At 39.3% G+C, this 71,554-nt stretch overlaps 5 protein-coding genes across 15 annotated transcripts in view; 3 read left to right on the forward strand and 2 right to left on the reverse strand.

The window, feature by feature from the left end:
* Positions 1 to 15,745: 15,745 nt before the first annotated feature.
* Positions 15,746 to 16,862, forward strand: LOC135249511 (urotensin-2 receptor). The gene has a single exon (XM_064325134.1). The coding sequence runs from the start codon at positions 15,746 to 15,748 to the stop codon at positions 16,829 to 16,831; it is 1,086 nt and encodes a 361-aa protein (XP_064181204.1). The 3' UTR covers positions 16,832 to 16,862.
* An 8,423-nt stretch (positions 16,863 to 25,285) lies between these two features.
* uts2r2 (urotensin-2 receptor 2) lies at positions 25,286 to 51,492 on the reverse strand. Of its 2 annotated transcripts, XM_064323255.1 has the most exons (10): positions 51,219 to 51,492; positions 49,368 to 49,447; positions 46,968 to 47,185; positions 45,845 to 45,920; positions 45,560 to 45,602; positions 42,960 to 43,024; positions 42,504 to 42,560; positions 42,206 to 42,359; positions 38,264 to 38,387; positions 25,286 to 28,693 (listed from the first exon to the last, which is right to left on the reverse strand). In XM_064323255.1, exons 1-10 carry the CDS (start codon positions 51,246 to 51,248, stop codon positions 28,557 to 28,559), a joined length of 984 nt encoding a protein of 327 aa, XP_064179325.1. In that variant the 5' UTR covers positions 51,249 to 51,492; the 3' UTR covers positions 25,286 to 28,556. The 2 variants fall into 2 exon arrangements, with proteins under 2 accessions (XP_064179325.1, XP_064179326.1); XM_064323256.1 differs by lacking the exon at positions 49,368 to 49,447 and having other exon boundaries at positions 51,224 to 51,491.
* Positions 51,493 to 51,572: 80 nt separating this feature from the next.
* Positions 51,573 to 60,470, forward strand: hexd (hexosaminidase d). 5 transcript variants are annotated; one of them, XM_064323253.1, is made up of 13 exons: positions 51,573 to 51,741; positions 52,739 to 52,838; positions 55,836 to 55,951; positions 56,413 to 56,500; positions 57,206 to 57,370; positions 57,660 to 57,843; positions 58,015 to 58,086; positions 58,291 to 58,489; positions 58,576 to 58,658; positions 58,747 to 58,825; positions 59,081 to 59,194; positions 59,375 to 59,464; positions 59,911 to 60,470. In XM_064323253.1, exons 2-13 carry the CDS (start codon positions 52,752 to 52,754, stop codon positions 60,116 to 60,118), a joined length of 1,485 nt encoding a protein of 494 aa, XP_064179323.1. In that variant the 5' UTR covers positions 51,573 to 51,741; positions 52,739 to 52,751; the 3' UTR covers positions 60,119 to 60,470. The 5 variants fall into 5 exon arrangements, with proteins under 5 accessions (XP_064179323.1, XP_064179320.1, XP_064179322.1 ...); XM_064323250.1 differs by lacking the exon at positions 51,573 to 51,741 and adding an exon at positions 52,051 to 52,249; XM_064323252.1 differs by lacking the exon at positions 51,573 to 51,741 and adding an exon at positions 52,259 to 52,546.
* A 796-nt stretch (positions 60,471 to 61,266) lies between these two features.
* Positions 61,267 to 64,200, reverse strand: LOC135248517 (cytochrome b-245 chaperone 1 homolog). The gene is made up of 7 exons (XM_064323264.1): positions 64,060 to 64,200; positions 63,450 to 63,537; positions 63,284 to 63,325; positions 63,033 to 63,106; positions 62,740 to 62,836; positions 62,435 to 62,579; positions 61,267 to 62,131 (listed from the first exon to the last, which is right to left on the reverse strand). Exons 2-7 carry the CDS (start codon positions 63,535 to 63,537, stop codon positions 61,993 to 61,995), a joined length of 585 nt encoding a protein of 194 aa, XP_064179334.1. The 5' UTR covers positions 64,060 to 64,200; the 3' UTR covers positions 61,267 to 61,992.
* Positions 64,201 to 64,216: 16 nt separating this feature from the next.
* narf (nuclear prelamin A recognition factor) overlaps positions 64,217 to 71,554 on the forward strand; it is an 8,410-nt gene continuing 1,072 nt past the window's right edge. The window contains exons 1-12 of one of the 6 annotated variants that reach the window (XM_064323262.1): positions 64,283 to 64,798; positions 65,413 to 65,500; positions 65,615 to 65,685; positions 66,139 to 66,204; positions 66,587 to 66,724; positions 66,897 to 67,029; positions 67,570 to 67,704; positions 68,190 to 68,308; positions 68,631 to 68,760; positions 69,167 to 69,239; positions 69,355 to 69,492; positions 71,216 to 71,373. In XM_064323262.1, the coding sequence (XP_064179332.1) occupies positions 65,629 to 65,685; positions 66,139 to 66,204; positions 66,587 to 66,724; positions 66,897 to 67,029; positions 67,570 to 67,704; positions 68,190 to 68,308; positions 68,631 to 68,760; positions 69,167 to 69,239; positions 69,355 to 69,492; positions 71,216 to 71,373 (1,147 nt within the window). In that variant the 5' untranslated portion in view covers positions 64,283 to 64,798; positions 65,413 to 65,500; positions 65,615 to 65,628. Of the gene's footprint in view, positions 64,799 to 65,412; positions 65,501 to 65,614; positions 65,686 to 66,135; positions 66,205 to 66,586; positions 66,725 to 66,896; positions 67,030 to 67,569; positions 67,705 to 68,189; positions 68,309 to 68,630; positions 68,761 to 69,166; positions 69,240 to 69,354; positions 69,493 to 71,215; positions 71,374 to 71,554 lie in introns of all 6 variants that reach the window. The other 5 variants (XM_064323259.1, XM_064323260.1, XM_064323263.1 and 2 more) reach the window with 5 other exon arrangements.

A 71,554-nucleotide genomic window follows, 5' to 3' on the forward strand; every position in this document is an offset into this window, starting at 1 on the left:
TACTGTTGTCCATCAGTGTCTTTTATGATATTTATTGCTGTAAGGTTAATACTGAACTTTCTGGTTATTGTTTTGCACAACATAACCATTGCAAGGTTTGAGTTTAAGACCTTTTTTAAAGCTCTGTTCATTTACCTTGGTATGTGTACACCCTGAATATCCTTAATGATCATTTGTAGGCAATGCATACAGTTTTTATTTTAGTCCAGTTTTTTGCTCACTTCAGCATGATTTTATTTGTTCAGTCTTCTTGCTTCTGTGGCTTAAATTGTATACATTAATTTATCGGCAATGTAAGTCATTCTGCAAGTCTGGTAAGAACATATGTCAAAACAATCACTCAAAAATCGAATAATTGAAAATTTGCATTTCTTACATATATTTGCATATTATTATACAGTATGTACATGTGCTGATAGTTAAGTAGCTAGCTCAAATGTGCTCCACCTGGGAAATAAACCATGAAATATCTGGCCACAAGCCAAGGTTCCTCACACGTGTGTTCACACACACAAACACACACGCACACATGCATGCACATGCATACACACACATGCACACACACACACACACACACATACGGATACACACACGCACATACACACACATGTACACACACACACATACGGATACACACACGCACATACACACACACACACACACACACACACACACACACACACACACACAAACACAGGATTTTAGATGTAGGTGCCAGGCATTCCATACTATGAATGGCCTCCTTTTCACTGCTTTCCAGACACATGTGTGTAAGACTGTGTATACTGTGGTACCGTATGATAATTCATCATCAGCATAATCAGCACAATGACACTCACATACAGCACTGTATCCACCTACAGACAGGAAGACTTTCCATTGCCCAGCCCGCCACCTCCTATGTCTTATGCTATGTGGTATTTTAGCTATTCTTATACAAGAGCAGGTTCTGATAATAATGTTCAAAATGTGATTTTTCCCATTGGCAATCAACCCTGAGTCTGTTTTTAGACTTGGCAGTGAAATGGTAGGCAAAAATGCACTGCAATTAATCTCTCTCTCTCTCTCTCTCTCTCTCTCTCTCTCCAATTCCCAAGCTGAACACACACTATCAATATTCTTAAGCAATCTTGACAATTATACTTCATGGTACATGAATATTTCTTTTTTATGTTATACAAAGGAAAGCTCTAGAAAGATGTAAAACATCCTCTGAGGTACAGTAGTTGCTGTTTCGATTGAATAATATATGACGGGTCAGCTAACAGAGGTAGCTGGGGACTAGATTTAATTTATATCAATGAAGGTGAACAGCACTGATCACATCCAACACCTGCATATTCCCGGGAGTGCCCTCTGAGATCCACAGCCAGTAGTGAATGATTATGAGGTGCCTACTAAATAGAAAGCAATACAGATGATGACAGATGAGAATATTGCAGGCAGGCTCCCTTTATTTCAAACAATCATTAGTGAAATGGTCTTTCCATTTTTTCTGTCTCAAGAGCTTTAATTACGATGTCTTAATAACCATTTATTTCTAACTTGCAGTATTGGTGCATTGCAGTCATGTATCTGAGGGCAGTGATCTTGTGAGAAAAGCATGTGGTTTTATAAACTGCAGCTCTCTACCCTCCAAGGATTGCAGGTTCATTCTCCCAACACCACTGTAGTACAGTATGTTCTTCACTAGGATAGGATTAGCAAGGTAAAAGTGGGCAGATGGGAGGGAAATAATATACTGTATGTGTCCATAGTATAGTGTGTATAACTGTGAAAAAAAACAAGTATAATAAATATGAAGAAGGTTCATAGTTTGTAATTAGTCAAATGTAACGATTGGTGGCATAGACAATTGGAAGAGAGGATCTGAGAGAGGATTATTAGAGAACACCAATTCCTCCACGACTCAGATCTTTGTCAAATTCTTTTATTTTGTATTTATGATTCAATATGGTCCTTTAGAAGTTTGACGTCTACCATGAAAGCGTATTTCAAAACCAATATGAGCCTATCATTTCTGTTTTTCAAACTAAGAGGACTGACTTTTTTTTTATGGTGGGTGAAAGGACGAGGAGATTCGAGGCATCTTCAGATAATGCCACTGCTTTGTATGCAAGTACTCTGCAGCCCTACAGTGCAGCTAATAAGCAGCTTATTCCAAGGCTTCCTCCACTACACGAGTTGAGTAAGAATCTCAATAATCTCTTCATAATCAATTCCAGTCAGTTGAATTCCTAACCGCACTATCTACCCCTGCTCTATATTTCAAGGGTCTTTTTTCTGCTTTGTTTGGCATATTCATTTTTCAAATGAAAAGGCAAATCCATACATTATAGTCGTATAGAGATCCTATGCCTCATTTCTCCTTCCCCATCTGACCATGATTGATCTCATTGCATACTGGCAGAAAAATAATGCAGCCCCAATATAAAGCTGGCGCTAATCCTTAGAGGAACCCTTTGCCTCTGCATCCATGCATTTTTGCTATAATATTTTCTATGTCTATGTACAAAGAGGCTCAATTGAAGATCGAAGTCTTTAAAAGGGTACTCATTCCTTTTACTGTGACTTGATGACTGTATGCAGTAATTTTAGAAACTGTAAATTTTTTGTCATTTTTAAACATCACACAGGTGGTTCATGTCTAAATCTTGTCTGAGGGAGGATATCATAAGTATTTAAAAATAACTTTTAAATATTGTACATTTTGCCTTCAAATACTTATTTCCTCTAATCTGCAGAGATTACAGTCATCAAGTCAGCGCATGTACCACAGACTACAATTAACTTCATGTTGTCTCAGATATAAAAGTAATTTAGCCTCAAGTTAGAAGAGATTGAGGCACATCTGGGATGGGGGGGTGGGCAAAGACAGCATACATGAGAGGAGTCGTCACAGACAGAAAGACTGTTAAACAGTACTGCGGGGAGACGGGGAACACTCGCAGGAGGTGAACTGAAGAAAATGATTGATAAACTAGATGATGACACTCAGAGCGCATACCTCCGCCAGCACTATTCAATTGTCAAGACATGCCAGTTGCACATGTCAGATATCTACCAAAAGTTATTAATTTCTTTCATGCCCTTCACATCAGGAGCTGCATGCATTTTCACGACTATCTCAAATCGGGCATGAGATATGCCTATTTAGATTCTATCCACTCTTAGGAATTTTAGTTGGTTATTGCAATACCTCAAGGTCAATCAGCACTGCACTTGTTCAGTGGTCAGAAATGAGCTCTCCAGCATTCCCCATTTGTTTGATTGGGCCAATAATGTAGGGTTTGATTCTCATGCCTGCTGATTGGCACACAAAGCGTCACATGGTGTTACATTTGTTTGTAACATGAATGAATATGTTCAGAAGTTCAGGGCTCAGTCATCAGTCCCTTTCTCTTCTCCTTATACACCAGATCCCTTGGCCCTGTAATCTCTGCCCATGGCTTGTCCTATCACTGTTATGCCGACGACACACAACTCTTTCTCTCCTTCTTCCCATCAGACATACAGGTCCCTGCTCGCATCTCCGCATGCCTGAGGGACATCCAGAGCTGGATGGACAATCACCACCTGAAGCTCAACCCGGGAAAGACGGAGCTAATCTTCATTCCTGCTCTAACCTCTCCCCTCCTTGATTTTTCCATTTCCCTAGGGGACACCTTAGTGACATCATAACCCTGCGCCAAGAATCTTGGAGTGGTGACGGACAACAGGTTGTCCCTCTCCAAGAACATCGCAGAGGTAAGCCGGGCGGATTTTTCCTGTACAACATCCGGAGAATCCGCCCCTTTCTCACCACCTACTCAACCCAGCTCCTGGTCCAAGCAATGGTACTATCCCGCCTGGACTACGGCAACTCTCTTCTGGCTGGACTACCGGCATCTACCATCAGACCCCTGCAACTCATTCAGAATGCTGCAGCTCATCTGGTCTTCAACCTCCCCAGACACTCCCACGTCTCTCCCCTGCTCACTACCCTCCACTGGTTGCCTGTTATGGCTCGTATCAAATTTAAAACATTGGTCCTAGCATACCAGGCAGTCAAGGGATCAGGCCCAGTATACCTCCACAAGATCTTCAAACCCTACATGCCAGCCAGACCCCTCTGTTCCGCTACCTCAGGATGCCTGGCCCCTCCCCCTCTTCGCACTTGCGCTTCCCAATCACGTCTCCTGTCTGTTCTGGCCCCACGATGGTGGAATGACCTCCCCATGGAGGTCAGAACAGCTGAGACCCTGACCCACTTCAAGTGACAACTGAAGACTCACCTCTTCAGGCTGCACCTCTCCCCATCCCTCCCTACCTCCCTGTAATCCCTAAATTGATGGTAAGCTTAGGGTTGTAACTAGGTAGCTGTTTCGTAGTTGACACGTAGTTAATGCACTCGTGTCTTAACTACTGCTTGTATTTTTGCATAGACTGTGTTGTTGCTGTTCTTGTTTGTGTTAGTGTTAATCAGTTTAACCTACAGGGTCCAAGTTAAACTATGCAGTTGTTCCCTGCACTTGGAGCGGTACTTCTCTCTAGGGTTTTCGACACACTTGTTCCTGGTTATGGTTATACACTTTGTTGTACGTCGCTCTGGATAACAGCGTCTGCCAAATGCCTGTAATGTAATGTAATATGCTTTTTTGTCAGCCGCACCCACTGCCACAACCCCCTTTGGGCAATCAGTGTAAAAATCTGAAATAAAACAATGAATATGAGGTTAAAGTGCAAACAGTCAGCTTTAATTTGTTGGTATTTATATCCATATTGGGTGATTACACTCCTTTTTATACACAGACCCCCATTATAGGGGAGAAACAGTAATTGGACAGATTAACATAAGATAGTCATGTTTAGTACTTGGTCACAAATAATTTTCATTCAATCATTGTCTGAAGTCTGCAACCCATAGACATCACCACTGATTGGGTACCTCCCCTGGTGATGCCATGTCCACATTAGAATGTATATTGCTCTTGAATATATGAAATATATGGCAAAAATACCATTTTGCCCGAAAGTAGAGCCTTCAATGTTATTCAGCAAATATCTCAAAAGGCGTTATTACTTTCAGTTCACATCAAGATGTTATATTGATGTAGAACAAGTCTCTTTCAAAACTTCCTGTTCTCAAAATGATATTCTATGCTCTGCTGTACGGTAATATTACTCACCTAATGCATTCTTTTATTGTGATTAAAACTTCAGTCAAATTTTGGCTTTGAAAAGAAACATAAAAGCATTCTTGTCACAGCTAGATACAATTGCTTGCTGATTTAGGGCATAATAGATTAGCTCATTTTAGGATGGATACTTTCATATTCATTATAATTAATATTTAATTGATGGAACAAATCAGTATTTCATAATTATCATTTAAAAATGAATTTTAGGCATGATATCACAATAACACAAGGCAGTAATGAAGTGATAAACAATCAACACACTCTAGTGGCTTCGAATATCAGTTTGAATAAGACAAATGTGTTCTATTCATATAATATCATGAATTTGAAAATAAATACCCGTGTTTTATCAATGCAGTTAATGTAAATAAGGAAATAATACATTTTAGTGAAACCTGACAAACTAATGTTATGTGAAAATATAAATATTAACCTTTGGATGTCAATTCTTCCTGCCATGGCAGTTTACAAGAAACCAGTGAAGCATCTGAGTATGTTGATTCAAAAGCTTGCACCCTAGTAGAAATTCAAACTTCAAGATGCGTAAGTGTGGGAGTAGCATGAACTATAGCCTTCACCCATGAGCTGGCTTCCAGCAAAAAAATATATATTGTCATTGATTATCCCATTGAGGACACTTGGTTGTCAGTGCTGGTTTGGAACTAGTGAATATTTCTTATCTCGTTGTAGATTTCTGTGAACCGAGGTAAAATTTCAATAGAAAGAAATTAATATAATTCCCAACAGAACTGATGACCTCTGACATTCGTATTTAAAACCACATGAATCCACATTCAGTATAAAAGTAAAGATAAAAATGCATGTCTTTCAAATCTGAATTTTAGATTGCAAATTTTGAATTATAATAATCTTATATATACTTTGATTATGCTTTATTTAATATCTGTCTTCAGTAGTCAAAGCTTTGTCCCACCAGCTTTTGACAGACAGGGAAAAGGGCCTTCCAACAAAGAAAGTATTCAAATAATTGATCAGACAGATCTGCGGGCTGCACATAGGCATATGATTCTTCATGCAAGCCTTTCAATGTTCTTCTAGGCAGAAATCATTACCTGCAGTTATACAGACAGTGCAATTTCCCCCCATTCCCAGGTATCAAACATTGGTTTAAAATTACAGCAAGTACTTTAGACAAAAAAAATTACCACTCAAAGACAAGAAAAGGAAAATAATCTAGCTAAATATCCTGGGAAGAATCGCTGATTTTAACTTGCAGAACCCTGGAGGTCAAATTAATTCTCACTAGTTCACAATCCCAGAGGACTCACTCCGAAACCTTCATGGATGAATTAATCAAATATACATATGGAGCTGGATACACTTGGAAGAGTGACCTTGATTCACTTTTGATGTGAGCCCACATGCAAAATACTACAGTCTCAAGCAGTCCCTTATTCAAAGCACTGAGCTGCTCTGAATTGCAAAGACCCCTGTATTAACCCCTGAGACAAACCATATCCTAACCATATCATATAACATAACAAACACCATAACATTAAAATATGTGGAAAAACTGCATTATATCTGGGATTGAATGGGGAATGAAAAGTGGGGAGATCGTGTGCTGCAACTCAATAATCTCTGTCTTCTGCTCTACAGTCATAGCTTTTGTAGAAATTGTCCTGACCAAAAAGTATAAGCATTAATTTCTTGGGCTAATGAAATATATATATATATATATATAAGAGAGAGAGAGAGAGAGAGAGAGAGAGAGAGACATGATATCATGATAATTGTTATATCTAATGTAAATTTGCAACTATTGAAGTTGTATCTGCACAATTAAATAGGCACACATTAACCCGTCTTGCCTTAGTACAATACATCCCCCAGTCTTTGTCATCTCATCATCATCCTACATCTGATCTGACATAACCCCATGTGTGCATGCTTTGATAAAGAGAAGTAAATCTAATTCAAGAAGCAGCTGATGGTAGTTACAGTAAAACATTCAGTAAGACATTACATAACATTTCATTACATTACATCTATTTGGCAGACACTTTTATGCAAAGCTATGTACAATAAGTGCAAAACAAAAGTCATTGGAACAACCATAAAACTCAGGTCAGATAAGGTACAATACTCATTATGTAACAGTTATTCATAGCCATGAACACATTAAGTCCAGTTTACACAGTAAACATAGGGTAGGTCAGAAAGTCATGGTCAAACTAGCAGGCATGACAACGAGTGCTGGATGTAAGTGCTGGGTGGAGATACAAGTGTAACATGAAAGTACTACAGGAACAAACTGATAATAGTTATAAGTGATAAGAGTGGTCCTAGATTGGGAGTGCCCTGAAGAGTAGTGATAGTTAGTCCAGGTATAGTCTGAAGAGATGTGTCTTCAGGCCACAGCAGAACATGGGCAATGACTGACTAGTTCATAGAGAAACAGGGAGTTTGTTCCCCTACTGGGGAACTGGAGAACCATTTTCACAAATGGCAGGGAGTGCGAGCTGCCCTGCTGCAGCAGAGCAGAGTGGTTGAGCTGGCATGTAGGATTGAATCATGTCCTATAGGTAGGCAGGGGTTGTGCTGTTGGCTGCAGTGTAGACGAGGGTCAGGACTTTGAACCTAATCCTGGCAAATTCATTAGAATAGGATCCAACCTCAGCCTCAACAAAATGAATGCTTGTATCTCTAAATAATTATTTTTAAAGTGGTGTCCCTTACTTTTTTCTCCTTAATGAAGACGCTCCAACTGTGCTATGCCATCCACACACCCAGTGAGTAACACTTTACCACATTACTGGCTGCACAGTATGACATGCGAGCTATCCCTGGACAGAAGGAGATGTGCATCACTCACTAATGAAGACTGTTAGCTGGAGGACCTGGCTTCTTGTTTAGGAAGAACCTGTGCAATGGTAACCAAAGGAACCCTGGCCGATTTAAACCATACACTGCTCTTGGCCTGATGAAGCCAACTGCATCTCAATCCGTATTCATAGTTAATTCTATAGCTATAGCAAGGCTATGTATTGTGTGATGGATGAATAAAAGTTGTCATTTTTTCGAAAAGACAGTAGCAGACCTTTTTGTTCTGCTAATGTCTTTAACATAAATACAAATATTTATTTTTTTCTGGGCCCTCCTGGGCACAGAATGTATCAATTTGACTCTATTTTTTGTCTTCCTCTCCATCTTAGTCAGATGGCAAAATCATTTTCCTTACAGACATGAGCTCTAGTATATGATGTCAGAGTAAATTAAAGGGGGATATTAATGCACCCTAACTGGAAAAAATTCACTGGAACCTAGCAACCTGCATGAATTGATGCAATATTTTCATAGTGCAAAGATACCTTAACTTTTTCATTCATATCTCCCCCCTGCTAACCAGCCACTACCAATATTTGAAAGCACTTGGTTCATTGCTACAGTAAGGGAGTGTGATAGATTGCTTGGGGAGAGACACAGCAGGGTCTACCCATGAGAAGAGACACTGAGTTAAAGATGTCACCTCAAGCAGTGAGACACAAGTGGGGCGGAAACTCAGCAGTTGCTCCTCCAGTAGAATGCAGAAGTAAGTTCTCTGGGGTTCCACAAATTTCCACTATACAGCAGCCAATCTTCCCAATGAGCATATTTCTGTGCAACAATCAAGGTTGTAATGAAACGCCATTTATACAGTATGATAAAAGGGCAACCAAGAGCTAGACATTCACCATACCTTATCCAGTTCAATAATGTGAGAATGTTGTGCTTGACATTACATTCTGCAGAGGAAAAAAGGCCAGTGTCAAGACAACATTTTTCTGTCTTGAATTGAAAATCTCAGAATAAGGAAGTAACATGACCTTCAAGTGCAGACAGTATGTTTACAGGTGCATAACGACTTTCCTCTGATCTTTTTCCAGATTTCTGCCATTTTTCACTTTCAAAGCTGTTCAAACTTGGTGAGAAATATAATTTAGAGATATTCCTTAGCATCAGGTTAACTCAAATCATGAGAAAATGTAACTACAAAAATAGAAAGATAGGCTGAAAAACCTGTCTCCTAACAGAAAATACACTCAGCAGCCTCTTTATCAGGTGCACCTGCTCATTAATGCAAATAGCCAGCTCCTCCAAACTGGCTGAAACTCAATAGACTATACAGTATACAGTACATGCGCACATGACCATCATCTGTGTGCGAACAGCAAATGCAACTGCTTGTTTACGTTCACCGGTTGACTGTGGGATAAGATCTTTTTCTAAATGGAGAATAGGTGTCGGCAGGCAGGGATTCAGAGCACAGTCCTTGATAGGATGAAAGAATGAATAGGAGGTGGGGAGGGAGGAACTCAGTCAGAAGCACTTGTTTCTTGGATTATGCTGTCGTGGACAAATTCCCAATACCACTGTCCTGCAGTAAGAAAGAATAATATGTGAATTATCTCCCAGGCACTGGGCGAAAATTCACTTTCACAGAAACAACAACAGCAGCAAGAGTGGTAAAATCCAGAACAGCTAGAACAATCTGAGCATCAGATTGGTGATATAAATAAAATTTAAGACAATTAGTGGCAAAATAGACACACAACAGTAATTGTGTTAGCATACAATACACATACTGTTATTGAAATTAACTTTAGGTGAAACAGGCTAATGTGATCTGTAAGGGCAACATCAGGATGTTCGTATTAGGATCATCAGTGATAATTATATATATATTGTAAATGTATTTATATTCATCTACTTTGGTTTTGGAAAATGTATTGTCATTAATGTTTTAATTGTATTGATTATTATCTATTTTTTATTTATGAAGCAATTAGACCAATCTCATTCTACATTTGTCATTACTGGTTTAATTGTTTTAACTGGTTTGTTTTTCTTTTTAAGTGACGTTAATAATAATTTATTATCATTGTTTGTATATGGGTAAAATATGTGTATAAGGTTGACTGAACGACTTCTCATACTTTCATATGCCTAGTTTGGCACCACACTTTCATATATATCAGTGCAGTCCATAAGTATCTGGATAGCAACACAATTTTTTTTGTTAGGCTAAGCATGATCCGTGTCAATCACAGATACGAATCTCTTCTCAGAATTACGAAATAACACCCACATCTTTTCTTTCTGTCGAGATGTGAAGCACAGACTGCAGCTCAACATGGTCCTTAGTTTAGAGTGGATGGTGTAGGAAATGTGGATACTTTGTCTAAAACCCAATCTCTAAAACAAAACAGAGCACTACGTGTGTGGCATGCAAGGATTCATTTTGCAGCATGATCAGTAATTTATCCGAATCGAAAACTACAGCGCTAGCCACGCTGTGGTACAAAAATCACCACAAATATTTTCACAGCCAGCAGTCACTGAACCAAGTGAAATACTCTAAATTGTTCATTTTTGAATCTTTGAAGGAGGAAAGATCAGAAAGCAGAATGGCAAATTTAGAAAAGGAAATTCAAAGAAGCCCTGTCAATTGACCTTGTCTTTCTGCCATTTCTCTCCTTTCTTTTTTTGTCTCTCAGGTCTTCCACTTATCTCCAGAACCATAATTGCAGGCATAGCCCATAGCAATATAAATTTGGTTTGAAAACTAGGTCATCACAATAATTGGAGAAAAATAAAACATCCAATCAAAACCCAATTTTCCTTTGCTTTTCCACAGTCTCTTTTTTGAACTATTTGGCCAAACCAGCCCTTGACCCCCTTCGTGGAAGAACAGACAGCCAGAGAAACTCTTTGTTCAGTGGAGTCAGTGTAATGGGTTGGGAAATGGGGAATTTGCACTGGGTCAGAGGCAACATTTCAGGGGGCAAGCTCCCCTCAAACAGATGATACATTATTGTGCACACACATACATACCCTCTCCATGCACACACATGCACACACATATAGTAACCTTTCACCTCAGATGAGATCAGTCCCAATGAGGATATCTCAATCATGCTTGTTGTAGGTTCTTTAACTCTGTTTCTGGAATATGCTGCAGGCAGCATGGCCATAACTACCGTGAAGAATATCGAGGTCATGACCTTGGTAGTTTTTAATGGTTGAGACTAAATGTATTGTTTTCTTATTTAAGTTTTCTTGTTTAAAGTTTTCAGTGCACTGTTGTAACTACAAAATGAAGAAAATTAGTGAGGGCAAAATGTCAAAAGTATCTGCATCATGGTTCCGCGATTCAGAGGGACCAAATGACTCACCTGCAGTACATGCCATGGAAAAGTAATTCAGTTCAGTGGTGTCTGTGCAGCCTGTGTAGCATCGTGTTGATGGAAAGACAGATTGTGACGCCTTCTCCACATGTAACCTTAATTGCACACTGGCCATGTAGGTCATCTTTTTCTACTTCATATGATAGTAGATTTTTACCTTGTAAAAGGTCGTTTATAATGTTATGTATATACCAGTATTGAGCTATTTTAGCTGTGTCATTTGTCATTTAAAAAGAAGTGGCTAGTTGAAGTATACTCTGTTTGACTGGTTTTCATGATAATCATGCTCATCATGAGACCTGTGCTTCTGGTTACCTTGGTCTTGGTCTCGTTATAGCCTAGCCTAGTGGACATTAGCAAGCATTTGCCTTTACTGTCATCTTAATAGATAAAATCCTCTGTGGGACACATAGAATTTATAATGGCCCCCTATGCATTACTAATAAATTTTCCTAAAATATTAATTTTGGTGGTACATTTCCTTTTCATAAAATATTATATAACATATTTATATATATTTTATATAGAATCACATCATATAAATTTCAAATTTACAGAATTAAGGTCATGCACTACATACACAAACAGTGAGCAGCATTAAATCCTTGCTGACATGAAACAAAATAAATGCATATTATTTATTTTTTCCTGTCTGGTGCGCCTGTTCACATTTTGAAGATAATGTCATATTCTTCTGTTCAGTGTTAAAAGAGCAAACAAATTCACAAGAATCAGTTGTGATGGGTGTGCCTTGCAAACATGAAAATGTGAACAATTCACATGAATTTTCAACATTCGTTGAATTTTTTCCCTTGTCTCAGGTGGCTAGCCACTGTATGTCATTCCCACTCAGCTCATATAATTAAACCCTACTCATACAAAATGATCCATAGTGGCAGGCAAGGATCAAAACTGATAACAGGTAACTGCCACTGTTTATGATGAATTGTGTTTAAATGAGTTGGCATGGGAAAATTATCAGCCAAGGTCAGCTACAGGTATAAGGATACAAAGTAGCTACAAAGGGTCCAGCCTCTAGAAATGAGGACCCTTCTGAAATTATTATAATATTATATTATTTATACAATTATATTAAATTATATACAATAAACTTTCCATATAGGTGTTCTGACAGACTATAGGCAATTGTATTGCGTAAGCCCCTTCTCAATCATCTCATTTTAATAATTTAACAGTGGTCTCATGTAATCAATATTACACCTTACAGTGGCGGAGATACAAGGGACAGAAAGTTATCTGGTAAGACTACAGTAAGCTCAGAAAAGAATGAGATGTCCAGGCATACTTTATGTTGTTGAAAATATTTATATCTTATTGACTTGCATCAGTTTTCAATCTATTTTTAAAATGAGTGTGAAAGGGATTTTCCAGCATCTTATTACAGAAACTTACCCTGAGCAGCTTTAAATTTGTCCCTGACATACCCATGCCCATGTACCGGCAGCCTCCTCTGCCAAAGCAGTTAGACATAACGATGCAGTAAGGAAGTCAAGTTCCCAGCAACACCTCAGAAATGTGTTGCTCTTTGAGCCTGGGCTGTGAGGCATTTGATGATGCAGAGCATTCACACTTAAACTTCCCCTCAGCCCAAGACTTGAGAAAAACAAAAATCTGACTAGCTAATGCAGAAATCATCATCAATTTCTCATTGCTCCTATTTTAGAAAGTCCAACATTGTTGCTTTTATTTCCCACCCTCATATGAGCAATGTGTGCAATTATGCAACATGTTTGGATTCGTATGCAGCAAGGTTAGGGACAAAATGTACATTCAGACTATGTGCAGCTCTGACAGACAGGGCCAGCACAGGTTTTGAGATTGTGGATTCAGCTTTACAAAGCTCAAAATGATAACAGTGAACATTGTCCCCAAGATTCTCAAGGTAGCCTCTAGCATGTATATAATACATAAAGTCGTCAATTAACATTTTAATGTCAACTTTTTATTGCTATGCATCATAGATAATAATACATCTTTAAAATATCAACTTTTAATGATGTTGCTTAAAAAAACCTGCTTTCACAGTTTATTGTTGAATCCTGTTTTTGAATGTATTTCTTAAAATTCCCAGTGTCCATCCATCATTGGAGAGAAACACTATAAAGCTGGTGTCCCTGCTTAAGTATTTGGCATGCAGCATTTGTTTTTTTGAGGACACCACAGCATTGGAGAAGTGCGCATGTGTGTTTGTGTTTGTGTGTGTGTGTGGCATGTCCCTGTCCTCTTTCACAGTGGAAATGATTGATGTGCTCTGTGTTCCAGTACAGACCAGCCTTGAGACTGAGCCGGCACTGAGTGATGCCTCCTCTCCTGCATATTTCTGCTCTAGTGGCCAAGGACTGTCACATCCCTCCCCCTGTTCATTTCATTTCAGTTTTGTTCTTACACTGGACATAAAATACATGTCTGTGAAGTTTTGGTAACAGGAAATACATTACTTTCATTTGCAAGGCCATATCAGTCATTAAGCTGACAGTAGATTTTATTTTGTTTCTGTCTTAAACCTTCATTTATCTGAAAAGTTGAGTTGATCCTTAAACTGTTTGTATGGCTCCTCACTACTATATTTATTGCATGGGCTTGGATATCTTAGCTTGAGCAGATCACTCAACATTGACAAAGTACTGACAATAAGGACTGGTCCTAAAATATAACTGTGTCAAAAATTAATTGACTGCTGATTATTGTTGTCAAGGCGCTTATATTTCATATTTTGTGAAACAGAGGAAAATATACGGCCATGTATCAAATGTCAATCTAAAAAAAATTCACAAGTATGCTACATGCTGGTGATTTTTTCTTAGATCCCATATATGTCCAAACTGGAATCACATTTTAACTTGTATTGTTGAGTAAAACGCTATATCTAATAATATAGGACGTCAATAAAATAAGTCACCGACTAGGTTACAATGCAGGTGCTTTAATTGGCGAGGGAATAATGTGCAATGGTAGACGAAGAAGTAGAAGAAAAATTTCTAGTTCACACTTTAAAAGAGTACTGTTTTCTAGTATTGTCTGCTAGTTAGGCAATGCAAATGAGCTTGTCTACCAAATTCCCGCCGTCATTTCCAGGATAGCCAGAACAACAGCAAGAAAATGTGTATGCGGGTGCAGGTGTGTGTGTGCACGCGCGTGCGTGCGTGTGTTAAAAATGAACAGTAAAAGTAACCCCTGAAGTGGCTAACATCGAAACAAAATGTTAATAACGTATCCGAAACACTGTCCACTCGAAAACGAACATAGCTAATGTGGTAAGATCAACTGTCAGGTCTTCTCCACCCTATATAATGTGTGCAATACAATATAATACAGTAAAATAGAAGGGCAAAGCATACTTCCAAATTAATGCTGTATTAAAGTCACAAGTGTTATCAGGTCTATATTATCCCATCTACATTAAACGTATCCCTAGTATGCTTCATTTTCTGCTCTAGATTTTTTTTACGATTTTATGCTGCTTCTGGAAACTTTGCATTGAATGAATAAATAAGTGTAAAATCTATTGATTCGTGCAGTTCTGCGACGAAGCTACAGTAAATGCGTAAGGAAGAAAATATTACTTTCTTGCTATCGCCTAAGTACATACAAGGTTTCAGATGCAACGAATTATTAAGTGGATGCAAGCGACACCATTGACATCTTAAAGTATTTCCAGATTTGATAGTAAATCTACATTTATATAATGGTTTTTAGTTGTTCTTGATATACACATCACGCGAATGTGTACGTAGCTATTCATATAGTCTGTGCGTAAAAATAATGAGTCCCGATGAACATAATTTATAAAAGCGATAAAAGAAATAATAATAATCTCATCTACAATAATTTTGAATCATTTTTTCCTAAACCGTTAAGAATGGGCAATCTTTAATCATGATGAGCATATGAAAAGCTTCAGATTATAAAAATGAATGAAAACTCTCGTGCTCGCTCCCTCCCTCTCTTTGCCCTCTTCCTCTCCTGTCGCTCTCACCAGCAATCGCAAAACACACACACACATACACACACACACACACACACACACACCAATCACTTCGTTTGACAAGCCAGGTTCATCTTTGAAGCCATATTATTATGTTCTTTTCGTGAAAATAATAAGCATCATCTGGATACACCATGGAATCAAAACTACAAAATGCACGCTTAGTAAATTAATTTTCGTTACGATTACTTTGGTTATTTTGGAGGTGATCCATGTGAGGGAGAGTTGGGTGTCTGACGTCAGAAGCTGCGGAGATTCTACACTACAGACTATCTTCGCCACCAACAAATATTGGTCTGGTAAACGAGACAAGTAGCTCCTTTGAAAAGTTAGCTAAAACAATATTAAAGACGCAAAACGTCGAAGGGGCAATGAATCATAACAGGTCCGGAAACTTCAACGTCAGTCCTCCTCTCAACAGCAGCTCCGGTTCCGTGGACGAGCTTGTAATCACATCGACTTTTGGGACATTGCTGTCGCTAGTGTACATAGTTGGAGTGTCCGGGAATGTATATACGCTGGTGGTGATGTGTCATTCTATCCGGTTCGCTACTTCCATGTACATCTCTATCATTAACCTTGCGCTGGCAGATCTGCTTTACCTCTCCACTATCCCATTCGTGGTATGCACCTATTTCCTCAAGGACTGGTACTTCGGAGACGTGGGCTGCCGTATTCTGCTGAGTCTCGACCTGCTGACTATGCACGCGAGCATCTTTACACTAACGGTAATGTGTACGGAGCGCTACTTAGCAGTTACAAAGCCTTTGGATACCGTTAAGCGCTCCAAAAGCTACCGCAAAGCCATGGCCGGAGGCGTTTGGATGCTGTCATTGGTTCTTACTATTCCTATGATGACTATGGTCAACCAGACCACCAAACAGTCGGACGGCGGCGTGAAAAGGATGTGTGCGCCCACCTGGGGCACTGAGGCGTATAAGATTTACCTGAGTATCCTTTTCAGCACAAGTATTATGGCGCCTGGGATAATAATTGGGTACCTGTACACTAAATTAGCCCGCACTTACCTAGAGTCTCAGAGGAATTCGGCCACCAACAAAGGGAATAAGCGCTCTCCAAAGCAGAAAGTACTTATCATGATATTCACCATCGTGCTGGTGTTCTGGGCGTGCTTTCTTCCCTTCTGGATTTGGCAGCTTCTTCCCCTGTATCACAAACCCCTGCGTCTGGCCTCTCACACCCATACCTGCATTAACTACCTGGTGGCCTGTCTCACGTACAGCAACAGCTGTATCAACCCTTTTCTTTACACGCTGCTCACGAAAAACTACAGGGAGTACCTTAAAAATCGCCACCGGAGTTTCTACCGCTACACGTCATCCTTTAAAAAGCGCCCCCCCAGTTTGTACTCGTTAGGAAAGTCAGCCTCCTCCAGTAACCAGTTCGACTTCAACTCCGAGACGTTGGTAATGGGACCACTTAAGGGGCCCCTGTGATCCGTCAAAAGCGAGACTGCTGGATGGAGTCGGTTCGGTAAGATATGTTCCCGCCGTCCTTGACTTCGTAACTCAAAACTTAAGCGAGTTTAACTAGGTGCACTGTATAGCGTATTGCTGTATAGTTTTACAGTAGGCAAATAAGAGTGGATACATAAATTATTAGCGGTGCATTTATTCAAAACAACTTAGACTGCATATGCACCAGGTGTGATATAGTAACTTGATTAGCAACATCCAGGAACTATCCAGGGATAATTGCTGCATTTGAGCAAATTTCTGACAGCACAATCTACGGTTTTTAACGTTTACCCAAAACATGTCTCAATATGACTCCAACGTTTTAAACTGTGTGTTAAACGCACATATCCTGTTTAATTTCCAGGTGTCCATGGGCCCTCTGAGGTGACACTGTCAGATCATTAGCCACACTAGGTCTATTTCAGTTGCTAGTTAAGTTCCTGATTTGTGCATGCCAGTTTTACCCCTTTGCGAGTTACAGGCCCTAGATTACTTCAGTAATCATCCAGTATTATTAATAAATAATACTGAACTTTTGTGAAATTTATAAATAAAGTAAAACAGACAGATAGCAACTGTAGAAGATAACTGTACAAAATAGATGCACATAAAACATATAAACAACTGAAACACTGCAGTGATACACATTACATCAGATCCAAAAAATGATATTTTTTCAATATTCAGAAAATACATTTAGTTTCTGGTTTATTCCACAATATTCTGTGGCTCTTGTGTTTCAAAATAGCTCAGATCTCACACAGAATTAGATTTTGTCACTGTGTGCACAATATTATACGTTTTCCTCACAGCAGGGGTGGGCCATGTGTAATAATCATATTTTATTTGCCACTCAGGTGTCAAGTGAATGATTTCTTCACTGAGAACCTAATTTTCATTAATCTATTCTATTCCTTTTCACATCAGTCTCATTCCAGTTCACCATCTGCTCCCCTGTCTACAGCACCGAGGCAATAACTCACTGACACTTGAACATAATGACTGCTTGTGTCAAATAATTAATTTGTATGAATACTGCTTCTACACCCCTTTTGGACTTGCTCCAAGCATATATTAACATGGTTCCTAAGTTGTCTCTTAGCCCATACTAAATCATAACCATGTGTGTTAAATGTATTAACAACAGTCAATATGCTTTTTCTGGGATATCCACGTCAGATCTGTTTTTTCATAATTACATTAGCATGTCCAACCACTGAGGTTAAAACAAATGCATAATAACAAAAAACCATGCAGCACATACATCAACTGAAGGTGGCCATTTTATGATTTTCACTTATAGACCTTGACTGAAATACGTTTGTCTTTCCAGAGTGAAACTATTTAATGCAAACTGTACCAATAGACTTGACATTTGTCCTTCAGCAAGTGCACACAAATATCTGTGTTACGTGTCTGTATATAAAGAGTTAAAGTAGAGAATCCATCTATAATTCTGTGGCAAGTAACGTCTCAGTATTGAAACTAACAATGCTTCTGAACTAGTAAACAGTCATGATTTCTCATAGACTTGCTTTGGATTACACAGCTAAGAACAAAAGTCTTGCTGATTTCACATTAGGATGTTTAACATAAACGTTTTAAGCAACTATTTTGCTTCAGTGCATAATCAAGGACAAGACCACTGAATTAACACCATCTTTCTGTCCTCTGAGCTCCACTGGCAAATTCACATGGTTTCAAGTTCATTAGTCTTGGAATAATCATGGATTAGAGTGCATCAGGGTTACAGAGGTGGTGTTCACTTGGATTTAGAGAGTAGTCTGGAGGGCCTTGTGTTTGCAAGATATACAGTTAATTTCTCCCCATTGGACAGAAATTTAGCCAGCTTAAAGACTTACAATTTCATTTTTTATTAATCAATTGTCTACTCATATTACACCAGGAGTGAAATATTCCTTTCTCTTTTAATATCTGTTATTATTGGGTCATAAACATTTCAGTGGAGGGAAATTGCAGTAAACTAAATAACATCAGGGTAAAGTCATTCCCATAATTAAAGCCACCGCTAGCTCAAATGACCAGTGTCTTGCTAGTTCATAATAAGGAAGTCATTGCAACAAAAATTAGTTTACAGTTCAAGGGCAAATTTAACACAATAAACTGAAACATTGGCATAAACAAATCAACATTATAAAATTGCACAGGCCTTGGAGGGTCAAATAAATATTTTATATTAAAGTGTCAATCTTTTCATATTAAATCTTTTCATATAAAAATAACATATTTGATACCTTCCCAGAATGGCATTTTTGCAGCAGTCAATGTGTTTGCATTTGTAAAATTTTTCCCCTATATGCTGCTTTCTAATGGTGATGTCAGGTGCGACATTCCCACCACATAATAAAATTTGATGACACACACAGAAAATTGCATGACCAATGCGGAAGTGCATGCACGTAAAATCAGAGACCCTCCCCCAGGATCTATGCTAACATCCAAAGAAGAAGAAGACTGCAGAAGAGAAGCACCGGTGGTTGGAAGTTTTGATGAACAAGACTAGTTGTGGTTGCATAGGCCAACACATTCAAAATGGCTGAAAAATCTATTAAAAGAACACCTTCAGATAATAACCCACCAGCTGAAGTGACCAAAAAAAGGACACTCTGATGATCATAAGAAGGTACACTTAGTCCAGCAGTCTAACATCAGTACTTAATGTAACCTCTTTTTCTTACTTTTACAGAGTTGTGGATAAAAATAGTGAAAGTGAGCGTATCTACTTATGTCGTACTCACACAGTGTGACATCATTAAAGAACTGTCCCTCCCACTAGGCAGATCAGGCACTGCACCTATGGCCCCGCCTTCTTGCCCAGGGCCCCACTTTTTTGCCTTCTTTTGATTGCAGAAGAATCAGGAGGTGCCACTGTTTTGGAGGGGTCCCCAAATTATTTTTTGCCAAGGGCCCTCAAAAGTCTAGGGATGGTAGCATCGTTACCTGATCTTAGCTCCCTTATTTGTCGCGGGTGATGTCTCTTAACAAAAGGCCTAAAACTCATCAAATGTAACCACGTGTTGCCACTTTGTCTTTAAAATTAGGTTTGATATGTGATAAACCAAATACTTGAATTCAATAATGCAGGTTCACACTGCATTCTGAGACTGGCAATGCACTAGCACTAGCTAAGTATCCAGGTATTGATATCTAAATATGCAAGATTCATTTGTGGAAAGCATGTTGTCAGAATTACAAATACCTGGAGTCCAATTTTGAACCAGTCAGAAAACTGAAAGGGTGATATCAAGTGTGTGAAGTGTGTGGTAATGTAACCCTTTTTTCCTTTGATAAAACATTTGTGATTATCTCAATATAATGGATATGATATAATGGATCAGAGAGGCAAATTAAATATTATTATATAAATATTATATAAAGCATCCACTCTTGAAATTTATGAAGCTCTTAAACGTAATACTTTTTTAAACCATCTTAATTACAAAAAAGCATTCTTCTCTTTTTGTGTATGACATTATATTTAACACTATATTACTGACCATCTTTGGCAGATTACTTGAAAAATGTAATCCAGTACTGACTACAAGTAATTCAAAATGAATTTTTTTAATTTTTAGAATAATGACTGTTATCAGATTCTGCCTATTGTAAAAAAACTTTCATTGGTTGGTTGCAGATACTTCATTTGTGCAATCTCATTACATAATCCATATTACCTGATTACTGATCATTGATGCAAACATTTTCTTAGCTGCGAACATGTATCAACGGAAATGTATGATATAGTTCTTGTGATTCTTTTCAGCATCAAGTTTCAATCAACAGCATTTTTGAATCAACTATTTACAGATGCTGCTAATTACGTTGATAGGTAGTGTTTCTGATTAAATAGCTTGTGGTTGAATTGAACAACCTTGCTTACATTTGATCTGATTCATTTATTTTTAATTATCAATGTCAATTTTTCTAATTTAATTGAATGTTAATAGTTAGACTATATGAAATTGACATTGCTCATTTAAAATAAATGAATCAGTTCAAATGTAAGCAAGACATTCAATTAGATCAAATATAATTATTCATACATTTCCCTTGGTATTAATGAATATTTTAATTTTGCATGTGAAAAATGTAAAAAAAATAAATAAATTAGAAAGATTGCTTTTGCAACCTTACATCACGGAAAGGGATGCCTTTATATTTGTTGTGCAATATTGCTGTGAAACACACAAAACACTCAAAACAGCCTGAATCATATATTCATTTTCTATATGGGAGTTACCCAACCCTGACATAGGAAAATGTGCAGAGAGGTGTTTTATGGAGGATAATGAGACTTCATATAAGCTATACATCAGCCTTGTAGACTGGATCTATCTATTCACTTCTGATGAAGTACTATAGAACATGTTGCTGAACATATTTCACAATATCAAATGTATCTAAGGATGGCAAGGACACGATTCTACATTCAAAATGACATGATGTATTTCACAGTTCTATGTATAATTCAGAAGACACTGTTAAGCCTTTCCCAGCTTTATACTTCCTCCAGAAAATGTGTCTACCGAAATTTTAGACCATGATTTTTTTTTTTCTGAGCCAAACTACACAAATACATTTGTAAATTAAAATGAGTCTCACATTTTCCTCATGGCAAACGTTACAGTTGTCAATCAAGTGACCAGTACAATTTCCTTGGTGTCAGAAAAGCTAAACATAACTGCTTAGCATGTGGAGCAGGTAATTGGTGATGACATTAGTGGGTTTCTTTGCGATGGAAATAGGAACTGAAGCACATTTGGTGGTGTTGAACACTTCCTGCCATTACCTCTTTAAGTCTACCCACCATCCTCATTTCATTGTACCTTACAGCCCACAATTAACATACGTTTTTCCGGATAATTAATGGAGGATTTCTCATGTATTTTTGCTGACCGCAAAGACTTCCAGCACTGAGGAAAACTAGTGAATTAACCTTGAGGCAATGGCAATACCTGACTGGGTTTTTCTTCCCTATAGGTTAAAATAATAAAGGTGAAAATCTGAGAGTGTCAGAGATTGATGAATTTTATGACACAGGACAAGGTTAGGAAAACAGTGATGGGTGTTTTTTGTTTTTGTTTTTTTTTTTGTACATACAATAACTTTAAAACAAATATCTGTTTTATGTTTGTGATGATCTATCTATGAGCACTTCTGTAAACTAATCAGAGGATAAGTCAAAGGTACTGTATAGTTTATGCATCAATCAACATTAAGAGTGGAAATTTCTCTGTGAGTAATGATAAACCTTCCTGATTTTCTTTGCAGCAGTTGCGTGTCCACCATCTGGAAACTATGACATTTTGCAACATCTCAATCTCATAGTAAATTGTCAAACTCATCAATGTCATATAATTCAATTATGAAAGTGAAACCATTGGAACACTGGTCACATCTGGCACACTGCAATGCGTACCTATTGCCTATAATCACAGCTCTCGTATTTAGTCATATCGAATTTGACAGTTCTTCTACAGTAATTATTTTTCTAATTATATGTGTACTCAGGACATTATCATAATCATTCATTTGCATCTAAAGAACAACCCAAGTCAAACTGACTGACAGTAAACCATAGCTGTTGTGTTGTTGCAGGGAAGCAATTGTATTTTACCTTCACAAATAATTATGTGCAAGTTTTTCAGTAGCAACCAATTTCTAGCACATGTAGATGGGTAGTCAAACACAACTTGTCTCAATTTAAGATCATACATGTACACTGATGTCAAGAGCCTACAATATACTACAGAAATGAAACTGAAAGGAAATTACTTAGCTGGGTAGTGTCTGTTTAATGAAATGTTGATTGCTTATTTTAGTTTTCAGGTCTATTTTCATTCTAACTATGTGGAATATAAAAATAAATTACTCAAAGAAAAAAATCCAAATATTTAATCAGCTTATGCTTTATTTATTCTACAGCCTGGCGTCCATGTCAGTTTCAGCACTTTTCCTCGGACCTTTGCCCTTTTAGCCTTTGAAGTTATCTTAAGGGGATAACCAGTTATGAGAGAGTGTTTTGGTATTTTTATATTAGACACAGTATGAGAAACCATCAGATTCTTGAATCTTTTCAAATTAGCGTTGGGAAATGAAGGTTCGGAATTATATTGATTTTACGTTAATTTAAGACAAAGCATTGCAGTCCATTTGCCTGTCAGACCATATGAGAGCAAGCTTAGAGTTTCCAGAGATGTAAATTGGAAAAATTCCTCAAATTCTATCAGCTTAGATTTGCTCATCAGGTTCCAGTGCTGAGAAGTAACCAACACCACACAATACATGTACAAAAATCACCAATCTTGATGTGACACTATCAGCTGCAAGACTGGGTCAATTTTCTGAAGGCTAATTAATCAAAAGGACATTTAAAGCTTCAAAATGATTAAACCGTCTGATCTCAGTCTTCAGATAATGGGTTAATTAACTGTCATGCAATTTTCCAACATCAATTGGATCAACCAGAAACAGCTGATAATGTGTCGAGTGCCTCTCAGTGTTGAGTCAGGATGCTATAAACTAATAACCTAATTGTCAATAAGGAGACATTCAGTTAAAGCTTTGGGAAATGGCTGAGCTAACAAACCTGGACAAGTGAAGCCTCTGTGAGTTATGTCTGCATAACGTAAGTTTCCTTAATGTAAGTTAACTACTTCTGAAGAAGAAACATCATTTTGGCATGGCAGTTCCAATCTCTAATCAAAGTCTGAGGTCTGGCCTCTGTGGTCAGAGCCTGAAACAGGATGAGATGACACCTGATGAATCTCAGTATGTTGTGCAGCAACGGTACAACCTCAAAGATACAATCCATATAGTTACCAAGTGATCAGTCAACCAAAGGCATTATCAAGCCCAAATTAGAATATGCAAACATGTCGATAACAAGCTTTGCTGCAAAAAGATGAGCACCAAAGGGATAATTCACTTTCTGGAATTTTGGTATTATTTCATTTTTAGTTTGTTTTCACTAGCTCAGGCCATTTTTGTGCGTGATGAATGATATATTAGATTCTTTCTTTTCTGAAGTTTCAGACAACCCGCTGGCTTTTCACTGCTTGGTATATGGCATTCAGGGGTTCATGGTTTTAAGCAAGGAAATATGCTTCAGGCAATTTCAAAGCAGCTTCAGTAACTAAGTCCTCCAGGTTGTATTTTGGACACTGACCCCAGACACATTTCTTTTTGCTCCGAGCCTGTGCTTGCTTTAGCATTTTTTAATGGCTTTTGCATTTAGCCAATAAATCTCCCATGCTCTTATGAAATAGTAACATTGCATTGATCTGGAGATGTACCATACTGTATGTTTTCATCCATTCACCCATCCATCCATTATCCACACCTGCTTATCCTGAGCAGGGTCGCAGGGGGTACTGGAGCCTATCCCAGCATGCAGTGGGTGAGAGGCAGGAATACACCCTGGACAGGCTGCCAATCTATCGCAGGGCTCACACACACACTCATACCCTGTTCATTTTCATTTAAATTCTTATTTGGCACGCCTAATTACACTATTAAGCAGTTCAACAAAATCTCCAGCTGTTGAATGAGGTGTACTTGGAGTGAAAACCTACACGTTGTGAAAACAACATATGCTTAATTTCCTTAATATAACGTTGCAGTAAATCCATCCATCCACAACTAATTCTTCATCAGAAAATGGATTTATTCCCTAGATTGTTTCATATAATAAAAGTTTAACACTTACGGAAACAATATTTCACCTTCATCTGTCTAAATAATTTAGTTTTCTTGCACATTAAAGTGTGAAAAATGGATAGATTTGGAGTGGGTAGCAGCGTGGTGCATGATTTTTACTCATTACCATACATTTACTGTATAGCCTTTTTCCATTTCCAGAAATCAAGTTGTGAGCTTTGATGTCTTTCAGTCAAAGCATCTACGCCTAGAGGTACTAGCATGACATAGCTCACTGGGGACACAGTGTCCTAAATTCTGCTCCTTACAGACCCAGACTGATTGAGGTACAAACACAGAGCCAAGTAATAAGATTAGGACATAGCCAAAACACTTACAAGAGCTAAAAGGATTACCACCCCCAAATGACTACTTCGATTTTTGTTCACTGACAGCTGTCCTTACCTCACAAGCTCCCTCCCCACCCCCTTATTAGTGTAATCTCCTATTCAGCATTGGGTGTTTCTCCCCCACATTTCACCCTGTCAGTTTTCAGAGTCATGCTGGGATGAGTTTGTTTGGGTACAGAGGGGTGTCTTGGACAGCTGTGTCTGCATATTCATGAGCTACATACAGCTGCTATCATTGAATATCAAAGTTGTCTGCGTACTTGTGTACACATGCACGCAAATCCCAGTCAAAACACAGATTTTGTCATAAAATAATACTATGAAGTATAGGAATACAGGGAAATAAATGTGAATGGCATTCATATTTTTATAGAATATTTCAGGTTTATTCATTATTTCAGGTTTCATGTTTGACATTGAATTTTTCAAAAGTAAAAACAGCATCTCATTATAAAAATATAATTTCATTTAACAACCTAAAACAATAAATCAGTCAAAATTATTGAAATGTAGCCTTTATACCATATTGTCACAAGATTCTGTTAGAAAATGGTTTTTATGACATTTTTCCATTGTGAAAAATAACCTATTTCAGAAGCCATGACATAAGTCACATAAGATAAGCAAGTATAGAGTACGTTGAGCAAACTAATACCAGCCAGCTTTGTTCATATAGCTTATAAACAAAACAGAAAACCTACTTTCTCCCACAAGTTCTAGCTCTATACTGTAATATACCTTATTTGGCCACCAGATCTGCCCAACAAAATAACAAATTCAAATTGTTACATTTGCTGTTTGGTGCAATAATTGTACGCATTCTCTTAACCATTCAGCCATAATGGTCACCACACAATTACAGTGACTGACATGCCTGGGGGTGGGGGAGGGGGGGGGGGGTGACAAGTGAATTACTGACAAAGAGCTGCAAAAAATGATACACACTTGTTTTTACAGTAATCCTAATGTTGGTACAGTAATCCTAATGTGTTATATACAGTAGGGCATACTAAGCAAATGCTGTTTTGAAATCATTAAAATATTTTCCTGAATTTTTCTTCAAAGCACAATAAAGCGCTTGGACCGACAGCAGAATCTCAGAGATATTCACTCCTAAGGAATGGAGCTCGTTTGTTACTCAGAATATATTTCAAAGTGCAACAATTTTGAGAATTAGAATCAATTACTGTCTGAATTTAGCTGCCAATCAATGCTTAAACTCATACATATACATTTAAGAATGTATTATTTGAACCTCACATTAATTTCAATGAATAGCAATTGATCAAAATGAATGTGAATTGAAAAAATTTAATTAAGGGTTTATTGTGTTAGAAGCAAATAATCATAATTCACTAGCCAGGCCAACAGAGAACTCAATTCCTATTTGCAGTGATTACCTGGGAAATCCAAGCGAGTAAGAAATACTAGGGATTATGTTGTCAATCAGCCTTAGGGTTGATTAGGATGCCAGATGCAGAGAGGCAGCCACAATTGTACATTAGATCACAATACCATAGATTCAATCAACATTCACCCTTAACTTTGATTCACAAAATAAAGGTATCAGTTTCCCCTGTCAAACCACATTTTGACGCTGAACTAGCCAAACTGTGTTTGTGAAAAAAAGAACAATTTCACAAAGATACGCTGAACATCGACTTAATCCAATCTCCCACGGTAGCCCTACACATGGATGAGTACCGTTAAGGGATGATGCAGTCGGAAAGTTTCAGACTCAAAGCATGCTCTCTGTAAGGTCCGTCATGTGATTGTTGCTGCCGCACCACGTTGAGGCAGCTTTTCTCTGGGTCACATCACTAAATCACCCAGAAGAACCGTTAGCATGGTGAAACCGCAACAGCATCAGAGATGCACTTCAGAGCAGCAGGCCAGTCACCATGTAACGAAAATATGGCACAGAAGTCTGTCAAGACTCGGCAGAAGTTGTGAATTTATTTAAGAATTTATACTGAGGATGCTTTACACATAACTGTGTTCTTCCAGGTCCGTTTGGTTTAACCATAGTTTTATGATATCGGTAGTCACTTTCAATAAGCAAATAAAAAAATTAAAATGTAACAACCTGAGCCTACATTCTCGCATTCCTTCTTCATTTCCTTCCTATCAGCTTAAGGAGCCCCATTACTGTGTAACAGAATCAAGGTAATCTTATGGGTATTAAAAAGCCCAAATAAAATAAGCAGCAGTGCCTTGCTTTCCAATTTCATACTGTCCCAGATTTAAAAATGTTTACCTCTGTGATAAATATATAAGAGGATTGAAGCAGAATTAATGCAGCTTCTCATTTTTAGTTTTTTAATTTTTCGAACTCAGGGTCAGATTCAGCTTTCCATGTAAATTAAGATTCCCCCCCCCCCCCATTTGTGCATCCTGGCCTCTGTAATTTAATGTGCAATATAAAAAAACACTCAGGGTGGAGTCTCACAGGACAGAAAGTGTGTTCTATTGAATTCCATAAATCCTGGCTTATACGCTTTTTATCTTGTGTGGTGTGTGTAGCCTTATGTACATACGTGAAAAGGAGGACCAAATAGGGCAAACCTACCCACCGGAATATTAAATTGCAACTGGAAAGATTTCTTTGTGGAAAACAATGGTTTTACATGCAATAGTGACAAAACTGAACAAATGTCACTTTCCTGCAGTTTAGACTTTCATGTTCTAATGAACAATATAAAGACAAATTAAAATGGCATACATGCTAACAGACACAGCTATGGGAACCCGTATGTAAGCCGGCCCCTAAGAGCGCCATGTCTGTTTACTGTTAGCACTTACACTTTCAGCTTGGCTGTGGTTTTTGCCTTGCCCACCACCATGTCAACATACGTTTACCAATGCAGAATTAACCATTTATATAGCTGCTGAGTATGGGCATGGCTTTTTGCTAAATTGGAGGGAGTGGGAGGTATGTATAAGAAGTCATTTCTGCATGGTGAAACCAAAATACAGAAAAATACCCCTTATAAAAGCTTAATTAACCACATGTGAACTGTGTGATTACAAATCTGAAATTGTGGTGTACAGAGTCAAATCATGAAAAAATATGTCTGTGTAAGTTTGTGTCTGGTTCAGTTTCATAGAAGGTGCATCTTCATTTGCGGACTTTAGCAACTGAGATATAGTAACAAAACAATTTTATAGATTGCCAACTAGTTTATAATTCAAGTCATCCATGCCCTGTAGAACTGAATAATGTGAATGATGAAAAGGGGATGGAATGGGAACTCTTGGCAAATTCACATTTTCCATCTATGGGCATAGGTCAGGGTGAGCACACTGAATTATATCGAGTGCAAATCAGTATTGACCATCCATTGAGCTAAGCGACTGCGCATCTCAAGTGAGGATGTGCCCGTCTCAGAAGTTCTTCAAGTCAGGAAAAGTGTGCAAGAGTCCAGCGAAAAATAAAATGTGAATAGAGTCATGCACAGACCATTTCTTTGGAACTCAAAATATTTTCTTTAAATGAAAATGGACAAAAATGCAGGATCAGCATTAGAGCCGCACATTAACATTAATCAGTATACCATCCCTTTTCTCCCCATTTTATGTGTCTGTGTTCCAGGAGTCCTCCCAGCCAGCAGGGGACAGTGCGACCGATAGCACACCTATGGCAGGGCTGGGTCAGCGATGGCATGGGCTGGGTCGCACGTGAAGGAAACAGTGATGGCAAAGCGTGTGCCCCACCCAACTTTTTCAACACGGTGGAGGTTCTCTGATCCAGACGAGAAGAAAGACACTCGACCTGGAGGACAAGAAAGGATTTGGGTCAGATACTGTACAGAGGAGAGAAACAAACAAAAAGAGAAATTCAGGGATGAAGGGAATGGAAACTGGGCCAAAAGGCAGCTCGGAGCTATGAAACAGACAGAGAAGCACAGAAACATCTCAAATGGCCAAAAGTACAGTACCCACAATGCCAGTCTGACAAGTAACACCACTCAACTCTGTTCCAAAACCAAATGATTCAGTTTAACCACAGCATCACACTATAATCTGACGCACATGGCTTTATTCTGACAGCTAGCAAAAATGTATAAGTGGGAGTAGAAGTAGGAGTATGTATCCAATGGTAATGATTAAATGCAAACTTAAAATTAGCAATTATATTTATTCCCAGTAACATAAATATGTATGTATTCAAAACATGGTTCCACAGATTAAATAAATGTGATTTGAATTTTTTAAGGGGATTAACTTTCATCAAATAAAATGTTAATTTGATCAACCAGCAATTAATGTCATAGCATTTCATTCTATATGTTGCCTATGTGTCTTAAATTAGATAAAACATCCCTCTCAGCTAAAACTGGTCAATTTAGGTAAATTCTTGAATATAATGTTTGATTTTACATTAAATTAAACCTCCTCTTGAAAGTGTGCTATAACAATAATTTTAAAAATTCATTGATGAAAGCCACTCAAAATGAATATTCCTGTAAAACAGGAACACTTACAGATTTATATTCATTAGGATGTAAAATACTACATAAGGTTTCAGCAGACTATGCGCAAAGCTCAGTCAAAATGTGACCATTCCAACCAACAATCTAAAATATATAATGCCTAAAGGGCAGTTGAGAGAGTGTATTGAGCACACAGCTAAAAAAGGAAAAATCAGCCCATTGTTGCAATGCAGGCAAAGACTAGGCCAGCCACAGACAACAACTTGGAATTAACATGAACGTAGAAATAGTGTTTAACTAGAAACCACCAAAATAATTTGTCATTGAAACCTCGCTGTGCATAAGACCATATTGCACGTGAGCCCTTTGTGATGCAGGTGCGTGACTCATGTAATAAATTTAATAAATTGCATAATTCAAAACAGAGGGCTCCATTTTACAGCTGGCGGTGTGTCAGTCAAGATCGAGACACGGACTGCAATTTTGGTGTAGCCCATTGCAATTTTCCGGTCCGTCTTACATAATGGATCAGCATTTTTTTTTTAAACTTAGGTTCTCTATAATACAGTGTAATCATGTTTTGTATTGTTGGAAACCATTATCACGGAGAACCAGTTGGTGTCTCAGCTACAAAGGTTAACCCAGTGTGATATGCTTACAGATATAGTGCAAGCAGGATTCATTGTTGTACTATTTTTTCATGATTCCCTTTATTTAATGGCTTGGGGTTTTTTCCTTAAGGAGAGAAATGTAATGTTTCAGGGAGACTCGTCAACACAGTCTCCTACTCAAGGCATCACATGCATATAGCCATTTCACCACTCACATTTTGCACCATTGAATATTGTCATTATTACTGAACACACTGAAAAATAAACTGCATTCATTTCGACCTGGCATTGCTCGTTGACTCTTAACACTACACACCTAGCAGTTAAAGGTCCAAATATGCACAAAGAACTCAGGATATCTGCATCCCATAGTCACATGCCTATACACTAGTGCCGTAGCAAAATACACAATTATATTTTTACTGGCTACACTTAGCGATCCGTAAGGAGCCATACTACTGGCGGACAGCAGTCTCCTCTGTCTATGCAAGGGTTAGCACAGAGGAAAGGTTAAAACATTATTTTTGAATCAGATAATCAAGATAACATTAAATTTATCCCGGGTTCATCAGCACCGAGTGAGACGACACGTGTCCTTTCGCCCCTCACATAATTTTGTTTGGTCTGCGGAGAGGTTTCTTACGGTTGGTGAACTCGATGAGCTGTTTGGAATATCTGAGGGGCTTCTTACATTACCACTCATGGTCAAGAAAATATTTTGAATAGGAGAGAACCGGCAGAATTGTAATAATTTTCACTTTTTACTGAACATTTACTGTGAAATTTCACCACAAAGAGTCAGATACTTGTCGGCTGCAATAAGTCACATTAAGTTTGACGTGATCACAAACACTTTGTGTACAATTTAAACAAATATTAACGTAGTCCAATGTTACAACTGTGAAGTATGTGCAGGACAGTTACAGTAACAGAAGTGCGAGACTGTTGTAACCACTAAAAATAACTGCATAAATCATTAGTATCTGCAATATTTACAGGACTAAACACTGTTGGTTCAAAGGGCATACTGTGCATGGATTTTTTTAGCCAGCAACAAATTAGGAAGGTTGCAGGATTGGATGAGTTGTGGTTTTGTCATGTTTTAAATGTACATTATATTACAGGCATTTAGCAGACGCTCTTATCCAGAGCAACTTACACATTTCGTACACAGCATTTAAATTGCATCCACAGCTGGATGTATACTGAAGCAATGCAGGTTAAGTACCTTGCTCAAGGGTACAATGGAAGTGTCCCACTTGGGGATCGAAGATGTGACATTTAGGTAACAAGACCAGCTCCTTACCCATTGTACTATACAAATGTACTTATTTATGTAGTGAAGTCAATAGAGCGAAGAGTGAAGAGTAAAGAAACCCTTTTCAGCCAATCTTGAAGACTTTACTTCATTTGTTGGCTGGTTACTAATTATGTGTGAGGCTGAAACCAGGTTTTTACATCTTCTATACCCTTCTAAGCAATACTCTCAAACCAATGCTGATTTGGAACCAGGAGATAAATTATTGAAATAAGTGTATTTAAAACATGAAGAAACTCATCCAATTCCACTCAGTTCAGTTAAGCCATGCTATGGTTGTGAAATAATGATGGACTTGTAAGTTTGTTGTAAGTTTTCTTTCTTTTGTTTGAGCAACACTGAGTCATTTTGCTGCTGTGACTGTGATCAGTGGCATTGTGTGATCTTCCCTGGTTTTATTTTGTTTAATAAAACTTCAAGATACTGTTGTCATTATTTCTTAATTACAGCATAGCATATTTAAGCTACAGTATGTAGTACAGGTTTCATGGGAAATTTTAAAAGGCCCATAATAAACATGTCACACGCCTGTGTGACACCCCTGGAAGGGAGATGCAGCAGTTCTGGGTGTTCACCATTGGTTGCATGGAGATAGAGCCAACACAGACACGAAATTAAATAAACGAATGCCTTCACCCTTCCCCCTCACAGGTTCCGGGTGAAAACAATAAACTAAAACAACAAACTAAAATAACAATGACAAAAGAAAGTAAAACCCAGTGACAACTTTTCAGCTCACCGCTAGTCTCAGCCGGTCAACTTTTCAGTCACCAGAATCTTTCTTCATCTTCCAAGCTCGTACAAACAAAACTCAAACTCGCTCTCTCAGTGTGTACTCCTGGTCTTGGCCCTACACCATGGAGAAGAACACACCTTCATGCACCTGGGCTGATTAGCTAACGCAACCCAGGTGCATGTGCTCTCTCCACCGGTAGGCGACCGTGACAAATCCGTTCCAACGAACCGAATGCCACAAAACGTTTAGGCAATGCTTTATTGTAATTCTGATGGAAGAAAATTCAAACAAATTCGAATGAATTTCTCCTATTTATGAGATTGGTTCAAACTAGATTTTTGAAAGAGAATAGTGGCAACCCAACTGTGCACCTCCTGCAAAAGAATGTCTTGTGTGAACCATCTGATTAGTATATCCTTATCCTCGTGTTCCATTACACTCATAGACTATGGAAATGGGCAGTACTTTTGCGCATTGGCATGGCTCTTAAAGGGAATGAAAAGAAGTCGTTTGATTGGCTATGAATGAATCCTGCTGTACCACACCCACTGATAAAATATTCAGTATAAACCAGTCATCTCCTAGGTGCGCGGCGTGCTTTGAACTGTACGCTCCATGCCTCTGGCCACGAAAATACCAGAATTCACTTGCCATGCCAGTGCGTCCAAGCACTGTGCCGCACCACTGACTGCTCCCATGTGCCATGCAACATTGATTCTGGAAAACAGAGCCCAAAATCTGACTCTTTGTTACAGTGATTATGGCTGCAGTCAAGTATCCTACCTAGCTGATTTCAACACAGGTTAATCATCAAAATTTCTATTTGCTTTCCTTGAGAAGTGTTGGAGCACAGGCTATTATACCATTTATCTGTAGTCTGGTGCCTGGTGAGTATGTGTCTGATTCAGTCTGCTTTAAGGAGCCGTTCCTGTATATGTTATAATAGCTGTCAGAAATTTACTCTAGAGATATGCATGCATTCACACATGCTGGAAATGTGAAGACCAGTCTTTGGTTTGCAATCCCTCTGAAAAAGAAGATATTTGTGCATGTGTGCTGCATTTACATAACTGTAATATAGGCAACGCAACCCACCTGGAAGCAAATTGCATGTAGGAATGACCCAGAGGTAGCGCAGAAAAAAAATTATGGAATCAATCCATTTTAAATGGTACTTAAATATTATTCTAATAATGAAGCACTCAATTATTTTTACCTCAGTCAGAAAATTTTATAGTAATACAATGGAGAATCTAATACAATAGAGCTAATAGGACACATTTTTTGTTTGAAATGCCTTTCTGCCAATGAAAAACATTTCCTGCTTGAATTGTACAGTCAGCCTTAATAGTCTTAAAATGAATGTAAAGCTACTGCAGCTCTGAACATTCCAGTCTACATTGACAAAATGTGTCAGACAGGACGAAAATCATGCAAAAACAAGAATGAAAACTGAGAAGGTACTAATGCCTAGGAGGTGTTGTTAACTGACAGGAAATGCAACCGAAAGAAATGCCCCACTCACTACTCGTTCTTCTGCATTTTCACTGCCAATTTTCTAAAACTGCCAATAAGTCTATATTTAAAAACGAGTAAAGTTGCTATACAATTGCTACCAAATCAAAACTCACAAAAACCTACATGAATGAAAACTTCTGTGAGCAGCAGTGACATTTTTGCCTATACATTTAGAAAAAGTTGGCGATGTAACTTTCAGCAATAAAATCAATTAAGGCTGAAATGTACGTTTCAGGTGAGTGGACTGCAGGGCTACGTGACCAGTGCATTTAATTCAGAGGCGGCCTTGCATTGTGTCTTGTGCAGTAGAAACCATTCATAAAAAATGCGCACAGAGTGAGACTGTTTCACTGTACAACACTATATGCATAAGATTAGGCTATATATAACTATGAAACAACAAGTTGCACTACAAAGTAGCACTGTTTGTAACAACTTGGTTTTTATTCACTGATATTATGAATACAGTTTCTTGATACATATCTGCTCATTCCATTCCCTAAAATGCACTCTGCTTCTACATGCTAATATTGCACTAGTAAGAATAAAATCATCCAGGACAGATGCTATTCTTAAAACCAGGCTGCACTGTATTATTTTTTGGGACTATTGTAACACCTATTTAAAGTGCCGTGATTTACTTTTTACTTTGAATCCAGTGCTGGGTACCAATATAAAAAAAGATTATGTCCTCCACAATTATAATAAGAACAATGTGATTTGAACTGTTCATTTTCTCTCTCGGCAACCCAAAAATAACCTCTCTGCCCAGCCACTCTGTAATAACTGCACATCCATTCCCTCCTGGCCCTCCCCTGTTTCCCATCCACAGTGGCTCTCTTGACTTGCAACTCTCACTCTCACGCCCTTCTCTTCTGCACATTTATCAGCCCTTTTTTGATCATGTTGTCACCTTCTTCACTCTCCCTGTGCCCTTCAAACTTCAAACCTTCCACTTCCCCTGTCCCTGGTCTCTTCCTTTCTACACTTTTCTCATTTCGTCTGAAGCTACCCCTCCCTATGCATTACCAGAATGCCGATTTGTCTGATTGCAGTTATAATTATAGACCCATCGCCATAATTATCTCCGTGACCATTAATTACCTCATTCCAGCACAGCATGTTGGGTAGCCTAACACGACATTGCATATATCTATTCTATTTGAAACCCTGATAGCAGTGCTTTACTTGGAACTGCAAGACAGTCATGAACTGTCATAGTCCCCAGTTAAATCTCCAGGGTGGTGATGGGTGGGGGGCTGGGGGGTTGCGCATAATGAAGTACCACGCCATGACAAGATATCACAATTGTTCTGAACTTCTCAACACTTCTCAAACCAGCTTCTTTTTAACAATATATAACTGGCACAGGCCCATGCTGTTTATTCCTGAAATAGCAGCAACAATTCATGCACGTCTAAAAAAACTACCTCTGCAAAGCAACAGAACCGAATCTGTATTTCCATCAGACCAACACAGGCACCCTGCTTCCACAGTCTGCACTGCACCCTTGCCGTCACTGTTTACAACGAACGCACAGCGCGCAAGCACTAGTCCAGAAAAATGCAAAATATAATTCTTATTTAGGGAGGAACAGAAACAGTGGCTCAGAGCAGCTGGACATACAAACTCTATTCATTAGTTCAGGTGTAAGCAGTGTGAAGGACGACTGCCACACTCAGTCAATACCCATAAAGTCCACAAGGCCATTAGCTTCCAGGTCAGCAATGCCAAATGAATAGAAAAGGATGTTAATGAATTCTGGCTGCTAGTGCAAAAGCAGACGAGTCTCTTCAATGTTGATAAGTTAACTTACGATTCATATCATGCATCTGTTCAGATGAGGATACAGTCACATTCCACACAACATGGCATAGCTGCACTTGAGACATAAAAGTCAAGTAGTAGAAGCCTTGGCCAGCCTAGTTACTGTGCATAATAGAGACTATCTTTAAGGATGATTCCTGTTTCCCCTTTGATGCTGAGTGGAGCACATGAAAAACGCACTACAATTAGTTCCTAATTAAGCATTTCATCCCTGGCACATGGGGGGCACTCCATAATAAGCTGTTTATTCAGAGTGAAAGAAAATAGAGTAGGAGGGAAGAGTTCATACATCATACTTATTACCTAAACAGTACCATACTTTCATCTTTGTGCTGGCCAACTGTGGCCATTTCTGTTTGCTTTTGTTCTTTTTTTCAGTGCCAGCAGTTAAAACTCACATCACAATTACTTCCTGCCACATCAAGACTAATATAAAACACTGCATTGTTTGCAATATATTAATACGTAGTAAGGACACAGTAAGACACATGAAATGGATATGCATTTGTGTTTACTGCGTGTGTGTGTGTGCGTACATGTGTATATACATACACAGACATTGCTACAGGCAATAAGTAATATATGTATGATCTAAACCATGCGTATACCATGATAATCCAGCAGTGTTTGAACATAAAAACATGTGGCTGTCAAATAGAGAAGCCTAGTAAGATTAACACCAAGAGATTTCTGGCCTGTCTTAAACCTGGTATTCCAGGGTTTTTTTTTGGGGGGTTTTTAGTGTTCAACACACGTTGAATTTTCCTCATCCTTGCTCTCAATGTGAGTTTGCCTTAAAATATAGCTGCTTTACCGCAACTTATTTAAGAAAGAACACACTTTAAAAAGTTGTATGGTTTAAATGATGTATATAAGGTTGCATATCCAAATTAGCGGTTGTAATTAAATTCATACTAAACCAGCAGAGCAAGGCTCCCCAGGCCTAGTTCTGAGAAGCCTCAGGGAATGCTGGTTATTTGGTTACTCAGAACGGATCGATTAAAGCTTAAACCATTAACACAACACATGGCTTCTTGAGTCTAAGCTGATTGCAGATTTTGAATACAAAACTCAGCATATTCCAGGATCACAGTTGAGGTCCCCTACAGTAGAATATGGTCTGTTCTACAGAGGGTTAACAATTCTTAGCTACATGTACCATTAAGTAACAGCAGTTTTCACTCGGTAATTATAGCTATTATCACTTCAAAGAGGAAGGCTTGTCTGCCTGTTCTGTCTCAACAGTTGGTGGACACCTGGCATTAAGTATCTCCAATCAACATCAATTAAGTAGGGAAGCATGAAACTGCTACAATATGTCAGTTTGTTTGTCAGATGAGTAGCAAGGCACCACCTCTTAAAAGTCATGTTTTTGCCCACACAGCCTCCCTCCCTCTGATCTATCCCCAATATGGCAGCAATTAAAAAGTTTCACCAGTAACAGATTTCCAAATTTCATGCTTTCCTGCACGACTTGTGCCACACAAGCATGTGCAATATTTTATAAATAACTGTGTAATGGAACACTGGAGATATGCCTTTACAAGTGAGAAGAAGTGTCAGGTGAGAAAAAATAATTTCACAGGAAAAAAAAAAGTGAAGTATTTCTAATATCTCACCACATAACCAACATGAAAAATGTCTAGAATTGTTGAAAGCAGGGCCTGAAGAGTTTGTGCCAAGAGAACATGAAAGCCATGGTTATTGCTTAACGACGTGTCATGGAGGAAAATATAAATATGAATAGCCTATTTTGTTCAGGGAATTAGATGAATTTATCGTGACATTTTGCACCGAAAAGGCAAACATCTTTAAATGTGCTTTCTAACAATTTTTCTCAATCTCACTCCCCATCGCATGCACTGCTGTGAAATAACACCACCATGAAAATCGAATTGATGAAGCAGAACCGAGAATTGGTATGAATAGAGTGGGAACTGTACCACCTTTACTCTGTCAGGTCTCATTGTGGATGTGCACATTTTCAAAAGAATAGAGAATATTTCATAAGAGTAGCTGGCATTTTTGCTCCATTTAAGTCCAGCTTGTGTTTGGTAAAAGTGCTGAAAATCTTCCGTCAATGAGCACACAGTGAAAATCGGCATGTGCTGGGAATTATGTAATTGTGTAAAGTGCAGGAGGTGACAATATTCAGCACAATTTCAGCACTTGCAATCCACTAACCAGAACACAGGTAGCACAGGTCTTAATTCCAACCTCAATGCTCTTTTGGCAAAAAAGATGACATTAGATGACACCGAGTGCAAACATCGCCCCAAAAACCAGGGACACAATTCATTATTGGGATGCACTAACAAAATCTGAGCTTATTCACATCTACAAGTGATTCACATTACGATATTTGGAAATGGTGGACAAATAAGTTGTACACACACTGCACAGTGGCATGTGCTTTTTGCATTCTTGTGAAAATCACCCAAATAATGAAGAATACACAGTGCATGTGAAATATACAGTGAGCTCCATAATGTTTGAGACAAAGACATATTTGGCTCTGCACTCCACAGTTTCATCAAACAATTCACACGTGGTTAAAGTGCACATTCTCAGCTTTTATCAATGAGCATTCAAAAACATTCTGGGTCCACCATGTAGAAATGTACATTTTTTAATAGTACCCCATTTTAGGATGCCATAATGTTTGGGACAAATTGCTTTGCAGGTGTTCCTGATTATTCAGATGTGTTTAATTTAAATAACATTAACATGTCCCCAACAACCCTAAAATGGTGGAGTATAGAGCCAAATCAAGAAAAAAAAAAAGTCTTTTACCCAAACATTATGGAGCTCACTGTATGTGTCCGCGACACTGTTCACTCATCATACGTTTGACTAACATTTATTTTTTTGTATCCCATACACGTTCAGCCTCTCTCACCTGCACGCGGTTCCACAGTCCGGTTACCATCCGCGTCCATGAAGACAAAGCGGCCCCCTCCAAAGTCTCCGCCGTAGTCAGACAGGTACAACAGTGACGTGTAGTCAAAGGAGCCGTACGTCACCTGCAGGAAAGGTAAAACCAGGTAGAGTCAATCAGGCATAAATTTTCCTTGGCAGTTCATTAACCCCTGGAGCAGCAAATAATTAAATGTCCCATCCAATTACGGGGCAAATTTGCGAATAATTAAGTTAATGGAGCAAAATCAAATAATCTCAGTGGCTTGTAACAGCCAGGGTTTAGCCGTTTTAATTCTTTTTTAAAAACGTATCTACTGTACACACCCCTATAGCACATAAATATGCAATCCAATTAAGGGGCAAATATTCTAATAATTAAGCATATGGAGTGAAAACAAAAAATTGATCTGATCTACTGTACTCATCTATTGTGTTTTCTCTATTCTACTGTACACATACATCAAGTGTTTCAATATAACATGAGTATTCTAATCATTCCTGATTTACCATTGTAGCTAACACTAGCTTCATAGGTAGCTATCAAATATTAGCTCTATATGATTAAAAATAAATTATAATATATAATAACACCATAAATCAAATTCTTAAATTCCTTAACATACAACAAATATTTGACTCACCCTCCTGATTATAATTTTCTCCCTGCTGTTGAACTACTATGATCCACGGCAACAGGATAACCATGCTAACAACACATCGATAACATTCCTTATAAGCTGTGTTAGTCTAATTGCTGAGCACGATACTTCAGCCCAGATAACTGAGCTAATTTTGCAATTTGCAGCAAAGCCAACTATACACAGGGCAATATCAAAAACATGACCACTGACATTAAGAAAGGCAATTAACATCAGAGGCATCTCAGAGGCAACTCAATTTAAATTTACATTTAAATTGGGTTGGCTAGGGGCAATTAAACATTGAGGGAAACACCAAAAGCCAGCAAAGAGGTTATATTCCACTGCAATTTGTCTGCTGCAATTTGTTGGGGTAAAAAAATGATGTCTTATTATTTGCAAAGAAAAAAACTTGCAGGAGGGTTCTTTAAGTTACCACAACCATGATTTTTGGCTGGTCCCCTTACTGAACGAAAATCCAAGCCTGAACACTACTCGCATACAAAGGATCAAGGTACATAACCTAAATTGCTTCACAAATGTCATACTGTTTAAGGTCATGTGCTTCACTAATAAACATATCTGGAGATGAAAAGTCACAGAGCACAGATCAGAGTGAACAGAGTTGTTGAAATTATAATATTCAGTTTCAGCAAATTAAATCAGACCCTAGTGAGAAATAACTGCATATCTGTTACTTTGGGAGCCCAGCATGTACAGTGGTTTCCATTCCAGCTCAGTTCTCAGTGAAGTTTACCTCAGCTGGTTACTGAATACTGATCTCTCCCTATGAAATCAAGTATTTAATATTTTTATAAAGTAAAAAGAATAATATTTTTGTTTATCTGCTACTTGAGCAGATTGGGGAGTTGTCTTATTATTAATTATTTGTTAAAGGACATAAGAAAATTATTCCTTATTGACCAACCTAAATATTTGCCTGTATTACTGTATTTCTATTTCCATAGAAAAAAGTAATTTACTTTGTCAGAAGTCAGTGTTTCAGTGCAAATCAAGGAGATTTTTATTTTAAAACTATACTTGTTAAGGTCAGTGTAATGAAAATACAATGCTTCAGCTTGTTGTTCAAAAATGTAATGTTATATTTAAGGTATGTCTCACTTTATGGTGGAACAATGAGCTGTGCTGGATTTAGGGCTGGGCAATATGCCGCAACGATAAGTATTGAATGCAACAACAGCCACCATGTGGTATTTTGCCTTTCTTTTCATCTTTTTCTCTTTATACCTGAGGCGGTAGTAAACAACCAAGCTCCAGAGGCCGCATGAAATGCTTTACCACTGTTATCTGTTGGATGACCATAAGACAGCCAATCAGCAGCAAGACTGTGTAGCTTCCATGTGATTGATAAAAATCACATGATCACAAGGAAGCTGTACAACCTTTCTGCTGATTAGCTGTTTTATCAACACAACACCTAACAGAAAAAAGTCGTTATTTTTTTTTTTTCTCCAGAAGCACTACACGTGGCCTCTGAAGCGTGGTTGTTTACTAATGCATCAGGTACAATTAAACAGAAAAAGAAAGGTAATACACCATATGGTGGCGAAGACCGTTATTGCATTAGATAATTATCGCTGTGGTATGTCGCCCAGACCAAGCTGAATTTGTCCTAGGTTTTAGTTTTTGGGAAGGAAAGGACAGTATCGATTTCCCTGGAGTGTCTGGGAACTTCATCAAGTCAAATGTGCACTTAAGCACCGCCTGGCCTACACACCATTGACCTGGACACTCACATTACAACCCCACTACTTTCTGAATGGAGCCTGTGCAAAAATGAGTACACTGGTCACCCTAAGGGGTACACAGAGAGCTTCCTGCTGGATCACACAGAGATTATTAAGTCTCATTAAGTCTTCTGCCAAATGCTTGCAGATACCGCAAATGACGTGGTTGCCTGGCATAAAGCTCACATTCAGCATCTGTCAATCCCCGGCAAAGCCAACAGACAAGTTCATGATTGGCAGCACCATAACTAAAGCACCATGTGAAGTACATTACTCATATCAGAATGAGCTGCATGTAAACGAGTGTGTCACATATATAGCCTATATCTCATGGGCATTGATATCTATACTGCTGAGCAATAATAGCAATACAACCCAAGATAAATGATAAGACAGGTATCAATGTAAATGTTACATTATCCAAGAGCATCCATATCGGTTCATTCTTGGATAAATGCGCACCTCTGTGTCTGTTCATTCATGGATAAATCAAGAAAGCATCTCCTTCACTGAGAATTAAAAAGTTCCAAAACAAAAACATGAAGGTAACCAAAAGCTGCCCGTATCATCAAATAAACCGTTTTTAGACACACAGGGATTTAGAACAGAGTCCTTAGTGTGTAACAAGTAGGCAATCAAAGACAGCTGAGCAAATGAACCAATTAAATGTTTCAAGGGCTACTCTGCATTAAATTAAGACATTGCATGCAAGCTTTGACACAGACTAAACAATCCCTTGATCTAATTTGCGCTGCTGGCAGTTAAAATAGAATATATTTTACACTCATAAAGGATCAAAGCTACATTCCCGCAAAAAAAAAATAACTGAAGATAGTAGCCAGAAACATAATATTACCACATTTGAAAAGAGAATATAATTATGGGTAATACTTCAGTATATGATGCATATGTTAGAAAATATGAAAATATGCAGGGCTTCAAGACTACACTCCAGAAATTCTAGAAATTCCACAGAAATTTTCAACAGGACATGTAACTTTGAGAGAGACTTCTCAATCTGGTCATCCTGACCATCTTCCTAATAACACTTATTTATGAATAATTACAGAGTTTCCAGGGAATTTTACAATGTTATTAATTAATACTTTGTTAACGTATATAACTGTGCCATATTTTTTCCAAAGTTATCAAGCTTTCAGCTTAAGTAAAAGAATGAATGCATAAATAAATGTTAATTGTGTTCTTCTGGGGCACTGTCACTCACACGCAAAACTCACTCGAGTTTCACTGGGAGGCCATTACCTGCACACATAAAAGTGTGCGATATCAGACAGGTTTTAATGACTATTTCTTGACATCCAAGGAAAATGAAGATAAGAATCCACAAAGCTCTACATCATAAGAATGACAGGCGGATTCTGGGAAAGTACAGTGTGAAAGTGTTCTTTCACGGTGTGGTCTGTGTGCTTGCTGCGGTCGCTTGTGTGTGCATGTTGATGTGTACTGAGGGAGGGTGCTTACATCAGAATAAATCTCTATAAATATCCGTATCTGGGTGTATGTGTGTGGCATTACCTTGTCTATGTGTGGATGCCAGTATTCATCGTGAGTAGTCTTGGCCGCACTGCTATTGATGCGGGAGAAGAATGTGGGCTTGGTAAGGTACATGCGGGATGGATCCAGTCCAAACATCTCTGCTATCACCCCCTGAATCCTTGCACGCACAGCCCTGGCACCATGAACAAAATTGGATTATTTTTAACATTTTACTATGCATTTGCCAATAAAAATGTATAAAGCAACGCTTTACAAAGCAACAAAGGAAGATTACTGAGAATGAAAAATTACGAGAACATTTAATCAGTAATCCTACCGGTAGAGCTGAAAGTCCTCCTCAGAAAATACGTCTTTGATCCGTTCCCCAAAATACCTAGAGCAGCAGAGAGTCACAGACAAACTGGAAATAACTCTAACAGCAAAAACAACCTGCACTACAAATTTTGTTTACAGACTGTGAATAATGACCGCTGAAAAAAACACACCAGCTGCATGTGTACGGTTGACGCAAAGTCATCAAGGTCACCACAAATGTGCACAGAAATGTGGCCAGAAATGGATGGGGCGAGAGAACATTCCGGAAATGTGAACAGACAGTAAACTATAAAGTAAACAACAACCAGATCAAATCTCTATGTGAATCAATCCCTCCCATTTATTCCCCAAAGTGGTGTGTTGTTGATGTACAGGGAAAATACACAGTAAAATAGCAGTGGGAGCAGTCAAATCAGAAAGCTCAATTAACTCAGATAGTAAATCTGTTTTCTCTCACCTGTAGATATTCACAAACTGTTTCCCCATTGACAGAGCCCCAGAATGCAGATCCAGTATAGAGGCCTAGAGGAGTGAATACAAATTCTGCTAGGAAATCACATCAACACAATAAAACAAAGTACTGGAAAATTGCACCTTAACTACATGTATCTAAGATGAAAAGATACCAATAAGGAGTCTTTGTAGTGGGCCCAAATAAGGGCTCTGATTCATCCAACAAAAGTTGAACCGTGGGCAGGGCAATGCCTCAGCCAGCAAGCCTTATTTAGTTATGCCAGCGGGTGGAGAACATCTGTGTCTTCTTAGGCTCACCCAGGACTGTGAGCAGTCCCTGGTTCCCCTGCACTGACTCGCTAGATTGTAACTGGGACACACTGCGACAAAAAGCTTCCTCTAACTTCATATTGCTTAATGTCTTCACACTCAATAAGCAAACGCTATGCTTGGATCAGCATCCGGCTACATGGTGAAAAGGGAAGGGTCATCTGAGAACCCTGCACATCAGTTTAAATCCTTCAAAACTAGGACCATGTCTCCCACCACTTCAAGCTGGTCAGGCTCAATTAACCATCAGCTTTCTGTCCAGGGCAAAAACGTGCTGAAGCATTTCAAGGCAAATGATGCAGACACGTGCTTACGGTGAACAGGCACGGATTGGGTTGGGCTCATTTTGGGCTCATTTATTAATTATTTCCATGGGGCAGTTGAGCGTTGCTGTTTTCAGGCTACGGTTCACTCAATGTTAGCTTTCAAGCCTGACAAAAGCTGTATAACAAGCATAACTGCAAAGCTTGTATAACAAGTGTCAGAAACAAAGCCTGTTGGAAAATTTTGGCCCAGTGAATGTGGTTGTTGCAGACAATCAATCCTCTGGCACAGATTTATTAAAATATAGATAGAGTGTACACACTATTTATGAAATAGGAGTGCTCTACTTAATTCTTGTGGGACAAGTGTAACACTTAGTTAGTCGGAGAGCGCCAGCAACCGCCAAAGAGAGAGACACAATGAGTGCCTCCCATGAGTTCTCCCCCATCAGGACAGCGGTGTGGCATAATAATTAGAGAACTGGACCAGTGTCTCAAAGGCCACAGGTTTGACTCCCAGGTGGGGCACTGCTACCCTAGCACGAGGTACTTAATGTAAAAAACTGAGAAGTACCTCTCTAGTTATGCAAATTTGTGTTCTCAACAAAAAGACATGAACAATAGTCTCTAGCTGAGATTTATCCTTACCAGAAATACAAAGTATAAGGATGCTTGATAATACTTTATGTCATACATTTGGGTTTTGTTTTTTTAATAAATGAATGCAATCCCCAAGTTTGGATATTTGCTTGTTATTGCCTGCACAACTGCATAATCAGCTAACAATACAAGCTGTAGGATTAGTAAAATCTTTTTTTTCCTTATTTAGATAACCACAAAGCCTTTTTCTGTGCACTGTGAAAGTTATTACCGTAGTTTGCTGTGATTGCATTTTACATGATTAAAAATCTAACGAGAAAGTGAAAACAACCATTCAGTTTCTGGCCACATTATTTTTAATGGGCCACAGAGCTGATACTTGGTCACACTTGCATTACTTAACCCTGGGCTAGGTCATTTGTTCTCATTTACATGCCACACCTCTGCTTTCAAAGATCACAAAAAATTGAGCTCAGAGGACACATCAGACACCCTGAGTCATCACTGCCATGGATACAGAGGCGTGACTTCTCCCTGAAAATTTCCTCCTTCTTAACAGGAATCATTGATGCTCAAACAAAATTAGGAAATGCCACATTTCAGTCCCTAATGAAGAAGTTAGCTATGACATGATACATGAGTGGTCTTCATTCCTCGTCCTGGTGGGCCTTGGGGTCTGCTGGTTTTTGCTGTTACTCGGCACTTAATTGATAGATTAAAGCAGTTGAGTACACAGTTCTCTTACCTCATCTGGTTTCTTGGGTCAGAACTGGTTGCTAATATTAAGGTGAAAACAAAAACCAGCAGAACCTGCAGCCCACTGGGATCAGGAACAAAGTTTACTGAGATACATTAACAAGGTCACAGACTATCTGTAATATTTTCATGGAATTAATATTTCATTCACTTCAATTGCTCTTTTAATTGCTTTGAAACCCCATTTTAAATATTCAACAATCACAAAAGCAGGCAAATTGTATAATCATCACATGAGACTAATTTGCAATTCCCAAATGCTCTGGGGCGACAGTGCCAGGGTGTACATTCCCTCAGAGACAGTTTTAGAGGTGTGCAGGTGCACAGTATTTACTGACTTACCATTCAATCACAATTGCTGGTCCAGTGTATCCTGTACTTATAAACAGAGTTCTAACGGCAAAGTTGCTGTAGCAGCCTGCCCTCTAGTGTAAAATCTAATGCATTGCTCAAATCCACCACAGTAAAATAAATAACAAGCGCAAGCCTCCTAAATTAAATTGAACTGAACATTGAGTCATGAGACTTAAAAATAAGTAAATAAGGAATTCAAAATAAGTCTTCTTAATCTGTACTGCATTGTCACTGCAAAGCTGCATTAGCTTTCTATAGGTAAACAAGCCTTCCATTTATATTCAACAGGTGGGATACTTACACCTCCATCAGAGCCTGCTAGTGACAGCCCTCTCTCTGCCAATCTGCAAGGTGAACACATGAGAAATCAGGGGAACTGGTGACAGGCTGATGCCGTATCACTTACAAGCTCAGGGGCACGAGTGAGAAGGAAAGAAAAGGCCAAAGGCTTTGTAGGAACGAGCCAGCGTGAAAGACAGGGAGGTAATAACAGCAGATGGATTGAGTGTGTGGCATGTATATTTGTTTGTGACAGAGTGAGAGACGGCACGTTTTGAACGATTCTTCGCGCACGACTACTCCTCACCTCCGAAGCGCCCGTGCCTCCTCGTGTGTAACCACACCGTCTGTTACCGCTCGCCCACAGGTCTGAGGGGTGCAGCCTAGGAGGAAGACGTGTCACATTACATGGGGGCCTGTGACCTGCATTATTAACAAGTATTGTAACCACTGGTGTTTTTTTCAATTATTTACTGTAAGTTCTTCTGACTGGTCATGGTTATGCTTTGTAGCTGGTTGCCGGTTTGTCAGTAAATTTATGAACCATCCAGGTGTCTTGAAAATGTTGACTAGTTTACATTTTTGTGGAGTGTTGCATCTCTTTAGAGACTAGTACAACAACTGAGCCAAGAAACATAATTCTGACCAAAACACAAAAATAAGTCCTGTGTCTTTTTTCCAAAATCAAATAACACCAAACCACATCACAGCACATTACAGTGTATAAATGGAGGCAAAATGGTGGCCAATTTTCTATTTTCATAGTAAGAAATATTAATATGCCCTCTAGCTTAGCAATAAGATTCCTCACAACCATGAACAGTTTCAGTGATCATTCTTACAGATGCAATTAATTCTCCTTATAATTTCCAAGTATTATTTTCCCATTTCGAAGGGTCCCTCCACAGCTTTCAAGATTTGGAGTACATTACATTAGATTACATTTATTTGGCAGACGCTTTTATCCAAAGTGACGTACAATAAGTGCGACGGTCATTGGAACAACTACAATACACAGGTCCGATAAGGTACAAAACCCATCTTGTAGTTATTCATAGCTATGAACACATTAAAGTCCAGTTCACAGAGTGACCATTACTCTGACTTAACCTATGATTCATTTACAGAGCAATGGGTCTAAGCAAGAGGTTCAATCAGCAAAAGAACAACTAGTTTCAGATTGCTTTCATGACCATAGTTCACATCACATATCTTATATAAAAGAATTTGTATAACACTATTGTTTGCACTAATTTCACACCACTTTCTCAACAGGAGACCACTTAAGGCCAAAGATTTATACATGCGTCACCGCCATAAGACAAGAACAAAAGGCACCGACATGCTTAAAAATCCATTTTAAACAGTAACAGTGCGCAAACAAGAGAAAACAGAACACTTCCTGAGAGAGATGAAAGCTGTTTACTTGCCTGGGTAGCGTTTGTAATTGTCGTAATCCTCAGAGCACTGAACCTGGAATATCTTTGGCTGCTGAACCACTTCACCTTGCCGCACAAGAGTCTCTGTTATTTCATTGTCAAAGGTGAGGTACAGCCAGCTCACTGCACCGCACACCCCAAAAGCTGTTAAAACAAGCAGGTAACCTGGGGGCCTCTTCCAAAAAGAGGCCTGTCGGTGTGCATTTCCCCTGCAGGAATTAAAATGACATGTTTAAGACCAATGGCTTTGTGGCTCCATTTATTTTTACAGTTTAAAAACAAGCCATTGTTTGTCAAGGGGGGGGGGGGGATTGCTACAATGTGAACACTGACCATTAAATTTTGCGATTACTGCTTCCTCCCTACATGCAGTCAAAAAATACTTAGACAAGTAGTGAGGCCTGTGGGAATGGCAGCCCACTTCCCTCTGAGATGCTTTTAAATATGAGCAGGAATTCAGCAGCTTGTACAGTATGAGGTCATTTGTTGTATAAATGTAAAAAAAAAAAAAAGTCAAATCTGAATAGCAGGCATAGCTTAATGATGTAGCCACTTGGCTGATAGCTCTAGAGGCTCCAATAACTCGGGAACTATACAAGCGTACTAATCTATAACCCTTCATGACTAAGATGTGGCATAAATCCAAAGTAGTCAAATTTTCTTTTAATAGAAATGTGGCACTTTTTATGCATTTTTTATATATTTCTGGGCTGGAATTTCGGATGTGGTCAGAAAGCAAGCGTTCATATACTGTAGGCTCTTGGAGTTTGTTATGTAACAGGCTATTCAGAATAGTACAATAATACTGGGATATCAGTCATGAGAATATATCAGTGATCATTCACTGTGCAGAATTAAATAATTTGTTAAAAGGAAAAAGCAACATATCAAACCCTCAGTAATAAAACCAACAGTGCAGGAAGCTCAAATCCTCCTACATCCTCCTGCATCTTTCATTTTGTGTTTTTAACAAGTTCTGACGATATAGAATTCAAATTCTATTGAACAGCATAAAAGCACATTATTTTCAGAAATTTAACTAAATTTATCATAGGTTATTGTGAAACATAAATGTTACTGTAAAATGTGTTTATGAATGTGTAGAACAAGTAGGGTATTAAAAGATAAGGGAATAACAGCACTGTCGATTCCCAAGTGTTTAATTAAACCTACCCCGTGAGCAGCGATAACGTTTTGTCAGGTAAAGGTGGTCACATGTACATACCAGTATAAATGTGTATAAGTGTGCTGCTATTCCTGTATTCTTTGTCATATACCTTTTTTGCCAAGCACCCACACTACAGTGTGAATGTGTGTACATCTCTGCGAAACAACTAGCTATGAAAAATGTGCTAATACATTCATATCTCTAAAACAGATAGTTGCAAGACACAGAATGAGACTAGTATGGTAACAAGTGATCCTCATGTTCAGTCACATCCAGTCCCATGTAAGCTGAGTTACAAATATTCTCAATTGCAGCCTAGTTTAAATATTTCATTATTATAAATAATACTTATTTAGACTAAGCATAGATAAATTCTAAATATTTTCCTAATAATAGTTAATAGCATAAATGTACATTCATTAATAAAAAAAAATCCAGAAAGTCAAGCTGATACATTTTTAGATTTGGTTCCTCAGTTGTAGCAGTGCCTCAGCAAAGCAAGTGGCTGAAATGTTTAACTGCACTCCATGTGAAACGTGCACTCTGAGCATTCAGACTCTTAAACTTCCAAAAGAGAGGGCTAAAACAACATGTGCTGCTCTTCTGCTAATTATGCACCTCTGATAGCCATAACTACAGTAACAAGGACACACAGAAGTTGTCCCAATATGCACACTTGATCACACCTGCACGCGTGGGCACTCGGCGTGCTTGTTCACGTGCTCAGCGTAAGAGCACCAGTTTGTCCAATTTCTTAATCAAAAGTGCAGTGCGCTTTATCCAGACTTACACTAAGACCACTCCAGAGCAGTATATAGCCAAGTACACTAACCCACAAAGCACCAAGCTGATGACATTTACTGTTGACGCCATTCGGGTTGCGGGCTTGTGTGTTCACTGGAGGAAAATGCCACTGAAGAAATATCACCTAAGAAAGATGTCTCGCTACACACTTGGGCACTTAATACATACTTCCCCACTAAATGCTAATTTATGTTACATTAAGTGTGTAAGTACACAAGTGCACTTACCCAAGTGTTGATAAATGGGACAGCCCAACAGTGTAATTTATGTGAAGCACCATGAGTGCTGATTGCTCCCCCTTGTGGATAATCTTTAGTGAGTGTGTGAATGAGTGAGTAAGTCCCCCAGGCCCAATTCACTCCCCCTCTGTCTTTTAGTTACGCTTTATTGCAAGTGTCACCGACGTGAGGGCCACTCACAATTGAGGGCAGCCACTGAGGCGAAAGGGAGCATAAAAAGCAGCAGGTGTGGGACACATTTTTAGTCTGGTCCAGCAACCCTGATTGGAATGTAAAAAGAATAAATGATCAATAATAAATCATCACCACTTAAAAGAATATAATTTAACAGTTGGACACAGTGGGCTACTTTGAACCACAATATCTGCATTAAAAATAACGATTACTACAATTATGTATTAATTTTATATGTATTATCTGTACACTTTAATCCATGGAATTTGCATCAGTTGAGACACTTGTCTGCAAACAAAACTGATGGCCATAATTGACTTTTGAACAGGTATGACATCAGTACACTTACATTTGAATGTGGTTAGCTCAGGCTTGCATTAAAGACTCTGTTAACGGCATTAAACAACACAATGCCAGCTGAGGCAGCACTCACTTTTAAGCCACCAAAATTAAATTTCCTTGTTATTGAGGGAGCATCAGAGGGCCGAACAGCCGCTCCCCCGTGCCAGTTCTGGGACAACCCCTGTACAACATGCAAAATGAGCGTTGGCCTGTAGGCAGAGTGATTAGGAGGTGAACTGGGACCGAGCCATCAAGTTACAAGTCCTTGAGGTGCTTTGCATCTGAAAAAAGTGGGAGGCTTTGTAATTATCTAGTTCTTGAGCATTTATTTTGTTCTTCCCCATAAAATCACAGAGAATAATTAGGAAAGGGTATTGCCTTCTCAGCATCCTAGGTGCTCCACCAGACAGGGACAGCTGCAGTAGACGGCACCGGCCACATACTGTAAATAGCTGTACAACATGAGTATTGTAGCTTACTCAACCTGTGTTCTGTAGTTGTCCAATAACCATGATATGCACTTTGGTACGCTTTGGATAAAAGCGTCTGCTAAATAAATGTAATGTAATGTAACATATACGGGCATCATGCCCGGGGCATGTCCCACGTGCATCACACCACTGCAGCTGCTCCCTCATCAGTGTGCCCATATAAAGGCCAAGCTCACAGGCCTTTTGTGGAGAGTTCTGTGTAAGGTTTCTATTTTAACATAGTATTAATGTGTCTATAATATGTTGGCAAATGGAGCGTTGTTGATTTCATTGAAGGCGCCATAACTGAAATGCTAAATCGCTCATAATCACTAAAGGCTTGGGGTACACTCCTCTTTGAGTAGGAGCTGTCATTTACTGGCTTGTGTTTTCTATTCATTTAATTTTGTTTTAGGTTCCAGTGGATCTGACAAACTATAAATACCGAGCATATTACCAAATAAATGGGTAGGTGAGAATTTCAGCGGTTTTTGTTTGCGTTTACTTCAGGTTTAGCCTACGTGCGTTTTCGCCGGGCGTTAGAAGCACTGCAGCAAAGCCTACCCTGTAATAATTAGTAGTAGGCTAGTAGTCGTAGTATAATAAAGGTATACTTAAAACCTGCTTGATGTTTCTAAACTCATTCTGAAGTTCATTAGAATGAGTCACCCATGCCCAACACACAGTGTACATCATATGCGTGTCCTTGGTCCAACGCCAGGCTACGCAGCCTTTGCCGCGTTCTTCATAGCAATCCATTGCCTTCGACCGACAATTGGTTATTGCATCTACTTAGCGTTCCACAATGCATCCACCCCATTCGCTGGCCATGCAAACAGTAGTTTGTACCCCAAACTGTCTTTGACTAGCTATGTAGCATACGTAGCACATCGGCTTCTTCAGTCTGTCAAAGGGTTGATGTCCGATCGTTACTTCACATCAGACTACTTAGATTTTTATGCGTGTTACTTTCAGTACCATCGTTCATTAAATTATGTGGTCAAACATTTAGCAAGCTAATGTTGTTACAAGCATGTCTACTTACCCTACCTTTTAATTTTTTTCTCAATCCCATTATTGTCAGTAGATTTCTGATTTACTCGCCGTTGTACGGGCATTTTTCTGACTTGAATTAGCAAAAAGCGTGTGCGATAATTTACGTAAATTTGATATTAAATGTTTGTCGCTAGCTTGCTAGAATTTCTAAAATTGATAGAAGTGTAAAGTCTCCTTCATTCATACACCATGAGCCACGCCAGTAAACCAGTCCCTAAGTACCACGACATTCTACACTACGTACGTACGTACCACTGGAGCCACACAGCGAACGCACGCAGTGCAGTGCATAAGAAGTGGGTAGGGTAGGAGGGGCCAGGCGGGGAAGCTTATGAAGTAACGTTTCTTATGCTTTTCATATGAAACGTAACGGTCGTTTACAGAGTTTAAAAATACCATCGGATAAGTTTTTTATTTTGCCTTCAAGAGTCTGATATTTCCCGTTCACTTTAATGATTTGCGCTCAACGTACAGGTTTACTTCCGGGGCTTCACTAGTTTAGGTTATAGAAGGTGTGCTTTTCTGTGTATCACAAACTTACCTATTGCACAGCGGTTGCTGTTGTATTTAAATGCTGTGTGATGGCCATGTCCCAAGCGGTCCCAAGCCTGCCGTATCGTATTCCTGAGTTAAATGAGTCGGGAATCAGTTGGAAAAAATGGTAGCAAAGAATATAAAATGATTGTTCAAAATTAGTTTATTAGATTATGGGCCGATATACGGGGACAAACGAGTTCGTAGCACTACGAGAATAATGGCGGAAGTTACACGCTTGGTTAAATTGAACTGACATATATGGTTATAATTTAATTAACATTATAGTATTGTGTGTGTGGCCCATAGACCGTGGTGTGGCCAGGAAAACGCAGTAGGCCTATCTGTTCGATGTTACACACTCCGCCTTCAAACTAAACGTCATAGATTGCTGCGTGCGGACCAATGGCAAAGCAACGCCTCACGCGGTTCACAGGCATTTTTACGGATGTGCAAGTTGTTATTGCTCGCAAGCGCTGATCACTGGTCAGTTTCAGGTCTTTATAACTGTTGCTTTGGATTTGAATGGGGTTGTGTTAGCTGATCCTGGATGATCATACTAGAGTAATCAACGCAGTTATCTACTGGTTTCGATCAGGCAGCATTAATTGATTTCTCATTTGTTTACATTCGTGCCTGGACTTCCGTGTTAGGTCAAAACAATCGGATACGCAGTATTTGAGCGTAACCCAGCTGTAACGCTAAGTAATTCCGGATTTCCTTTGCGACTTCTGTTATCTAAGTGTTTTTGTTGTTGTTGCTATAATCGTATTTTGAAATAACGTAAGCATAGCTAGATGCATTCTGTAATGTATAGTTAAACCTTACATTAAGACAAAGCTACATACGCACTCGAGATACCGATATTATTCTTTGAATAGTACCTATGGATTTTGAAGTAATCTTAAAAAGCTATCCAATGTATCGAATAATATGGAATATGCTTTTACGTCTTGTTTTTCTTGTCGTTTTCAGCTTTGCTTTTAAAATGAATGTCTCACCATGGCCCTCTGGGAAGAAACTTGTTCACCTAGATTTAAAGGGAGCTCCTCCCAAAATGAGCTACATGCAAAAGGTACACTTTAGATGGTCCTTAACTAAGAGTTTGGGTCAATTGCAGTGTGCTTAGATGGAATTTAAACCTATAGACCACAGAACTGCATTACAAGTGCAATAGCTAATTGAAATCGGTGAAATAAGGGTTCGACGTTTTCAGTTATAATCCAATTCTGTGGTCTAGATGTATAAATCTAAGATTTGAACTCAACCAAAGTACACTGAAACTGACTTTTTGTTTTTGTCAGTCACTAAAGTGCAATGCGCTAGATCTTTTAACTCCAGGCTGGGAATGGCCATACTGTTAAGCAATAGGCCAATATTCAGTTGAAGCACTTCGGAGTTGCCACCTCATTTGGGTTCTTGGGTGTAAAAGGTTGTTGGTTTTATGGTGTAAAAAGAATACTCAGTGGCAGAGATGAAGTCTTGTTCTCATGTTATTGGTCTCCTGACCTAAATTAGCAGAACAAATAATACTGCCTGGGGTCTACTGTGTTTGCCAGAGTTATTTAACAAAACCTGGTTATAAGATGGTAACTTTACAATCTTGAAGGCCCAATTTCAAAATTGAATTCCCGGTCTGTTGCAAATGGGGTAAACCTAGTGTTTGTTATCCTTGTATTTTCTGTAAAATAAAAGGACAATGTGGCTTTTTTCTTTCAATGATTATTTTACAAAAATATTTGTTTGATTAGGCTAAATGTCTGAAGTTGGGGGGGAAGAAAAGCATGCTATAATGAAATTTTTTAAATAAAATTTCTTTTATGCATAATTTCTGCCTAGGGTTGATGAAAGTGTGCAGTCTTGGTCTTGTTAAGACCTGGTAAGTCTGGTCTTGGTCTGGATCTTGGTCTTGCTATGGGTATGGGTATTGACGGGTGTGGTCTTGAGGGTTCTGGTCTTAAAGTCGGACTGAAATTTGAAATACTGTATCATTATTTATATTCTATACCATTGCAAAATTGTTTTTAAATGGTTTTCTTCTCTCTAGGGGTTTCGTCATACTTGTTCCTGGTTATGGTTATACACTTTGTTGTACGTCGCTCTGGATAAGAGCGTCTGCCAAATGCCTGTAATGTAATGTAATGTTTTAAAATATTTTTTGTTTTTTTTTTTAATGATAAAAATGTATACTTTTGGACATATCACAAAAATGTTACTATCATGTTACTATGGAGGTCACATACTGCGTGGGCGGGGTCGAGGGCGTACTCCTTGCATTTTGAGTGACAGCTAGTGCGCGAACCATCTTAGAATGGTGACTGTGACAGCCATCAAGATAAAATCAAGATTTCAGTAGATAGGTAAAGTTAAGTGAGTTGTCATATTGCACAAAGTCAACAAATCTCAGTAGCTAGCTAGATAAATAATATTTGGCATTCCTGAATTGTTGCTTTATATTTCGTGTGATAATTATGTTGATGCTAAGATTGCTTTTCAGCTATGCCAGCTAAACGTTAGCGAATGTAGCTGTTAGCTATCTTCCTTGTAAGCCAGGCGAAGGTAATTCATACACTCAGTAATTATACATCCAAATATAATAATATAAGAAGCTTACTTTGTGGTTATCCTCCGTACTGCTCTGTACTGTGCTTGATCAAATTGTGGGGACTGCTCAACGTATTTTTAAGTTGCATTCTGTTGTGCATTTTTGTATTATAGCTATTTGCTAAAGTTGCTATATGGTGCTAGTCAACTACAGCCTTGGCCAAAGTGATAATACCATGCCATTCTCAGAATAATATGTATTTTCTTTTATATTGTACCGCACAGGAAAAGTGCACGTGCTTTACATGTCAAATAAATAAATAAATAAATAAAACATACATACATTAAAAGACGTTTTGGATATTTTAACAGGCGCAGTTGCGAGCAAGCCTGTTGCCAACAATATCCGTTTATTTATCAATTTACAATATCACTTGTTTTTTTACATTTGTGTCCTTCTGGATTGCGTGTAGTGAGTCAGTATTTGCGCATCCTTCAACACAATAATGCCGCTTGCAAGGTGCCATGTTTGCCAGACTTGACAGTGGCAAATGCAGCCTTGCCAATCATAAGCAAATACATGCTGTGATAGGCTGCATGCAAATGAGACCGCTTCCTGACGTCAAGAAGCGGAAATTTAAAAAATGTGGGAAAAAAGCACAGTAGGTGGCGCAGTGATTTTTAAAACACCAATTTCTATAATTCAAAACAAAAAATAATAAATTGTAAATGATTTGATAATACAGCTTACACTGCCTATTTTACCACCAAGGGTAGTACAAAATATAAGCAAATTTTTCAGTCCGACTTTAACTCTGGTCTTAACTTTGTCCTGTGGGTTTCAAGTGCCGGAGCTCAGGACCCCATGCTCTAGATCAGGGTTTTTAGAGTCCTGGGGATCCACTGTGTATGTAGGTTTTTTAAGAAGTGACTAAAATATTAGTTTGAAAAAGTGGCTACATTTGGGCGAAGCACAGTGTGTTATAATGACAATTTTAAAATAAAATTCCTTTCGTGTAAATTTAATTTTGCTTAGGATGGATGAAAGTGTGTTGTCTTGGTCAAAGGTCTTGACCTTGTCAAGACCAGGTAAGTTTGTTTTAGTCTAGATCTCGTTCTTGGGGAGTATGGTCTTGGTTTAGGTATGGGTATTGAGGGGCGTGGCCTTGGTCTGGGTCACGAGGGTTTAGGTCTTAACTCCAACTCTGGCCTTTGAGTTTCAAGATCAGGACCCTCTGCACTATATCAGGTTTTTCCAGACTGCTGGGGATCCACTGTGTATGCAGGCTTTTGTAAGTCAATATTTCAGTCAGTTAAGCTTGTTTAAAATGGATATAAGTTTCCCAAGTTTTTTTTAATTGATATTTGTGCTGTTCAGATTTCCAAAAATGACACCATGACCTTTTCCTAAAATTGATCTTGATTAAGGATCAGTTGAACACAATATTGGTATTGGTTTTAGCAATTGTAATATCTGAATTATCTCCTGTTGTGTCCTTCTGCAACTCTTCCTCCTCTGCATTTACAGCTCATCCCTTTGATTGCACGTCTGGGCGCCGATGGTTTACTCTTGGAGTATGAAGACACGTTTCCTTACGAGGGGGATGTAAAGGTTCTACAAGCTACTGATCATCCCCCATATAGGTGTGATAACAAAGCACACTTTCTCTCCTCCTTATCACATAAAACTGCCATAAAAACATTACCTTTCATGTTTTGTGTTGCATTGTCTGTGTTTTCCTTATGATGATGCATAATTTTTTTTGCATAGCAAATGGCCTTATTCAAGGCAACTATTACAATACAAATTTCTGTTAGCTTTGTTTATTTTGCTCCATGTTGACTACTGCCCATGATAAAAATGATTATGATTGTCTTTCTATCAATAATTATGGAATAGTTTTCTATCTATCATTTTTGGCTGCTTCAGCCACCCTCCTCCCAAGTCACCTGAGTGCTAACTGCCATATCAAGCACAGTGATCACTTGGGGAAATTGTAACTTAGTTATTTAAACTTGTATTTAAAACGTAATTGATGGTAAGGAGATATAGTAATTTGTTATAATCATTCAAACTGGCTAAGGAGCACTTCTATTATTCACAGTCGTGAGGAAATCAAATCAATCCAGGATGTGGCCAAGTCCAATGGCTTAGAGATCATTCCACTGGTACAAACTTTTGGACATCTGGAGGTAAGACTGACCAACTTAAAACCCAAAGGAACATGATCTTTGAAAGGGCATACCTCTTAGCCATGCTGGGTCTCTGGCCTGAGTTCCAAATAAAAGAATAAAACTGAAAACTGGTGGAGGGGGAAGAAACCCCCCCCGCCCCCAGTAATTGCCCAACGGCATTCCTTTTCCTGCCTGAAATCTTACTGTCTGTTAGTCAAAGGCAGTCATCTAAATAACTAGATATCCAACAATGTACACTTTATAAGCATATATTTATTCACTCAAGTTTAAATTAAATGCCCTCTTTTGTAGTGTTGAGGAGATTTACAGAAGTATGCAGGGGAGCACATGGCCACGTGTAAGCAGTGTAAAGGTGCAGTGAACAAAAGCCAAGCTAATAAAATGGCTTTTGAGGTCTTGTGAAGGTTGGTGGAATGGTGAATAAAGCAGACCTTAAAAGTCTCTCTCTCTCTTTCTTTCTCTCAATTCAATTCAATTTGCTTTATTGGCATGAAATACATACAGTAAATATTGCCAAAGCATTACATAAAATAAATAAAAACACAAATACAGAAATTCCAAATAGAGGGAGAAGAGAGAGAAAAAGCAATAAACTATTTATACTAGGATTTCATTAACTAATTATATGTACAAGTTGAACAGGTAACACACCTTTCTCTCTCTCTCTCTTTCTCTCTCTCTCTCACTCACTCACTCTCTCAGTTTGTTCTAAAGCACAGAGAATTCTGGGAGCTGCGTGAACTGCCATGCGTTCTGGGCACTCTGAATCCCCACAGGGACCACAGTGTGAAGCTGGTGCTGCAGCTTGTGCGCCAGGTGCTGGAGCTACACCCTGACATCAGGTTTCTGCACATTGGGGCAGATGAGGTATGACGCTCGGCTGCCATGATTGTTACTGAAGGATTGCTAAGTTTCAGGCTTTAGTTAAACGTGTTGAGGCTTATGAGAACGGTAATTGTTCAGTATAATTGTGAAAACCTGTAATTAAATAAGAGTTTGTAAAGCTATGGGACTTTTCATCATCCTCTGGCTTACACATAGGTACACATATTCATTGTCTCAGGTGAAGCATTAGTTATATTATGTTTGTGATACAGAGGCTGCTCTCCAATCATTATTATTATTACAGTAATAATTATATGGTCTTACTTTTCAGGTGTACTTCTTGGGCCAAGGGGAAGAGTCAAAGCATTGGCTGAGTATGCCTGGACATGACATTCACCAGCTGTTCCTTGGTCATGTGACAAAGGTGGTGAAGAGTATACGAGAAACCTGGCCTCACCTCAATCTCATCATGTGGGATGACATGTTGAGGAGCATGTCCTGTAGCACTCTCAAAGGTGAGGGGTCAGAAGAGGATTTTTTCATTTTTCTGTGGTTTGACCGAGCTCAAAACCAGGAGTGAGCAGTCCAAGCTTGCCGTTTGACATTCTTAAATTCTGTTTAACTCGGTTTTCTGCTTCCTGCCTTCCTGTCTGGTTCCACCTCCTCTTTCTTTTCATCTATGACAGACAGCGGTCTTGTAGACCTGGTGCAGCCAATGTTGTGGGACTACAGCCCTTCTCTGGATGTGGCAGGCACAGGTACACATCAATTAATCTGAGTTTTATTCCGCCACTCTCATAATCCCATTTACTGTAGGTTGTCCATTACCCCCCCCCCCCCGCATTTCACTGCCTTGACCCTTGGAGAAGGAGACTGTGGACAGCAGAATGTTTGATATGGTTAGGGTACACCTACTCCTACTATTTATTTTGCTTCTTGTTTGTTCATATTTCAATCTTCAGTCCATCTGCTGGAGACCTATAGAAGCGCAGGACTGTCAAAAGTGTGGGCAGCCAGTTCTTTTAAAGGCTCCACAGATGTGAGTACCTGCGTGACCTCCACTCAGAGGCATGTGGACAACCATCTGCAGTGGCTCCAGGTGGCAGCTGCATTGCCCAGTGGGATAGAAATGCAGGGCATTGCCATCACCGGCTGGCAAAGGTGAGAATGCCACGCATGGATCTGCATTACACAATTAATATGTTTACACAGGTTTCAGCTTTCAGTCAATATATTTGCTGTGGCAGGTATGACCATCTGTCTGTCCTGTGTGAGCTCCTACCTGTAGCCATACCTTCCTTGGCCTCCTGTCTGGAAACCCTGTGCCAAGGTCAGTCCCTCACCACCATTCTCACTCAATGCAGTAAGCCATTACATCTTCAGAATAATATTTATTTCATTAATAATGTGTGTTGCAGGCAGCTTCAGTAAGGAGTCTCAGACAAAGGTAACCGAGACTCTTGGCATCTCCACTGTGGAGGTGAAAGACATGGTGAGGTAAATAATATCACTTGAAATAGGAAAAGTAGTGAAATTTTGATTTATTAATCATTAGGGCCACATGAATGAAATGCTACAAGCATTAAGAGGATCCAAATATTTGGTTACACTGGTTTCCTAGGTCTTAATTCTTTCTTGGAACAAACATGTATTTAAATGGTTATGGTCTGGCAACACTAAAAAAACACCAGAATTGGTGCCAGTGACCCTGACGAGAGGGATTGATAGAGCCATGGTCCGGTGTCTGTGCAGCAATCCCTGTGCAGCCAGCTGTTCGGCCTACCCTGGGCAGAGGTTGGCAAAACTGGTGGTGGAACTGAGTGAGCTGCTGCAGTCCGAGGAGCTTCGCTTCCTGGACACCAACATGTGAGTAAGCCGTTTTACAGGGGCCTGATCTCCCTGTCCTGGTTGGATGAGGGAGTCTGCTTGTAGGCCTGCTTAGGTACAGATATGAGTGGCTGAAGAAGGCAGCCCCATTATACTTGCAGCTGCAGACAAGGAGGCGAGGGCCTTTCTGACATGTACTCCTCTGGCATTGTGGTTCAGGTTTGTGAAGGGGTGGTTTACCCCGTATCACAGGCAGAGGAAGATTGTCAACCCCCTTATGGCACAGCAAATCCAGCATCAGGCAACAGCGTAAGTGGCTCATGTGTTACATTATTTTTATTGTACCTTTTGTTAGGTTCACTTTTTGGCTAATCTGTGTCCTCCATATCATCTTTTTGTTGCTGCATTACATGTATAATGCAGATCTCTGACAACATGGCTCATTTTCTCTGTGTAGTATAAGAAAGGGTGCCCTTTATATCAGTGTTTCTCAACCCAAAATGGGTCGTCATCAAGCTCTGCAGAAGCCTGATAACGACCCATTCATTTGAATCAGGTGTGTTGGAGCAGGGAGACATCTAAAACATGCAGGGCAGTGGGTCCCCAGGACCAGGGTTGAGAAACACTGCTCTAGATGCCTTTAAATGCAATTCGCACCTACAAAGCATAGTCCATTTCTGTGCCAGTGTAGGACCTATCCTGTAACACTGTCTGGGCATGTCGTGCAAAGCTCCTCCTTTCTCTCCGCCCTCCAGCTTGCTGACGGCAGTGGAGCTCAAGGTGGAGGCTGTGAGACAGGAGATGGTGCAGTTTTTTCATGAGTCCACAGCTCAGGAGTGGATTGCGCAGCACGTCAGCGCGGTGTTGGAGCCCATCCGCCGCTTGCTGGAAGACATACAGGTAGCCATCCAGGAAGTGCTGCCCCCCAGCTTTAATCTGCCCTCTCCGGGGCAACAAGGCTGACAAGAGTCCACTGAGGAAAAGAAGGGAAGGTTTTTGATTTTTTTCTGAAGGGGTTGGGGACTGGCACTGATCCCCTCCATGCGAACAGAGAACCCTGGACATATCTCTGACTGACTGGAATGATCTACAAGCGGATGAGCAGTGCAGGTGTAGGTTATGAGGTTGGGACACAAGCCCTTTGTCTTCCTGTCCACATTTGGTGAGGTCAGATCCAGCAACCTTTTATCATCGATTATGCAATTAAATTCTAGTGAGAGCTGTGGTCGTCTCATCAGTTGCACGTTTTCTCCAAAATTACGGTTTACAAAATAAATGGATATAAATTTTTAAAAATACCTAAGGATAACAACTATAGCTGTGTGCTGTGACTTCTGTTTTATATCATTATATTTTCAGAAAGGCAACTGAGCATCCTGGTGGATGGCAGGATTAATTGGAATGCACAGAAAAAAATGAATTACTGCGTGGAAATGTGTAAGAATATCTCTGTCTGTGGTGTTCCACAGTGACAGGTTGAATTTACATGTGCAATAGCATAGGCAAGGCACCAAGCAAAACTGTCAATGGCACCCAGAGTAAATGTTTTGATGCATAATGCAAAATTAATTGAACCCAGGTGAAATATTCATTACAATGCAGGGCCAGACTGGCAATGTTCACTATGAGTAAGATTTTAGTCATGGTGCCGATACAAATCTGTATGGATTAGGAACAATGTCTGAAACAAAGCACATGCTTTACAAATTTCACATGCCAATACATGCTGAAATTGCACGCAACTGAGTAATGTTTGCTGACAAATATTGGCTTTAAATGTAATTTGCAATAATCCTCATTCATATGGCTAACTAAAGCTGATATCTAGTATCCAAAACTCAATTTAGTAGTTTCTCCTGAATCTGTTTGGCTCCATAATCCAGTAACCTCAGAAAAACATTACTCCTCTTTTGAGTATTATGTGGCAGACAGTTCTGAAAGGTAGTGGAAAATGATACAAACGTGCCCAGCCAAATAAATTCTGTAAGTTCTTGAGTTGACCTGATCGTACTCTACAGGTCAGTCGAGACACCCAATTCACTCTAGTGCGCCATTACAGACATCACTTGGTATGTTAATCATGCTATTTAAATTCACAGCTACAGTGTACATGACTTGAATTTATTTTATTTTAAGGTTGATCTCATATGTTTGTATACGTATCTTCAGAATTTATTTAAATTTACATTCCATTGAAATGCCAGCTTCTATGTCAGCCTTCAAGAAGTGACATACCCACGTGACTAATGTCAATGTTCCTGGACCAATCTCCAAATTCCATATTTGAAAAAAGATACAGGTGCTAAAGATTCATTCAGCTGAAATCCATAAACAATGTACGCAACAGGACCTGCCTGTGACAAACACAATCCACACATTAGTCCATTTTTAAAAAGCAGTTGTTCAAATGTATTCAAAAATCCCTCATGCTTGTAAACAGATTAAAGTTTACAGTGGCAGACAGAATGCAATGGTACAGTATCATGGAGCATGCAGGAAGCCTCTACATGAATGAAATATCACACATTTGTTTGCTTCACTTCTCTTTTGATGTCAAATCTCATAAAGAAGCTCAATGAATAAGCCTAAATAAATCATAGGGCTGTTTTGGGGGATGTTGCCAGATATACATTTTTATGTGGCTAAAAATACAGCTGAATGTTGAGGGCAGTCAGGACTCCATGAAGGCCATAAAATGGAGTGCTTTCTTATTGTGGAGCAGGATTTGTGAATGTGTGAGAAGGACAGCATGATCAGAGCAGTGGCTCATTCCAGACACCGGTTCCTCCCCTGGCTGTCCAAATTGTCTGACACAATGTTAAAAGCCAAAGGAAGGGTCAAAGCTCATCAAGATCCTCTGAATCACTGGTGTCATCATCATTTTTATCAGCCTCCTCTTCCACCTGTTCCCAGCGGTGCTGCAACTCCTCCAACCCCAGGAAGCGCTTCAGCAGGGCAGCAATTGAATCTGCATCACTGGAAGATACAAGTATGATTTCAGACAATTTGGCTATTATTGCACTTTATGCTCTTGAGTATTTCCTGATTGTCTTGTCTGCATAGGCTATAGCCTGAAGGCAAAGCAAGTTGTTTATCCAGGGAATTATCCAGGGGGAAAAAAGACATCAGCGATAATATCTTTGTGGTTAATGGAGCCATTTCAAATGAGCACTTTAATGCATATCACCACTGTTCTGGCTCTTTCTGTAGGCCTGTCTCTTTGGCAGATTTCCAGTAAACCTGTATAGCACTTCTAGCTATTCTTAAGTCACACTTTACCTGCGTCCGCCCAGAGTGGCGCTCTGCGTGAGAGGGTGCGAGAAGCCCGTGGCCATTCGCAGCACCACCAGGTAACCTTTTCCCAGGTAACGCACCTTCTCTTCTTCCACACACACATCTCTCACATTTTGCATGTCTAACACCACTTTGGAGGGGTGGCGTGGGGTGGGATGATAAAAAAAGAAGCATTAAACAAGCAAGAGGAATATCAACTGTACGCTTGAATGGCACTTCTGCTCATTCAGGGGCACAGGAGCGAAGACATCCTGATTTAGATGCAAGACATGGATGTAGATGATGCTTACTTTTCTCCTGACCTCTCCGCCACAGAGTCAGTATCTTGGCGTACAGACTAAAAGTCTTTAGCTCTATCAGACTTCTGGATTTGTCAAATATTGCCTCCTGAAAGCAAAGTCAAGTGATACTTTATTGCCTCATTTAGGGAAATTCATTATTTAATACTTTCAAGCATGAATAATCAATAATGCAATAATTTAGACACTTTTTATATACAGTAATACATTTAAGTAGCAAGTCCAAGTCACTGAGCATTGATGTATCCACAAAGCCTGCCACTGCTCCAAGACACCTCTCCTACCTCCCATTCATCCATGTTCTGCATAGCCACAAAGAAACAACCCGTCACATAGAACAGCTTCCATAGCACACTGTCTGCAAAGCCAAGAAGAGAAAATACAGGTTAACAGCCCATTACATAGCTGTAATATCATATCAACAACATTAGTTTTATTTACTTTAGATCATTTAAAAGTAATTCTGTCCTGATGAGCATATTACACAGTAGTGATTATGCTTAGAAATTGCTTATTTGAAGGAGTATGTGTTCACCTGTGCTGTAGTATGCTGCAGCCAGACCAACAGAGGATATACCTGGAATCAGTTAAAGAAATGAAGACCGTGCAAGTTAACACCTACCAACTTTCAAAGACAGATGATTACTGGCAGCAATTTGAGTCTAAATGCACATTGAGGTCTGATCACTATTCACACATACCAACTAGTAGTGACCAGGAGCGAATTCCAGGAAATCTCTTCAGATGCAAGAGACTGGAAGTGTTTTCCTCCACCACCATATACCCCATCTGTCAAACACAGAATGTTATCCAGAAGTAAGAGACACCCTGGTGAGTAAAACTCAGTTGACTGAAAAATATGAGGGTATGATGTACTGTCTAGCAGGAAAATGGCGTGTAACTTAGAGATAGGAATGAGTGCTGCCCGTTTTTAAATTCTTCCCTTTGTCTTACAACAACCTTTGTAAAATGTATCCATTTAGTCCCGAGGACGTGACAGCTGACCATCCACTGCTTCTACAAGGAAATAGGCTACTTCTTCATGCCTTACATCGCGGTTTTACAGACTTATATAAACTTAATTGGCGACCTCTCTACGCCGATTATTTGCCACTTGTTTAGATATCTGACTGTCCGCGTATAAATTACTATTTATTGCATATGATTATGTTAGCTTCTGCAGTTAGTCATTCACTTCAAAAAACCAAACAAGCATTGTAACGTTAAATACCTTTACACGCTGCTAAGCATTTGGTTTTAAATGGAAAAGGATGTGGACAGAGTGAATTTAAATCTAGAAAGCCTTTTTACCTTTTCAAAAGTTTGGCACGGTGTCCTAAAACGTGGTGTGTTGTCACCGACCTCTTACAATGAAATTTGTTTAAATGCAGGGAATGAGGAAGCGAGAAAAACACATTAGGCGGGTTCTACTTCCTTCCTGGTACCGTCCTATTCTTATTGGCTAATACGGAAAGTATTGCCCTTCCCCCATTTTTCTTTTTTGTCTTGTAATAGCATGTGAAAGACAGAAATGTGTCTAGCTGGGCTTACTGGGTAATAGAAGTTTTATTGTGCCTATCGCATTTGCACATTATCTTCATACCTAACTTACTGGGTGTTAAGGACGGGAGATTATAAGAACATACCAGGTCCCTTTTAAAAATAAAAGATTAATAAAGGCTAACGAAAAGAAAATGCTAGGCGTTTGATCCAAGCCTTGGTTGACTGAGATCAGTTCCGCGCAGGCGTTATGCCTTGATAGAGGACACATGTATAGTAGAAAAAAACAGAAGTCACATTTCTCTGGAATGCGAGATTTGGTTCTACGTTTGGTAGGCTACATAGTGGGTCGGAGACCGGTTGATTTGATACAACTTAAAATGCGCAAGTGCTAACAAGAATGAAACGGTTAGACATGTAGCTAGCAAAAGTAGGCTAATGTATCCGTAACTCACACCACCTCAAAATACCGCTCCGCATTGTTGTAGTTTGTCTGGCGGCCTTTGACAAAAGGCAGATGGGTAGCTACGTGCTTCACTAAATCAGACCGGTGAGTCATCATTGTAAATGTTTTTCATTTTATTGAGCTGATACGTCTAGTCTGAATACGTACCACGATCTACTACGTTTGGTGTTAACCGGTGCCTTGGTCAGCAAGCTAGGTCAAATGAGGTAGCCTTCGTTAGGGAGAATGTGTCCTTCGCCCTTTTGTTTTCATTATTTCGGCTCCACAGCAAACGCTTGAAAATACCAGAATTTCAGATTATTGTGATTTTGTTGATTATCCTATGGTTTTGCTTTTGCATGTCTATTTTGTAAGATGGTCATATCTCATTGGTTATTCTTGTACTATGCTAATGGAACCCATACTTTTTATCACCGAAATATTGGCTTCACTACGATAATGTAAATCAACCAAAATATGCGAGTCGTTCTTAGTAGTACAGACGGGATGTTAGTGCTTTACCACTGAATGTTTCCTTTGTGGCATTTGCCTTTGCAGTCAAACACATGAAATTGTTGTCTTAATTTTCATGGCCACCTACACTGTGTCCAGCTTTGTTTTGATTGAACAGAAAAGTGCACTGTCATTCATTATAGTCACGCTATGAGTCAGAATTATATTATTTGTATGGTTACTTTCTGTTTACCATTTTACTTAAGCTGATTTTCCCACGTCGAGGAAACAAACGCTTTATTGGACAGAGTTTATATGCTGTTTGCGGTTGAGGCAGCACACGTAGGCTACTATGTAAGTCACAGCGGCCCTGTTCTACAAACGTAGCGAAGTGTGTGATGTATTATGTGGTAAATTATTGACTTCGTGAAGCGAAGCGAATGTGTCTTGACTGCATGTTTTCCACAGATTTTTCAAAGACAATGTCCGAAATCAATATTGGAAAGCGAAAAGAAAAATGTGAAAACTGCTCCAAGCAGGTAAAGTACATTCCTTTATGTAAACCTAACCATTCCACACGTCTTCAGTGGTGGACCAGTACTAGTAATATTTTCTCTGTACTTTCTTTGTTTATATATATTTAGCAGGAAAGCAATCTTTAACTTAGTGAGATTTTTTTTAAATAAGTGTAGCACCTGGCAGCAGAGCTGCATTTCGTGGCACACATTTACAGAAACGGGCTTCGTGTACCCTGAAAGCTGTAGCTTAGGGAACAGGTGGTGTCTTTAAGACTGCTTTCAAAGATTACTTTCTTACAGTTTGCATCATGTTGTGTTTTCATACCTTTGGTTTGGGCATTATGAAAGTAGATCCTCAGTATTGTGATAATGATTCCATATAGTGTCATTTGTTGTTTAAATTCTACGTAAGCATGTGTCAATTTACACACACGCACATCTGTAATCTTCTAATCAATTGCACATTGACAGCAGTGCAGCAAGAAACAAAGCAAAGAAGGCACAAGTTCACCACAGGAGAAGGCTGTGGCCAATGGGGAGGTAGGCTGAGACTTTCTCTGAAAGATCTCTGTGCTCATTCATTCTTGTTGTATTGTATTGCTGTTATCAGGTCATTTTATTTCACCAAAATTTGTTATTTATGTTGGCCAACTTTTTGTTTACCCTGGCCAGTTCACATACATATGTCACATATAGTGTACATAAATGTGTCATGGCCAAAAGACTAGGCCATATTCTACATTTCTCTTTCTCAATTAAATTTCAGTTTAAAATGTGCTCTATTGACATGACAAATATAGGCACGTGTTGCCAAACCACAGGTGACAAAATATTAATATACAATGTGCATAGACTCTCTCTCTCTCTCTCTCTCCATCTCTCCATCCCTTTCTTTATCGTCTCTCTATATCCTTGCCTTCAGCTGAGCGAACCGTACCAAACGCAGAAGGTTTTGCTGAGTTCATGCTTGTCCTGTGAGGGCTGTTTGTCAGAGGAAGAAAGCCAGCGCATCTCCCAGCAGAACCTGGAGGAGTTCAAGACAGTGCTCGGCCTAAACAAGGTACTGCAAACTGGAACGTCCTCTCCCATCTCCATTCTGGACGGGTCATGTGGAAATGAACGATGAAATGTTTGCACTGGACGTTCTTTGGGATTTTGAGTCATTTTTGGGTGTCCCCGCTGGGGGTCAGATATTTATAAGTAAAAAATATTTTTTTCTTTTTTATTTACAGCGGTGTGATGCCTCAAAACACAAAGTGCTGGTGGTCTCTGTGTGCCCCCAGTCTCTTCCTTTCTTTGCTGCCAAGTTCTGCCTGGGCATCCCAGAGGCCACACACAAACTCTGCGGCTTTTTAAAGAGCCTGGGTGAGTGACGGTGTGATAAATGGCAATATAATGCAATGTAATGGTATCAGACCTGGGTCAAATACATATTTGTTTTGGATTCAAATACTTTTGTATGCTTTACTGATCTTGTCTGGTGTATTGGAACCAATGAAATACTCTCAAAAAGTGCAAACCGCACCTTTTGGTCATATTGGCAGGCTCAATTGCACCAGGTGAGATAAATAGAGCACAGAGAAGTATTTGAATCCAAAACAAATACGTATGTGACCCAGGTCTGAGTGGTATTACACTCCTTTCCAAGAGACATGCCAGACTCAAAGGGAAAGAATGGATCCAACAGTGAACAGTTATGCTGAATGTTTAGTACTGTTTCTTTTTGTGATTGTTATGCTTCCACAAGTTCTGTTTTCAATTTTGGCTGCTGGCACTGGAAGGAGAATATTGTATGTTTTCATTTGTATTTGTCCATGTGCATGTGTGTGCATGTCTGGAGTGGGTTGTTTTCATAAACAGTTGGCCTTGTGGATTTTCTCTAATTGCTTCCTCTTTCCCATGCAGGCGTCCATCATGTTTTCGATACCACACTTGCAGCTGGCTTCAGTATCCTGGAGAGCCAGAGGGAGTTTGTTCAGAGGTTCCGGCGCAGACATCATGATTCTCATGCCCTCCCCATGTTCACGTCCTCTTGTCCAGGTAACGCTGATCATGTTGTGTAAAGTGTGTACTGTAGTTGTGCCCATAAATTATAAACACCAAATTGGATTAATAAGCCAAGAATAGTTCCAGAGCTCTTTTAAATCCGGTGTTCCCTGTCTATGAAGAGGCTATGAAAGGGGACAGTTCATTCTGCTGTTGGGAGGTGTGACAGGGCAGAGATAGCAGTGAGGTCCTGGGAGAGGGAGATAGAGGTGGCGGGGTAACTTCACACCCAACCCTGGAGATAGTGTTGATGGAGCTCAGTAGTCCTCCCCTACGTTCTTTTTCCTGTTCTGGCCGTTCACTAAATTCCATTAACATGCGTCACTGAAAACAGAAGCAAATGCTAACTGACATTTCAGTGAAGTTATTGCATGGGGTCACACGGTAACATGGCTTTTTCTGTGTGCGTGCGTGCGTGCGTGCATGTGTGTGTGTGATTGTGTGTGTGTGTGTGTTTACAAACACCTGCATGCAAACAGGATGGATTCGCTATGCTGAGCGGGTCTTGGGCAGTCTGGTCACCCCACATATATGCACAGCCAAGTCCCCGCAACAGATCATGGGCTCTCTGGTCAAGGATTTCTTCACACAACAACAGGTCAGTACTATTATAACAGTTCAAAATATATTACTCTCAATATTAAATTTGTTTATTGTTGGACATATTAGCAGGTTTCAGCATTTACTTCATGAAAGAACTAGAAAAAGTATTCCTTGGATATAGACTAACTTTCCAATTTAAAAGCAACTTATGGTGTTGGCTTGTGTTTGAAGTTGTGTCTTCCACATAACTTCTTTTCAGTGCTAGTATAGTATTTGCTATATTTTGATGAAATATTTGAAGGTTTCTTACAAATGTGAATTATGATCTGGGATAAAAACTGGGGAATGAGTCAGTGTGCTGTACTGTTTTGTGACAGAAGCTGACCCCAGACAAGGTCTTCCATATTGTGGTGGCCCCCTGCTATGACAAGAAGCTGGAGGCAGTCAGAGAGGAATTCTTCAACAGCCTGCTGGAGAGTCGCGATGTTGACTGCGTGCTGACCTCAGGTCTCACCGCCTGCCTTCCCTCTACACACACTCTCTCAGCATATCACCATGTCTCTCATCCTGTCACTCCATAACATCAAATAACAACTGGCGCTAACCTTGCAATCTAAGGGCGTGTCTCCCCATTTTTTTGTTCACAGGCAGTTTGGCGCCCTATCTAAACCACTTATATTATTTGTATTTTTTCCTCTCTCTGTCTTTCTCTGCCATCACGCATTCTGTCTCTTTCAACCTGTCTATGAATGAAACTGCTGCAGAGCTGAGAATGGATGTCCTCATGTTATCAGCTGCTTGACCTTAACCGTCTATTTTCTCCCATCTCGTATCTCATATCTAATATGAATAGTTACATTTGTATCACAATAACAGCTAATGTTTATCATCATTGTTTTGTACTGCATTTCAGGTGAAATATTTCAGATGATGGAGGAGCAGAAAGTGACAATTGGTAATTTGGATTCTGTCCCCTTGGATCATGTGTGAGTGGCACTTGCTGCATTTATGGAGGGGAGGGGGAGGGACTAAAATAAGTTTACTGCACTTGAGGAGGATGGTTGACTTGAGAATGATCTGAGTGTGACGGTCCATCTTCAGGTTTGGGGAGGCGGATGGGGCAGGTCTGGTGAGGCATGAGGGCAGAGGTTCAGAGGGTTTCCTGGAACACATCTTCAAAAATGCTGCTAAGGAGCTGTTTGGCTTTGAGGTGAACGAAATTGTATACAAGACACTGAGGTGAGTGTGCGTTTGTTTTTTGTTTAAGATGGTGATTCAACAAGTGCGATCTTTACGGAAATATCTCTACAAAGGCAGTGATCTAGGTTTAAGTCAGAATTGAGCTTGTTTTAAATTTACTGTAAAAAAACAAGGATTGATACCCACAGTCTGGTATTGAATCTGGGTTGTGCCAGTACCAACTGTGCCTGGCACCCTTGCCGAGTGAGGCACAATTGGCTCTCGTGTCACCAGGAATGGGAAGGTTTCAGTCAGCTCCCTGGTCAATCATGTACACAAAGTCCGCCTGCTGAAATGCACATCAAGTGTCTTTCTCAGACTCGAGTCTGTGACTTTCATGCTTGCAGTGCGTCAGGAAGCAGCGGTGACATCACATCCTTCGGAGGAGAGATCATGCTTGTTCTGAACTTATAGTGCACCGAGTGTAGCGAAAGTTGGAGGGATAGTTTGGGCTAGCTGTCAGGATTGGCCAGTCCGAACTGGGGTCATTGCATGTGAAATTAGACAAAGTTTGAATGGTTTATGGCCTTGGGACTCATTATTCTTCATTACTTCATTACTTCATTACATTCATTATTTTTTCATACCTTCCTGATCCATTTGTATGAACAGATCTGCAAATTTGTTACATCTAGGGTTACAATAATTTTGAATAGATACAATGGTACAACTAAGGTTTAGAATCGCCACCATCTGTATAACCCAGGCAATAAAATAAACAAGGACCTGATTTTTTTGGTCACTCGGAACCTTAAGTACCAAATTATCAATCAAAAATTGCCAATCATATTTTAATGTAATATCCATTTTTAACATTAGGGGGCACCCAAATAGCATTTGTCCTGGCATTGCTGGCCACGGCAGTACTTAGACTCAGCGTTAGTGAGCTAAAACTTTCGCATGGTATGGCCTTATCTGGTGTGAAGCTAGCACAGCTTTGAGACTACGTAATTGCAAGATTTTTTTTATTTATTTTTTTTTATTTTTTTACTTTAACGTTTTTTTTTAATTTTGTTTTCTTACCCCAAATTCTACCAGGCCAAATGATGTGTTCAGTTTTTCGTTATTTGCTAGCCAGAAGTATTACGATAATTAGCTAAAATTTTAATTATTTAAATTATTTCTATTTCTGAACTCAATGTCTAAAATGTTATTTGAGTCTACTGTTTTGTGTGTTCACTGACAATATCTTGGAGAAGTCACTGTGCAGATTCCCCAGTGTTTACAGTTTTCTTTATTGGTACAGATTGACATAATCTTTATGAAATGTTTATCAGCAAATATGTGGGCTTAGTGAAATTTCTTAGTCATAATCACCAAATCATCTGGATGACTAACAAGAAATAACGTACTGTATAGTACACAGATGGGTACAGATTCAGTCCACCAGTATTGCATAAACATAATTGTACCTGCGCAGAACTAGCCTAATAGAGGTGGATTTGTTTCAGTGCCTGTGTGGTCTATGGCTGGTCCTGCTTTATCTGCCATGTAATGTGCACCTGGGTGTTCTGTTGCATCTGTAATGCTTGGTTCACTTTCTATATCACATGTCAAGTAATGAAGAGACAATTTGTTTAATTTATAATCCTCAATTTAATGCAGTTAAACAGTTAATCATTACTTGCGAAATTGCCCTAAGCTTATATAAAGGATGTTGTACTGTTACTTTTGACATTGTAAACGTAAGGCTTCTGGACCTTCCTCTGTGTCTGTGCCCCAGGAATCGAGACTTCCAGGAGGTGTCCCTTGAGCGCGACGGGGAGACGCTGCTGCAGTTTGCGGCCGTCTACGGCTTCCGCAACATCCAGACCCTGGTGCACCGCATGAGAAAGGGCCGGGTGCGGTACCAGCTGGTGGAGGTGCTCTCCTGCCCCGGAGGTAACCCCTCAGACTGCTATGACCGTCACACTACCCTTTTCCCCAGGCAGCTTACAAAGGGGTCCAAAAGAGACAACTGTGAATTCTTAATTATGGAGAATGTTTTTTTTGTTTTTTTTTAATACTGTGAATGTAATGTCTTTATAATGATGAGGGTAAAATATTCTCCATTTTTCTTTCT

The sequence above is a fragment of the Anguilla rostrata genome, chromosome 2 (genome assembly GCF_018555375.3).
Source record: "Anguilla rostrata isolate EN2019 chromosome 2, ASM1855537v3, whole genome shotgun sequence".
Classification (NCBI taxonomy): domain Eukaryota; kingdom Metazoa; phylum Chordata; class Actinopteri; order Anguilliformes; family Anguillidae; genus Anguilla; species Anguilla rostrata.

Bases quoted from the DNA above. Each gene is read 5' to 3' on its own strand.
- LOC135249511 (XM_064325134.1), top strand. From the start codon at position 15,746: ATGAATCATAACAGGTCCGGAAACTTCAACGTCAGTCCTCCTCTCAAC.
- uts2r2 (XM_064323255.1), bottom strand. From the start codon at position 51,248: ATGGGATTGAGAAAAAAATTAAAAGGTAGG. The intron at 45,603-45,844 runs GTGAGGAGTAGT...TTCACCTTGCAG, and splicing joins GAGGCACGGGCGCTTCGGAG to ATTGGCAGAGAGAGGGCTGT. The intron at 42,561-42,959 runs GTGAGAGAAAAC...CTGCTGCTCTAG, and splicing joins CAGTTTGTGAATATCTACAG to GTATTTTGGGGAACGGATCA.
- hexd (XM_064323250.1), top strand. From the start codon at position 52,212: ATGTGCAAGTTGTTATTGCTCGCAAGCGCTGATCACTG. The intron at 55,952-56,412 runs GTGTGATAACAA...TATTATTCACAG, and splicing joins ACTGATCATCCCCCATATAG to TCGTGAGGAAATCAAATCAA. The intron at 58,826-59,080 runs GTAAATAATATC...GTGTCTGTGCAG, and splicing joins GAGGTGAAAGACATGGTGAG to CAATCCCTGTGCAGCCAGCT.
- LOC135248517 (XM_064323264.1), bottom strand. From the start codon at position 63,537: ATGGGGTATATGGTGGTGGAGGAAAACACTTCCAGTCTCTTGCATCTG. The intron at 63,107-63,283 runs GTGAACACATAC...TTGGCTTTGCAG, and splicing joins TGCAGCATACTACAGCACAG to ACAGTGTGCTATGGAAGCTG. The intron at 62,132-62,434 runs GTAAAGTGTGAC...TGTATCTTCCAG, and splicing joins GCCACTCTGGGCGGACGCAG to TGATGCAGATTCAATTGCTG.